Source organism: Colossoma macropomum, unplaced genomic scaffold, assembly GCF_904425465.1.
Source record: "Colossoma macropomum unplaced genomic scaffold, Colossoma_macropomum, whole genome shotgun sequence".
Lineage (NCBI taxonomy): Eukaryota > Metazoa > Chordata > Actinopteri > Characiformes > Serrasalmidae > Colossoma > Colossoma macropomum.
Window position 1 is genome coordinate 35,300,219 of NW_023494801.1, and position 71,582 is coordinate 35,371,800.

At 40.3% G+C, this 71,582-nt stretch overlaps 9 protein-coding genes and 1 pseudogene across 9 annotated transcripts; 7 read left to right on the plus strand and 3 right to left on the minus strand.

Moving 5' to 3' along the window:
• Positions 1-15,412: 15,412 nt before the first annotated feature.
• Positions 15,413-16,077, plus strand: LOC118820938 (histone H1-like). The gene has a single exon (XM_036589290.1). It carries the CDS (start codon positions 15,454-15,456, stop codon positions 16,075-16,077), a length of 624 nt encoding a protein of 207 aa, XP_036445183.1. The 5' UTR covers positions 15,413-15,453.
• A 790-nt stretch (positions 16,078-16,867) lies between these two features.
• LOC118820942 (histone H3-like) lies at positions 16,868-17,318 on the plus strand. Its single transcript, XM_036589295.1, is given in 2 exon segments — positions 16,868-16,969; positions 16,971-17,318. Coding segments are annotated over 2 exon segments (411 nt in total). The 3' UTR covers positions 17,280-17,318.
• Positions 17,319-17,960: 642 nt separating this feature from the next.
• Positions 17,961-48,462, minus strand: LOC118821055. Its single transcript, XM_036589461.1, has 8 exons — positions 48,413-48,462; positions 43,326-43,613; positions 42,082-42,475; positions 38,941-39,348; positions 38,802-38,808; positions 38,038-38,387; positions 25,561-25,572; positions 17,961-19,208 (listed from the first exon to the last, which is right to left on the minus strand). Exons 1-8 carry the CDS (start codon positions 48,429-48,431, stop codon positions 18,893-18,895), a joined length of 1,794 nt encoding a protein of 597 aa, XP_036445354.1. The 5' UTR covers positions 48,432-48,462; the 3' UTR covers positions 17,961-18,892.
• Positions 20,167-20,539, plus strand: LOC118820950 (annotated as a pseudogene).
• On the plus strand, positions 21,842-22,754 carry LOC118820944 (histone H2A-like). The gene has a single exon (XM_036589297.1). It carries the CDS (start codon positions 21,965-21,967, stop codon positions 22,349-22,351), a length of 387 nt encoding a protein of 128 aa, XP_036445190.1. The 5' UTR covers positions 21,842-21,964; the 3' UTR covers positions 22,352-22,754.
• LOC118820936 (histone H1-like) lies at positions 33,855-34,480 on the plus strand. The gene has a single exon (XM_036589288.1). The coding sequence runs from the start codon at positions 33,857-33,859 to the stop codon at positions 34,478-34,480; it is 624 nt and encodes a 207-aa protein (XP_036445181.1). The 5' UTR covers positions 33,855-33,856.
• LOC118820940 (histone H3) lies at positions 35,261-35,709 on the plus strand. The gene has a single exon (XM_036589293.1). The coding sequence runs from the start codon at positions 35,271-35,273 to the stop codon at positions 35,679-35,681; it is 411 nt and encodes a 136-aa protein (XP_036445186.1). The 5' UTR covers positions 35,261-35,270; the 3' UTR covers positions 35,682-35,709.
• Positions 36,794-37,236, plus strand: LOC118820953 (histone H4). The gene has a single exon (XM_036589306.1). The coding sequence runs from the start codon at positions 36,805-36,807 to the stop codon at positions 37,114-37,116; it is 312 nt and encodes a 103-aa protein (XP_036445199.1). The 5' UTR covers positions 36,794-36,804; the 3' UTR covers positions 37,117-37,236.
• On the minus strand, positions 38,840-39,465 carry LOC118820943 (histone H2A-like). The gene has a single exon (XM_036589296.1). The coding sequence runs from the start codon at positions 39,321-39,323 to the stop codon at positions 38,937-38,939; it is 387 nt and encodes a 128-aa protein (XP_036445189.1). The 5' UTR covers positions 39,324-39,465; the 3' UTR covers positions 38,840-38,936.
• On the minus strand, positions 42,009-42,483 carry LOC118820948 (histone H2B). The gene has a single exon (XM_036589301.1). It carries the CDS (start codon positions 42,450-42,452, stop codon positions 42,078-42,080), a length of 375 nt encoding a protein of 124 aa, XP_036445194.1. The 5' UTR covers positions 42,453-42,483; the 3' UTR covers positions 42,009-42,077.
• Positions 48,463-71,582: the final 23,120 nt, after the last annotated feature.

A 71,582-nucleotide genomic window follows, 5' to 3' on the forward strand; every position in this document is an offset into this window, starting at 1 on the left:
TACAGGACATACAATATAACCTTTATTTGTATATTCATTAATTACCCATAATTTTTTATTTTTGATGCAGTTTCATAGTTCTTTCTCTTTGTACCACACACACTGACCCGTTCTTATTCCACCATTCAAAAGCCTTAATACGCATAAACACACACACACACACACACACACACACATATGGAAGAACATTAAAATAACATGTAAGTAACCAACTCTTGTAATACAAACATAAATTTGCACACAATTATTTTTATTCATAAATACATACATGTAAAGAAAATGTAAAGCATGTAAAGAAAGGACAAAAAATAACCAAATTAATTCTATCGACATTTCTTGTATTTTACAGAAGGCCAGTATCAGCAGATTACGTACTGGAACACAGACAGACATTACGTGTGTGTATGTGCGTGTGTGTGTATATATATATATATATATATATATATACATATATATATATATGTACACACTGCCTGGCCAAAAAAAGGTCACACACTCTAATATTGAGTTGGACCGCCTTCAGCTTTGCTTGTGGCACGCATTCACTGTGGCATCGTTTCCACAAGCTTCTGCAATGTCACAACATTTATCTCTGTCCAGAGTTGCTTTAATTTTCCCCCAAGATCTTGTATTGATGACGGGAGATTTGGACCACTGCGCAAAGTCTTCTCAAGCACATCCCAAAGATTCTCAATGGGGTTCAGGTCTGGACTCTGTGGTGGCCAATCCATGTGTGAAAATGATGTCTCATGCTCCCTGAACCACTCTTTCATAATTTGAGCCCGATGAATCCTGGCATTGTCATCTTGGAATATGCCCGTGACATCAGGGAAGAAAAAATCCATTGATGGAATAACCTAGTCGTTCAGTATATTCAGGTAGTCAGTTGACCTCATTCTTTGGGCACATAATGTTGCTGAACCTTGACCTGACCAATTGCAGCAACCCCAGATCATAGCACTGCCCTCACAGGCTTGTACGGTAGGCACTAGGCATGATGGATGCATCACTTCAGCCGCCTCTCTTCTTACCCTGATGCACCCATCACTCTGGAACAGGGTAAATCTGGACTCATCTGGACTCATCAGTCATCTTTTGATGGATGACTGTGAGCCTGAGGAACTACGCTGTATATCTGAGAGAGACTCAGAGGGACTCCAGTTGCTGTGTGAGATGGACACAGAGGAACTACTACTCCAGCTGTGTGAAGGGGACATAGTGGAACAACTTCTCCTGTGGCTGTGTGACGGGGACTCTCTAGGACGACGGCTATTCCGGCTGCGTAAGGGGGACTCTCTGGGACGACGGCTATTCCAGCTGCATGAGGGGGACTCTCTAGGATGACGGCTATTCCGGCTGCATGAGGGGGACTCACTGGGACGACGACCATTCCGGCTCCATGCGGGGGACTCATTGGGACGACTCCTCTGGCTGTGTGAGATGGACTCAGTGGGAATCCTCCTCCTCTGGCTGTGTGAGATGGATTCAGTGGGACGACACCTTTGGCCCTGTGAGAGGGACTCGGATGGATTGCTGCCTTGGCAGGGAGGGATGTCATTTGTACTCCCTTTCTCTGCTTGTTAAAGGAACAGATAACATAACATTAAATACAGCAGGATTTGTTTAGCTGTCTCCTGTATTTTACTTTAAAGCAGTTTATATCTTGTAGCATGCAATTCAAGCACACTAAATAGGTCTGACAGTCCTGATGAAGAAAATATTAAAGACCAAGTACAAAAACCTTAGCAATATGCTAGACCATGAAAGTAAGCAAATCTTCACCAACTTTCATAAACAATACTAAAGTTCAATTCATTTGGCTTTGTTCACACACTAGTTAAATACGGCCCAAATCTGATCTTTTTTTTTCATATGTGACACAGATGTGTTGCCACATGTGGCAGTGTGAATAGCAGGAAAACAGAATCCAACATTTTCAATTCCAATTTGAGACAGTTTCATATGTGGTACTGAAATGTGATATGTATCCACACTTCCCCTATTCCGAAGAAATGTTAAGAGAAATGGCTAAATGCGGGGTTATAAGAACGAGGCAGCAGTGTCAAAGAAAAGTTACAAGTCTGAGAGCAAACTTTAAAGAGACCAAGGATGCAAACCATGGCCAAATAACCTGCCCTTTTAACAGCAAGCTCGAATGCATTCTGGATGATGAGCCCTGCTCTCAGCCATTAAAACTTCTTATCAGCTCCTGTGATGCTGGCGAAGATGAAACTGAAGCCTCCGGGAGCAGCTGTAATTGTTGATTGCTTTTTAATCGCTCACATGCCACATGAAGCATTGTCATTTGCGCATGCAGGTCAGTTTATAAGCGAGACCTGTTCAGACTAATGTCACATATAGGTCACGTTTAAAAGATATTCTGAACAGCCTAACAAAAAAAAATAGGATTTAGTGAGAAAATCAGATTTGGGCAACTTGAATGCTATGTGAATGCAGCTTTTGATCCCAATCGGCAGCAAAAATGGCTGAACGTAACCACATACCAGACTGTGCATTCTTCTGAACCTTTTTGGGTACAGAGGGAAGAAGAGGGAGCTCATCTATGATGGAACAGGTAACAGCCATTATTAACACTCATATTGCTACTTTTACGATACCAGTACTGATAACTACTTTGAGTGACAAAAAAAATCTTATCAACAAAGTTCTCTGTAGTAATGCATTGGGCTACCACAAGCCACCACAACAGCATTAATGTGCCTTATTGCCATAGATTTCTCAAGTCCATGTTAGTGTACTGGAAAGACAGAACACCATACCACCAAAAAATAATTTCATGTGAAAATATTTTTCTAAATCCAAAATGTACATCCCTGTTACATGCCTGAGATCTCATTTTCTTGGAGGGCATCAACAGCCAATGTTTCAATGCTATCCACATCACTGGCAGGGTCATCTGCAATACGTTACGTTCAATATGTTACTTCGAGCTACTAAAAATGTTTGTCTTCTACAACAATTTGATGGTATTCCATTTTGTTGATATTGTATTATTCCTCAGCTACTACACATTTTATTTCACCTACATAAAAAGGTGTGCAGACCTGTATGATTAGTCTTCTACAAGCCTGAAAAGAATATCAATATATCTTACAAATGATTGAAAAACTACTTGTTTGTACAGTATTTAAAGAGCCACCTTTATTTAAAATAGTTTTTTTCCCCTGGTTTTAGTGTGTTTTGCCAGCTCATCAAATACTATATTTATGTACTATGTGTGTTCCGTTCATCATTAAGCATTTTTTGTGTTTTATTGTGGTAAAAATGCTACTTCCACGTCACACTCACAGAAATCAAGACTGACACTGAGCATGTACGATAACTGGCCTGTGACGTAACCAATCATAGCCTGAGTATCTCCTTGTCTGTTAATTCTGTCTCTGGATTTAACAGCTGAACTACACCAATACCACCTATTGTCATTTGTGTTGTCTAAAGTAGCAAAGTGGAAAACAAATGGAAGTAAGTGTGCTTGAGCAAGCGTGCACAGAGCAGAGTGATAGGCAAGTTTTGGGGTAGAGTCTGTATCTACTTGCATATTCATATATCAACACATACTAAATTAAAGAAAAGGCAGAATCACATTTTAAGCTATTTTAAAGTTTATCCATGCACACAGCTCTTCAGATATCGTTTGTTTGTACAGAGATGAGGGTTTAACCAATGCCTGTAGTGGGACTTCACAGTACACTACCTACCCATCTGGTAGTCTGGATAGGTCTTCTTCTTTGGATTCCTCTTTTTGGGAATCTTCAGTGTCTCCTCCTCTGAGCAGCTCAATTCAGCAGTGGTTGTGAAATCATAGTTTTCGCATTCCTTTCTGTTATCTGAACACCATTATTATTCATAGTCATTATAGAATCAAGACTTGCAGTACAAATTTCATAGAATTGAGTTCAGGATCACTTGCATGCACTGAAAGTGGAACAACAGGTGAACAACAAACTGGAATCATGAAGAGCACTGTGCCTGGCCCAAATACCAGATAATTTCTGATTACAAGTGTGCAATTTGTGTAAACAAAATACAAAATCACATACCTGATTTACTTTTTACTTTTACCAAAGGGAAGTCCATCCATGCATCTTCAGGCTCTTTGCAGGTTTTCATGGCCTTTTTCACCCCTTGATCAGGCCAATACACACAACCATTCTTTACCCAACAGGATGGTATGATTTCCTCCATCTCTGCGTCGCCTTCTCTCCATACAGCTCTTGCCCACATTGTTCTGGTCTTCTACTATACAACAGACCAAAAAAAAAACAAAAACAAAAACAAAAAACAAAAAACAAAAAAAAAAACACACAACGTGAAAGCTACTGCCAATATAAGTATTGCTCTTTTGTAGGGATGTGGAATTTTCAGTATTGCACTGTTATGTTGCACAAAATATTGTGTACGCCCATTTCTACTTACATTTTTACATTTACATTTACATCATTTAGCAGACGCTCTTATCCAGAGCGACTTACAAAAAGTGCTTTGTCTATCCAGAGAAAGAATCTTTGCTAGCTACCAATAGGTTAGAGAGAAAGACAGTCCTAAACTAAGATACTGCTAGAATCAGAAGATTATTGACACCTAGTGAAAAGGGACAGAGTTAAACACAGAACAGTGCAATACAATACAATACATAAGTGCTGTACAATACATTACAATCAATACTTAACTTAGTGCTCATTTAAGTGTTGAATAAACAGGTGTGTCTTCAGTCTGCGTTTGAAGACCGCGAGAGACTCTGCTGTACGGACAGCCAGTGGGAGTTCGTTCCACCACCTGGGTGCCAGCACAGAGAACAGTCTAGATGTTTGCCTTCCGCGCGCTTTGAAGGATGGCGGGTCAAGCCGAGCTGTACTCGAAGCTCGAAGGGCTCGTGGTACAGTTCGAGATTTGACCATTGCCATCAAGTAGGGAGGGGCTGGTCCATTTTTGGCTATGTAGGCAAGCATAAGGGTTTTAAATCTGATGCGTGCAGCTACAGGAAGCCAGTGAAGGGAGCGCAGCAGTGGGGTGACGTGGCTGAACTTTGGGAGATTGAAGTCTTGCTGCTGCATTCTGGATGAGTTGCAGAGGCCTGATGGCCTGCATCGGAAGACCAGCCAAGAGCGAGTTGCAGTAGTCAAGTCTTGAGATGACAAGAGACTGCACTAGCACCTGGGTGGCCTCTCGAGAGAGAAAGGGTCGGATCCTCCGGATGTTGAACAGGAGAAATCTGCATGAGCGAGTCAGGTTCGCAATGTGAGTCGAGAACAATAACTGGTCATCCAGAACCACACCAAGACTTCTAGCCTCTGCTGACGGGACAATCAGACAGTTCTCGAATGAGATGGCAAGATCATGATGAGGACCTGTAGTTGCAGGGATGAATAGCAGCTCAGTCTTGCTAGGATTGAGCTTCAGGTGGTAAGCTGCCATCCATGAAGAGATGTCAGACAGACATGCCGAGATCCGACTTGAAACCTGTGTGTCAGAGGGTGAGAAAGAAAGCATTAGTTGAGTGTCATCAGCATAACAGTGATAAGAGAAGCCATGAGATGATATTACATTGCCAAGAGAGCTAGTGTAAAGAGAAAAGAGAAGAGGACCTAGCACCGAGCCTTGTGGGACACCAGTGGAGAGCCTGCATGGAGAGGATGTGGACCCTCTCCATGTTACCTAATAAGAGCAATCCTCCAGATAGGACTTGAACCATTTCCACGCAGAGCCAGTGATTCCAAGGTTGGAGAGGACGTCCAGAAGGATTGTGTGGTTGACCGTGTCAAAAGCTGCTGAGAGGTCAAGAAGAATCAGGACAGATGACATACTGGCTGATCTTGCTGACTGGAGCTTCTCTGTCACTGCTATAAGAGCAGTTTCTGTTGAGTGCGCTGGTTTGAAGCCAGACTGGTTGGGGTCCTGGAGCTGGTTCTGCATGAGAAAGAGAGACAGTTGATTATAGACTGCACGTTCAAGAATTTTTGAAAGGAAAGAAAGGAGTGATACCGGTCTGTAGTTGTTGACATTAGAGCTGTCAAGCGTGGGCTTCTTCAGGATGGGAAGTACTCTTGCGGTCTTCAAAGTTGATGGTACTTCACCTGATGACAAGGACTTGTTAATGAGAAAAGTGATGAAGGGCAGTAGATCCTTGGAGATTGACTGGAACAGTGGGGATGGAATGGGATCCAGTGGTTGGGTTACTGGATTTGATCAGTTGAAGGACAGCGTCTGTGGAAAGAGAAGAAAAACAGTTTAAGTGATTGAGAGCGAGAGAGTGAGGTCTAGTGAAAGGAGTGGGGACAGAGGGAAAAGACTGGTGGATTCTATCAACCTTCTCCTCAAAGAAGGTGACAAAATCCTCAGGAGTGAGAGAAGAGGGTGGAGGGGGAGGAGGAGGGTTGAGGAGAGAGGAGAAAATGCTGAAGAGCTTGCGTGGATCAGATGCTAATGCTTCCAGTTTCCCTCTGTAGAAGGATGACTTTGCAGCAGTAACTTTGAGTGAGAACTTGGAAAGTAGAGATCGGTAGGAGTGAAGATCCGAGTCGAGCTGGGATTTCCGCCACCTTCTCTCAGCCTTCCTTAGTTCTTGCCGGTTGCTGCGCAGGACACCTGTCAGCCAGGGGGCAGGTGGGGAAGATCTTGCTGGCCTGGAGGAGAAAGGACACAGAACATTAATTGCAGATGAGAGTGATGAAAGGAAAGCATCTGTAGCTGTGTCCAGTGAGAGAGAAGAAAATGAATCAGGATGGGGAAGAGTGGTCAGGGTAGCTGAGACAAAAGACTTTTTCCTGACAAATGTGTAAATGATTAAATAGATCACAGGATACTGAAAATGTTATTGCAGTAATGACAGATGTAGGCAAAAAGTAAAAAAAAAGTGGTTATTACAAATAGTAATGAATATTGCTTAAGGTGTGTACATACACCTCTACAGTGGGGAGTCTATGTTTGAAATAACCTGTTTGTTATTATAGTCCAACACTATTAGTTACACATCCTTAAAATGCAGAAACTTCATGTGAAAAAATAATTACCATGTCTAACATCTTTCACTGCCATGAAGCATTGGTATTAGAACAAAACTACTTCCACTTGGAAGACATACAGCTTTCCTCCTCAGGTTCTTCTGCTCAATTAGCTTGCGTTTTCCATTTTTTCTTTCATCCCTTAAAAGTGCTATGTTGATAAGTTTAGAGTCACATGGATTATCAAAGAAACTCTCTAAACTGTCAAGGTGGTACACATCACACACACATTTTATCTGTCCTCTTTTCCTTCACAAAGGCATATCCATCTCCAACAAAAAAAACAGGAGTCCTTTTTGGTGGACACAAATGTCTGGTGTCTCACTGGTGTAATGCGAACTTTGGCATTATCCAGTTCAGCTATCCTCTTAGATAGTTGTGAAATGGGGCTTTTTGCATTCCTGACACTTTTCTTCAGTTTCTGCAGATAGTTCTCAAACTGAAATGCAGAGATCTCATTTAAAGAGGTTCCAAAGTTCCTCACATCTTCTGCTAAGTGGGTAAGAGAGTGGACGTTGTATGAAGGGAAGATGGGGCTGTAGAGCTTAGTAGATGTTTTATAAAAATACATCAGTAGTTCTTCAGCATAGGCAGTATATGCATTTCTTGTGCCGTCATCAGAGTCCAACAGTATGGACATGGCAACAGTCAGTGTCAGGAAGTGGTTGTAGAAGCTCTCAGGCAGCACTGTACGGACAGCAACAGGTCCGCTGTACAGTAAAAACGGTCTGAACTCAGATGCTTTCCATCTGTCCAGAACAGCAAGACTCCGTGGTTGTCTGGCAAATTCCCTTGGCAATTTCCCATTGAGAGACACAGGTCTGGATGAAATTTCACCAATTTGTCTTTGATACAGTTTACACTGTCTTGGACCCTGTTTGAGGAAGATCAGTAAGCGTCTAACCACTCCTAGGCAGACCAGATGCATGTAGTCTAACACAAATGATTGTATGCACTGCAAGCCTGCATCTACCAGGGGTGAGCGTCCACTTTGGGGAGAAGAGTAGGACTGCCTGCTGAATTCCTCTTCTGTTCTTAAGGAAATCTTCTCCTGTTGTTGGTAATTGTACACAACCCTGCGGTTCACATACTGTCCTTCAATAGTGCATCGCTCACAACTACTGTACGCATTGTGTCCCTTTGTGCATTTCAAAAAAGCTCTTGCTGGAGCATCACAAATGAAAGCATTGATTTTCACATTTACAATTTCATCTTGGAATGCAATTCCATCTCACTGGAGTCTCTTAAGCTCTTCGAGAAAGTCTGACATGAAATCACTCACGGAATTGGGTTTTGAATTGCCACAAAATATGGCTACAATAAATGGCTGAAACCTTCCCACACTGCAAAGAATTGGCCAAATCTGGACATTTGATGACTTGAACAACGGCAACCCGTCTACATTGAAATTTAAAACTACATCATTTTCTCTGGAGAACTCATGTGAATACTGCGAAAAATTTTTCAAAATTCCACACTCAAGACCAAAATACAGATATTGACCACCACATAATTCCTGTGTTTCTACTTGGCGAGGAGTTTCTAACAGAGTTCTTGCATCTTTAGGCAGCTGATGTCCATGTTTTCTCAACACAGAGAGGAGTTCGTCAACAGTCTATTCTGGACAGCCCACTTAGCCAAATCACTCCTTAAATCACTTGACTCATCCGAGGAGGTGCCCGTTTCTGTATCATCACTTTCACTGTAGCTGTCATACTGCTGGTCACATGCAAATTCATCACTCTCAGTACACCCTGCACCATCCAAATCTTCTCTCGGTATGCAGCTGCTAGTTGCACCCAGGCCAGCCCCAACAGTAATAGAAGGCTGATCCTTCTCCGAGTCACTGCTCGACATTACCATGGCACGCAACTCATAAGGTAGGCCATCTATACAAGAGCGGGGGGGGGTAAGAGTATGCATATGTAATGATCAGCGAGGTGACGTATCTGTACTGGCCAAGACAGTATGCCAAAAAAAACTCCTGTTTTCAGTCAAGCAACCATCATCCTGTATGTTGCCTTCACAGGCCACAAAACAAGTAAGGAGGCTGTTGTTGATGTGGGGGTGAGCCAATGTAATCAGCAGTGTTGCCTGATTAGACTGAGAATTTTCCACACAACCCTGGTTAAAACCAGCCCTGCATCTATCTGCATCAAATAAAGACAAAATGTTAAATATGCAATCCAGAGATCAGAGTACAGCCAGACAACCATCCCTAGCATTGTAACAAAAATACTGCCATGACATGTGAGCCAAAATAAAACACCAAAATCTAATCTAAGCAAAGGAACGATTAAATATGCATCAACAGAATAATAAATTCACTCACACAGTAAACAGGCTACAGAGCAGTAGCATTTGCCAGTTCAGTTAAACTCTGATGAAGGCAGTTGGTTAGTAATTTTCAAACTGATAGACTGTCAATCTCAAATTGCACTTATTTTAACTCATAGAGAAGAGCAACTCATTCACAGTAATGTATCCTGTCAGGTTTTATAGGGGGACCCACCAAACTGGAGCAACAGACGATCAAACCCGTTTTAACATAGTGTTCCAACAATTTATCCTACCAGTCGCGTGGGGCTACGGAGCATTTTTATGTCATTAGTACAGCATCGTGACCGTTTTGAATGCTTTATTGTGTTTTTAATGCTAATTCAGTAGAGACTCAGCTTAATATTACTACTTAGCCTTTGGTAAGCTGATTTAGGCTTTAAAAAAAGACCGTCTGCCAGCTTGTTCGATTTTCCCGTTCCACCTTAAATGGTGCAGCAGTTCCATTTTGGCGCCTGAGGCGTTTTAACGTTAATACCTGATGCACCACTTAAGGTGGAACTTGACATTTCAAACAAGAAGCTGGCGATTAAGACGTCTTTAGCTTTTAGGTACACTTTGGCTCCCTGAAAATTGGTCTGGCAACTGCAAACGCGCAAGCTGACATTAAAGTGCCAGAAACTTCGAAACGCACATTGCTGTTTCTAGCTAAGTTAGTTAGCTAGTTAGCTAATTTCGTCCTGACCACTAGCTAGCTAGCTAGCTAATAGATAACGTTAGCAGCTAATAACTTACAACGAAACGCATCATGCATATAAGTAATTTTTTATATGTAAATAACATTATGCCTTTCAAAAGGATTTAACTTACCTTTAAAGGTTGTGGCTTAAAGAAATCTCTGCCGTGCTCTCTCGCCGTCTTTCTTTCTATGAAGCAGTACACGAAAAACGGCGGGAAGGTGCTGCGCAAGCCATAGACATGCGTAGAACCTACACTCTGTACGGTCTCGTGTAATCTCGTGAGATTCCCGCACCACGTGGGTATCTCTGGGTCTGGGTGGAAATAAATATGGGCTTGATAATGTTAAATAATGTGGAATACTAAATTTCCTATACTGATTAAACTACGTGGCCCAATTACCAAACTGCACTTTGTGTGTTTACTCCTTCTATCCTTTCGTTCATCCTTGATTTTCTAACTAATAATTTTCAACAAACTTGGCAAAAAGACTCAGCAGCTGGCCCCAAGCTGCAAACTGCATTTTATACTGATGGCTCTCATTTATCTATCACTTCTATATATACCTTTCATCCCTTCATCTTCCAGTTAATGTTGAATGTATATTCATTAAACTTGATAAAAATGTTCAATGTGCGATATAAATTACATATCTGTGCTTCGTGATCATAGCTATTCTGATTGTCATGTAACAGATACATTACAGAACATGTTCATGTTGTAATCGGCTTTAGTAAGACAACTCAAAGTGTGTTTACTTTACTTTTTAGTTTGTTGTTGTTTTCTATATATCCATGAACTAGATGTTTGTGATCTTTTGATCAAAACATAATTAGGTGTTAATAAAATCATAATAATAATCATATTTACAAGACAAAGACATGTTGGTTTCAGGTTAAAATTTCAACGTTGATTTATAAGTATTTAGTCAACCTTTTCACAACCATTGAACATTAAACGTTTTTTCAACGTTTTTTTCAACGTTGAACCTACAACTGACATTATTTCAACCACATTTCAACGTTGAAGGTCGGTCATGTGCCAGCTGGGTAACTTGTTGAACTGAAATGCAGCAGAACGTGGGTGGCTCTTAAAAGAGCCGTTGGGTTTCATTAAATCTTCGTTACTTTTTACTTGGAGCTGGTGTACTTGGTGACGGCCTTGGTGCCCTCGGACACGGCGTGCTTGGCGAGCTCACCGGGAAGAAGCAGGCGCACGGCGGTCTGGATCTCCCTGGAGGTGATGGTGGAGTGTTTGTTGTAATGAGTCAGAATCAAGATACTCATTTATTAATCCCACAATGGGGGAATTCTCAAGTCACTCAAGAAACTTGGCCAGGCACGCTTAACACACTCGAATAATATAATACCAAAAGGTATGACTATGTATGTATGACTGTGTGTGTGTGTGTGTGTGTGGTGAGTATTATATAGAATATATTACTATGTATGATGCACTGTAAAATTATTGTAATTTTAGTTCCATTTATGCAACCTCACAAACACAGTAATTCAAGAAGTCACTTAGCAACACAATATTTCCATAATACATATGAAAATATCTCTTAATCTAATACTAGCAGACACACATTTTGACCACACACTGGCATCGGAGCTCCGTCGATAACAAATCGCCCTCAGCCCAAAACAGCTGGGGCAGACTGCCTTAGGTTTATGGTGAAGTTATAAAATTGATTGACCTGAACCCCATTGAGAATCTTTGGGATGTGCTTGAGAAGACTTTGCGCAGTGGTCCAAATCTCCCGTCATCAATACAAGATCTTGGGGGAAAATTAAAGCAACTCTGGACAGAGATAAATGTTGTGACATTGCAGAAGCTTGTGGAAACGATGCCACAGTGAATGCGTGCCACAAGCAAAGCTGAAGGCGGTCCAACTCAATATTAGAGTGTGTGACCTTTTTTTGGCCAGGCAGTGTGTACATATATATATATATGTATATATATATATATATATATATATATACACACACACGCACATACACACACGTAATGTCTGTCTGTGTTCCAGTACGTAATCTGCTGATACTGGCCTTCTGTAAAATACAAGAAATGTCGATAGAATTAATTTGGTTATTTTTTGTCCTTTCTTTACATGCTTTACATTTTCTTTACATGTATGTATTTATGAATAAAAATAATTGTGTGCAAATTTATGTTTGTATTACAAGAGTTGGTTACTTACATGTTATTTTAATGTTCTTCCATATGTGTGTGTGTGTGTGTGTGTGTGTGTTTATGCGTATTAAGGCTTTTGAATGGTGGAATAAGAACGGGTCAGTGTGTGTGGTACAAAGAGAAAGAACTATGAAACTGCATCAAAAATAAAAAATTATGGGTAATTAATGAATATACAAATAAAGGTTATATTGTATGTCCTGTAGAATTATGCTGAAGGTAGAGTGAGCAAAACTTTCTTCTTTGTATTATAATTATTGTTGTTGTTGTTGTTTATGTCACAAATAAAAATGCAATAAGAATAAGTTCAAGTCTATTACATGCTAGGCCTTATTAAGTCTGTAATGAAGAGCCAGGCATTAGGCTTATGATGCAGAGTAAGTAAAAGTTGGCCTTAGGCTAATGCTAAAGTGCCAGTGAGTACAGGTAGATTAAGAGCTAATCCTTTGGCTATTGCTGCTGGTAAACAAAGTAGTTTTATATAGTTTTATCACTAAGCCTCTAGCTTAGTGCGTAACATAAGGTAGCGTAAAGATAGGATTAACGTAGAGCAAAGCCTTGATTTAGGGCAAGACCTTTGACCGTTGCTGAGGTCAGAGTTAGCACAAGCACGCTTGAAGTCTTCAGAAAAAGTTAGAGTGAACTAAATAAGTTTTCAAGCTAGGCCTCAGGCTTACAATGTAGACAGAGTAAATGATAGCAGGTTAGAGTGAGTTGCAGTAGTTATGGAGCTACAGTTAAATGATGTTAAAGTAGGGCAGGGCCTCAGGCTTGTGAAGGAGTAAGAGTGAGTGTACTGAGATGTATAGTTGGACTTATGATGAAGATGTGGTATGACAGCAGGTACAGAGGCAAGTTTTAGGCTGATGATATAGTTTAAGCAAGCCAAAATTAAGCTTTTTATTTGTACTCTGGCTCAGAGTGTAGTTAGAGCAAGTAATATTAGACTTTGGGTTTATGGTCAAGTTGGAGAACGTCAAAATGGGTTTAAGGAAAGGCCTTAGGCTTATGATGAAGTCAGAGTAAGCAAAGGGAGGCATCTAGCTAGGTTTTGTGCCTTTATTGTAATAAAATAAGTAACAGTGGTTTCATTGCAAGGTCTTAGGTTCATGAGAAGATAAGGATAAAACATACATCTAAGGTGTAGCTTTATAAGCCCTGTTACTTACTCTGTTTATATTTTTAGTCTTATGCTTATGATGAAGCTAATGCAAGCAAAAGTAGGCTTTCAGCGAGGCCTCAGGCTTATAATGTAGATAGCTTAAGTAAGTGTTGCTATAGAGCTCAGCCTTAGGTTTATGAATAAATAAGAGCTTGTAAAAGTCAGTGTAGGCAAGGTCTTAGGCTTCTGAAGAAGTTAGAGTTAGCAAGATGAGATTTCCAGCTAGACCTTAGGTCTAGATAGCGTAAGTGATGGTAGGTTAAGAAGGAGGCCCTAAGCTTGTAGTGTAGTTAGTGTGAGAACAAGATGTTATAGGGCTACAGTTAAATGTTATTAAAGTAATCTTAGGGCAGGGCCTCAGGCTTGTGACGGAGTAAGAGTGAGTGTACTGAGTAATAGTGAGTGAACTGAGAACTTTGTAATGTATTGTACTGCACTTATGTATTGTATTATATTGCACTGTTCTGTGTTCAACTCTGTTCCTTTTTCTCTGGGTATCAACATTGACTTTTTGTTTCTATCAGTATCTGAGCTCAGGACTGGCTTTCTCTCTAACCTATTGGTAACCCGCAAAGATACTTTCTCTAGATAGACAAAGCACTTCTTGTAAGTCGCTCTGGATAAGAGCGTCTGCTAAATTCTGTAAATGTAAATGTGAATCTATAGCGCTCCATTAGACTTATGATGAAGCTATAAAATTAAAATCAGGTACAGAACCAGGCTTTAAGTTCATATTGTAGTTGGAGTAGGCCAAATTAGTCTTACAACCTTTCCTCTGGCTTAACGTGTAGTTAGAGTAATAATAAATGTAGAGTTTTTTGAGGTTCATGGTGAAGTTAGTAAAAGTGAAAGTAGATTTAGGGCTAGACCTCGACTGTTACTGAGGTCAGAGTAAGGTGATGACGCCTCCTTGCCCATCCCAAATATTTCAAATCTTTTCAGTTACACATCATTATCTCCAACTTTCATGACTACATTGAAAACCATTATATCCAAACATAGGTTATTTTATTACCTTTCACAACATTATTAATGTCATTAGTGATTTTTTATCAATAATTATTCCATTATTTCCAAACCAAGAAGTAAAATACATTTTCAAAGATAATCATAGGCCAAGGCCACAATCAGGCCTAGACCTCTAAACTTTATTCCTACTATTCAATATGGTTATAACTAAGTCTCTCTGCGTATGTGCTTTTCTCCTTCAAAGACATTTTAGTTCTCAGATGGAACAAACAGGTTATTCTCTGAGTGTGTGCCTCTCCTAGATTGGGCCTGCTTGGCACACACCACTGCACTTTGCGTTTACACAGAGGGTCTCACACACACTCACAGGAAGAGAGCTGCACGTGACAGAGAGAGCCATACAGTAAAATATAATAATATAATAATGTTTTTCATATGAGCTTAGGACTACTTCCCACTGGTCAAATCAAAGTTCATTTACATTGTTTTTTTTTGTTTTTTTTTTACAACAGCACATCAGCAGAGAGCAGGCTCTGGCCCTGCGTGCCGCTGATGTCACGCCTGTGCTTTACCCGCTCCAAGAGAGCCCGTTTTACACATAGTCAACGAGGGGCTCGGTCGCTGGAAGTTCGCCCGCGCCCTCGCCGAGGTTCTCCCCGAACGCGCCGTTGAGCTCTCCGAAGGTTCACGCCGACGTTTGCCGCCGTTTTCCACCGATTATCGCGCCAAATACTCCGTCTCTCGTTCGGAGCGGCGACCGCCCGGCGCTCTTTTAAGAGCGTCCTGTAAAACGAGGCGTCGCTGCGCGCCCATTCCCAGACTGGGGACACACAGTAGAGCCTGTTTTAGAGTAGCGAGCCGTTGGACGCTCGCCAAGCGGCGCTTTCGCTCGTATTTTGCCCGATAAATGCCACGAGAAAACACAAATCTGAGCGCGTCACTGAGACACTACTGCACAGCGCCCGCCAGATTGAGTCTACCCCGTTCTCATGTGCCTTTTAAGGGGCCGGCTCCCCGCCTGAGAGGGAGGTTCCTCTGAACAGTGCAGTTCGCGCTCATTGTCGCTCCGCTCGCAGCAAAAGCAGAACGATGGCAGAAGTCGCTCCCGCTCCAGCCGCCGCGCCGGCCAAAGCTCCCAAGAAGAAAAGCGCCGCCCGGCCCAAGAAAGCCGGCCCCAGCGTCGGCGAGCTCATCGTCAAGGCTGTTTCTCAGTCTAAGGAGAGGAGCGGCGTGTCTCTCGCCGCCCTCAAGAAAGCCCTGGCTGCCGGCGGCTACGACGTGGACAAGAACAACTCCCGCGTCAAGCTCGCCGTCAAGAGCCTCGTGACGAAGGGCACTCTGGTGCAGACCAAAGGCACCGGTGCGTCAGGCTCTTTCAAGCTCAACAAGAAGCAAGCCGAGGCCAAGAAGAAGCCGGCGAAGAAAGCAGCGTCCAAACCCAAGAAGGTGGCCGCCAAAAAGCCCGCCGCGGCCAAGAAGCCCAAGAAGGTAGCGGCAAAGAAGCCCGCGGCCGCCAAGAAATCGCCGAAGAAAGCCAAGAAGGTAGCGGCGAAGAAGCCCGCGGCCGCCAAGAAAGTCGCCAAGTCTCCCAAAAAAGCCAAGAAGCCTGCGGCCCCGAAGAAGGCGGCCAAGAGCCCGAAGAAAACAAAGGCCGTCAAGCCCAAAGCAGCGAAGCCCAAGGCGGCGAAAAAGGCCGCCCCCAAGAAGAAGTAAACGTGCCGTTGCCCTTCACGTCCTGCTTCTCCTATTGAAAAAACGGCTCTTTTAAGAGCCACCCACATTTTCCTCTCAGAGTTACGTTTTCCGTAAGCTGGTCATTACTGTTAAGTAGCGATATTGGAAAGCGCCAGGCTCGACGTTGTAACGGAGGTGCCGTTTGCATTTACAAAAGAGCCGAAATGGGGTCAAAAAAGCGCGGAAACAGGGACTTTATTTCTTTGTTTCCTTCTTTGTAATTATTATTACTCTTATTATTATAATCATAATTACAAAACCATGATTGATAATAAAACAATTAAGATGAAGGATTAATTATCAAATAATAATTTAAAAGTATATACAGTAATAAAACAAAACCTATTTATGTCTGCAGCACACAAGATAAAAAGTTAATTATCAAATGTATTTTTGTAATTTAGAAGCAAAACAAGAAAATAAAAACACACCTATATTACGTATATATATATATATATATATATATATATATATTATATATATATATATATATATATATGTACACGAAGGGGAGGGAGAGAAGCAGAGGAACGGTGGGCGGACCCTAAAGTTTTATGACAGGAGCCCGCCAAGGCGTTGGGGCAGAGTCTTGCGATTTGAAATGTTGACGCCCAATAGCGTTCAGCCAACGCGTGGGGAGTCGTCCAATGGGAGGCGGGCACATTCAAGACGCCCAATGAGCGGCGAGCAGCTCGAGCGCTTAAAAGCGCCGCGGTATGCGTCTGAACTTATTCTATAGCTTTGGTAGGGAGGAGTGCAGTTTGCCATCATGGCAAGAACCAAACAGACCGCCCGTAAGTCCACCGGTGGCAAAGCTCCGAGGAAGCAGCTGGCTACCAAGGCTGCTCGTAAGAGCGCCCCGGCTACCGGCTGGCGTCAAGAAGCCTCACCGTTACAGGCCCGGCACCGTGGCTCTCAGGGAGATCCGCCGTTACCAGAAATCCACAGAGCTGCTGATCCGCAAGCTGCCCTTCCAGCGCCTGGTGCGGGAGATCGCTCAGGACTTCAAGACCGATCTCCGCTTCCAGAGCTCTGCCGTCATGGCCCTGCAGGAGGCTAGCGAGGCGTACTTGGTGGGTCTGTTCGAGGACACTAACCTGTGCGCCATCCACGCCAAGAGAGTCACCATCATGCCTAAAGATATCCAGCTGGCCCGCCGTATCAGAGGAGAGCGCGCTTAAATTCAACGGAGCGCTGCCAGGTTTCCCCCCAAACACCCCAACGGCTCTTTTAAGAGCCCCCTCACTTCTCTGTCCAAAAGAGCAACTATCCTGGTAATCTCAAAGTTACTTTAAGTACTGCGACTTAATTATCTGTCTGAGATAGTTCTGCCACTGGTATTCATTTTGACTAGTGTAGTGGAACAGATTCGAGTCTCTCAGTCGTAGTAAGGCAAAAAAAAAAGGAGCGGCTTGAGTATGATCTGCTTCACATGCTCGTGTTACACATCTTTCTGCTCAATTTTTACCAAACACTATTAACACCAAAAAAAAATACTGCTTTAAGCGCCCGCCTATACAATGTAAAAATAGCATCTGAAATATATCATGAACGTATTTCATAAATACAGACACAACCCTGGATTATGGAGGAGCAGATCTGCCAAAATGAAAAATAAATACAATTAAAAATAAATGGCTTAGTAAATTAATATGAAGTAGAATTCCAAAGAATAATAAATCTAAAAATAAATATACATAATAATATATGAATAAATAAAACCTTATATAAATCAATGTCTGCATTTATTCGTCCATTTAGTAATTTCCCCTTCTCACTCATTTTTATATATTTTTTTGTTTCTTTATTAACATTTTGTTTTTCTATTCATTTATTTCCATGACTATTAATTTCTTTCTTTATTTCTCTATTTATTTATTTCTGTATTTCCTTGTCCTCATGCTAATAAAGGGGCTGTCAGTCAATGATGTCACAGCGTCTTAATACTCCTATTGGTTGATCGATGTCAGTTTCTGTAGATCGATTGTATTTGTCTTGCTCTCTCAGCGGTAACTGAGGACCAGACAGTACAGTAACGGCTTCTTACAGCAGCAGACAGTCAGAGATCTGAGAGTCTCGGCTGATCTGGCTGAAAATGCAGGTCCGGATTATTGACTCTTCCGTTGGAGGCTGTGGGGACAGTTTGCTCCATTTTGCTGCCTCTGCTGATTCAGAGGTCAAGCCGTAGTGTTCAGAGCTTTGGAGGAGGAGTTTCAGCGTCTTTTTCTGTAGAATTCAGATCAAACTCAGACATTCGGACGCCCGTCTCACACACGGCCTGTGGAGCCATCGAGAGTTATTCATTGGCAGGTCTGTCTGTTCGTGACATTGCAGCTCTTTATGGAGTGAAAGAGCAGTTTAATCAGCTCTTCTCCTCCTGGTCTTGACTGCTAAGCCTCAACGTGAAAAACACGCCCCCTAATCATATGAACGACGAAATACAGAAATAAATAAATGAATTAATGAAAAAAATAAATAAAAATATAGATACGGGAAAATATTTTTAAAAAAGGCATTAATAAAACAATACAGAAATAAATTGAGAAATATATAACTGCAAATTAAAGAAACGTGTATATTTACAATTGCAATATATAGTTTTTCTTTTATTTATTGATTAATTTACTGATCCATTTATTTTTTTAATTTTATTTATGGCGGAACTCCAAGTAACGTTTTCTCCACCTCTACAAAACATCATGTTTGAAGTCACATAACAGAAAAAGCTCTTTAAGCGGAAACGTGGGGGGCTCTTAAAAGAGCCGTTGTGTTTATCGTTGTTCGAGTCAAACGCTTAACCTCCGAAGCCGTACAGGGTTCGTCCCTGACGCTTCAGGGCGTAAACCACATCCATGGCGGTGACGGTCTTCCTCTTGGCGTGCTCGGTGTAGGTGACGGCGTCCCTGATCACGTTCTCCAGAAACACCTTGAGCACGCCGCGGGTCTCCTCGTAGATCAGACCCGAGATACGCTTGACACCGCCACGGCGAGCCAAACGGCGGATAGCCGGCTTCGTGATGCCCTGGATGTTATCGCGGAGCACTTTACGGTGACGCTTAGCGCCTCCTTTCCCGAGACCTTTGCCGCCTTTTCCTCTTCCAGACATGCTGCTTCGTTCCTCTCCTGAACGCTACGAAAAGAACCAGTGACAAGCGGAGCGCCGTACGGCCTGTTATACTCCTCTACAGGACCTAGATGAAATCAATGAACAGGAGGCGGAGCCACGCACAACAGACAGTACAGAGAAAACAGCAACGTGGTGGAATCAAGGAAAACAAAAAGCAAATATGCCATGAAGTAAATATCACTCATATTACTATAATTATCGCTATTATAATACAGTTTTAGCATATCATTTCACAGCCTTCTAAATCTCATGTCATTTTAAGGCGAAATGTAAAAAAATGTCTAAGTACAAAACAAAAAGAACAAGAAAAGAACGAAAGAGAGCAAAAAAGAAAGATTTTTTTTTATCAATTGTAAAACATTTCATCTTATTTAAAAGTATTTAATAATTACATCTCAAAGTACGTTACCTAAGCTACTCTAAACGCAAAGCGACGCACTGTTATAGAGTTAGAAGCCTGTAAGAATAATAAACACACAAATACTGTTTAAATATGGCGTGTGTGTGTGTGTGTGCGTGTGTGCGTTGCTACATTTGGAATAAATATCTAATTTTATAGATAGATATTTGTCATATTCTAGAATGGTTCTTTTATTTGATGTTTCTTATTAGTTTAGTGTTTCATGTGAGCGGGAAGTTATCCAGCACTTTTAGTTGTACCGCGTATGTGAAAACTTTGAAACTTTGACCTTGACAGGGACACGCAGTAGCTCAAAGAATGCGCGGGAAGGCGAACAAAGGAAAAATCTTTAGCCGGAGGAGGAGCAGGAGAGGTTGGGCGAGAAGCGGGAGTTGTCGGGAAATCGAGCCATTGGTTGCTGTCCAATGATCGTGTGTCTGTGTTCAGAAGGGCGGAGCTATAATTTGAATATCGGAGTCTAGATAAGCCGGTGCCGGGCGCTCCTCCTCATTCTTCAGTTTTATTCGAAGAGAAGAAAATCATGCCTGAACCCGCCAAGTCCGCCCCGAAGAAGGGCTCCAGAAAGCCGTGACCAAGACGGCTGGTAAGGGAGGCAGAAGCGCAGAAAGTCAGGAAGGAGAGCTACGCTATCTACGTGTACAAGGTGCTGAAGCAGGTCCACCCCGACACCGGCATTTCCTCCAAGGCGATGGGCATCATGAACTCGTTCGTCAACGACATCTTCGAGCGCATCGCCGGTGAGTCGTCCCGTTTTGGCTCATTACAACAAACGCTCCACCATCACGTCCAGGGAGATCCAGACCGCCGTGCGCCTGCTTCTTCCCGGTGAGCTGGCCAAGCACGCCGTGTCTGAGGGCACCAAGGCCGTCACCAAGTACACCAGCTCGAAGTAAGAAGTGACGGAGACTTCATTAAACCCAACGGCTCTTTTAAGAGCCACCCACGTTTTCGCATAAAGAGCCTTTTGCCGTTTGTGTGTGAACATAAGCACAAAGTTTCGTTCGAGGCTCAGCGCTTTGCCGTGTTCGAATCCATTTTCCCGCCTAATTTCTCTGCTGAAATGGGCAGTATAAATGCGTATACAAACAGACCCGGATATGTGCATATGAAAATTCAGCTCTGCTGCAGTGTTTTTGTTTGGTGCACGTCGTGCTTGGTAAATACCGAGCAGAAAGTCAGTATCGCTTGCCTGAGTTACACACAATCATCGTCAAGCTATATTTTTGTGCTTTATTCACGGAGAGACTAGAAACTACTATAACACTGCGATATCAGCAGCAGGACTGAATGAATATCTCACAGATAATTAGGTCACAGCACGTAAAAACCGTTGGGGTGTTTTGGGGAAACCTGGCAGCGCTCGTTGAATCTAAACGCGCTCTCCGCGGATCCGGTGGGCCAGCTGGATGTTTTTCTTCTATTGATAAAAACGGATCACCCACATTTTCCTTTCAAAGAGTTGGATTTCCTTCGTGTTGCACTTAAAAAATTAGTCATTGCCAGTCAGCAGTGATGTTACTGGAAAGCGCCAGGCTCGACGTTATAATCGAGTTGCCGTTTCCCTTCACATGGGTGAGAATTGGAGCGGAAATGGGTAGAAAAAACAGCGGAAAAACAGGGACTTTCTTTGTTTCTTCTTTGTCTTCATCTCTTTCTCTCTCAGTTCAGATTTTCTTTACTGACGTGACAAATTTACATTTGTATTGTTTAAGTACTGCAAAAATGATCAGAAGTTACCATAATAATAACAACAACAATAATAATAATAATCGTAATACCAAAACCAATATTGATAATACAAGGAGAAAGTCTAATCAATATTATAAAAATATATACAGTAATAAAAACTATTTAATATGTGTCTGCAGCAAATAACGAGACAAAAATATTAATTGTCAAATGTATTTTTGTAATTTCATATGCACATATAACAGTGAAAGGAAAGGTTGTGGTTTGTAGGTCACTCACTGTCCTGGATATTTGGCTGTAGTGGACACTGATGGACCTCCTAATATAATCAAAAATTCATCTTTATCTTCCAAAGTATTTTATGTATTTTATCTATTTTTCTTTTTCTCTTTCTCTCTCTCTCTCACACACACACACGCGCGCGCGCGTTCAAAGGGGAGGGGGAGAAGCAGAGAGCATGGAGAGGAGCGGTGGGCGGACCCTAAACTTTGACGACGCTAATATGATTGGTTGTTGGAAGTCATCGCATTTTAGCCAATAGAAACACAGCAGCTTTGCCTATATGGAGGGCGACCAGAGACCGTTGTCTTCTATTTCAGCTTAGTTCTGCAAAGCGAAAGGAAGTGAAAATGAGTGGAAGAGGGAAAACCGGAGGTAAAGCTAGAGCGAAGGCCAAGACTCGCTCCTCCCGCGCCGGGCTGCAGTTCCCTGTGGGCCGTGTTCACAGGCTGCTGCGCAAAGGGAACTACGCCGAGCGCGTCGGCGCCGGCGCTCCCGTCTACTTGGCTGCCGTGTTGGAGTATCTGACCGCTGAGATCCTTGAGTTGGCCGGCAACGCCGCTCGCGACAACAAGAAGACCCGTATCATTCCTCGTCATCTGCAGCTGGCCGTTCGTAACGACGAGGAGCTCAACAAACTGCTCGGAGGAGTGACCATCGCTCAGGGTGGCGTGCTGCCCAACATTCAGGCTGTACTGCTGCCCAAGAAGACCGAGAAGGCGGTCAAGACCAAGTAAACTGGGTTTTTCCGCTAAACTGGAAAAAAAAACAAAGGCTCTTTTAAGAGCCACCCACCTTAGCAACAAAAGTGCACTTTCTTTTATATTTATTATTCAATGCAAAGAAAAAAATTGATTGGTATCGATTGGTACAGTTTGTGTACATTAAAGCGAAATAAAAGGGTCACCGCATGATCCACGATTGGATATGGAATAAAGTTTAGAAGCTCCTATTGTATTCGAGCACATAAGGCGAACAAACTTACATGAACGTCTGTGTATCTACCTGAGTGAAGGTGACACAGCAGGCGAGTAATGAAAGGCAAAAATCTGAGTAACACTACAGAGGGCGTGCAAAAAAGAACATAAAGCGGTTCAGGAGCCCGCCAAAGCGCAGGGGCGGTGTCTTGTGATTTGAAAATGTTGGCGCGGCAGAAGACGCCCAATAAGGTTTAGACGCGTGGGGAGGCGGGCACATTCAAGACGCCCAATACCGTTTAACCAACGCGAGGGGAGCCAATAAAACCGTTTAATGCTAGTACAAGAAATCACTGCGTCACTGACCAGAGGTCAGGCAGAGTAATGTTTCTGAAATCTCCTTGTTCTGGTTGGTCACCTGCACGTCCTTCATATACCAACAGCATTTTTCAGGCATGGAGGCAACCTTTATTTTCCTTTCTTTTTCTGCTGGCCGCTGGTTTGATTCCACTCATTTTCTGTCTGCAATCACCCAAAACAAGTCTGTCTGTCTGTGTTTGGCTATTTTATATCTTAACCACACGTCAGCACAAGTATACCTTTCCCTTTCTCAGGATTGGCTGTAATAACGATGGGGGAAGAACAGTTTTGTGACACTTTATTATTTTTTTTTTTTTAAGTCCTGTTTCAGTGTCTTTTTCCTCTTTTACTTCTACGCTCCCTATTAACCACCATATTTCAAGCTATGGAAGCTCTTCTCACCAGGAGAGAGCAAAGTACAAAACTACTGAACCTGAGTAAAAGTAGAAATTCTTAAAGTACAAGTATTTGAGTTAAAGTACCAAAGTACTTGTTTTTAAGTTGTGAATTGGAAATCATAATGCACTATATATTCATTTATTTTTTGCACAAGTACCTACACTTCTATAGAAGATTATGGTGAAATAAGAATTGTGTTATGTGATGAATTAATAAGACCATGGTGGTTAATAAAGTAAAATGAACTAAGAAAGGGTAAAGTTCCATTTTGATTTCAGATTGACTTTAAATGTATTTCATCAAACTATCATCAGTAAAAGTGCTGAATTGCAGAAACTGTATGGAACTAAATTGAGTATGTTTTGCTAGCTGGGAGTGTTAATAGCACAACGTATCTGGATGTAAGCCGAGCATTTAGGCCAGAATTGGGCAGAGATACAATCCAAAGTCTCGGCCAACGAGGTTTAAGCTTGGTATGAAGTATTCGGCCCAGATGCGGCCCAACTGAGTTTTGCTATCTGGGAAACTCGATGTTGAAAGGTAAGACGTTGAAACAACGTCGCAATATCAACGTTGATTCATCTTTCAAAATCGTTCCATAATCCGTTTTTTCAACCGTGAATAAACTTTGAAATTCCAGCTGGGGAGTGGCTGAAGCAGCTGCTCAGTCTGAAAGTGCTCCACCTGCACTGTATAAAATGCTCTCGCGCTCCAGCAGGACCACAAAGGCTGAAACCTCAACACAGGTAAGCTGTTCTTCTGTGTATCTGGAGATGTTTCAGGTAGTCAGAACTTTTTAAGGATGTTATTAGAAATTCTGCTCAATGCTGCTTTAAAGAGCTGAACTCAGCTGGGTTTTAATGTAGAACAGAATTAATAAACTTACTAAACTCTGCAGTGCCCAATAAGGGTTTCTGTGGTCAGTTAGGTTTTCTACCACACACGCACACAGAGGTTTGGGATGTATTGGAATACAAGTGTTGTAAATACACATTCAGAATACAGAAATTAAGTATCTGTTCAGTCCAAGTTACATTTTGTAGAGTTAGTATTCAGAATACAGTTACTTTCTACATTTTAGGAGAAAACTTTTAGAACACTTACCTACTAAATTAAGGTTGTGACAGGACGGCAGGAGAGGGGGCAGACCCAGAGAGTGAAACCTGTGAACAAAGCTTTAAATGACAATGAATGAAAGGTATACAATTATAATTGCTGCTATTATTATTATTATTATTATTATTATGCAATTTAAATAAATGGTATTTGGTGTGGATGGGAACTTTTGTGGCGAGAGCACTCTGAGCAGGGACTGACCCGTTCGTATCATCATCCGTTGCGTTACCACCTAAGATTTGGGGTGGAAAAACAGCAGGAAAGGGCAGACAAAGCGACGCTGAGGCAGCAAGAAACAAGCTTAACTCTGCTTTTCCTTAGGAGCTGTTTCTCCTGTAAGCCTCTTCTCTTTTCCTTTCTCTTTTCTTTGGGGCTGTTTCCCTTTTTAACTTTTTTCCTTCTTTTCTGTTCTTTTGGTTTTTGAGACAGACACTTCAGTACCATGCTTGTCACCCTTCTACAAAGGTGTGACACTGACTGCTATTTTGCTATTTGCCACAGCCTTAAATGGGCTTCTCAGAACTAGTTTTCCTCAAGATAATAGCACTTTGCCATTGTTGCCCTCTGCTGGTGGCCAGTGGCACAAGCTGGACCCTTTCAAATGTGTGTGTAAAAAAGTTAGGACAGGATTTAGGAGGTTTAGTCTAGTTAGGATGTTTGTGTGATGCTGTTTTCTTATCTGGAGTTAATGATGAGATGGTGAAGGTAGGAACTGTTATTCTGGAATAGCTACTGTCCTGAATTCAGTCCGTACTGAAGTCGCCATGGAGAATAAACAGATTTCAGAGTTGAGATGTTTAATAAGGCACCTGGTTGAGGGGGAAAAAAGAAAGAACACAGGAATTGTGTTTCAGTATTGAGGAATTGAGTACTAAGGTCCAGATGAGGGGGGCTGAGGGGGATACCTCACCTCCAGAATTCAGGACCGTTTTAACTGCAACATATAAAATAATAGACAAACTAGTAAAGAATTATTTAACATCTACGCTGTGTAGAGTTGAATGATGATTGAAGTGATGACACCAACATATCAGCTTTTATGTGAGGTGGCATTTATTTTCTCTGCCTGCATAAAGAGCACACAGGACCAATCAACAGGCTTCAAACGCTCTTCTCTCTCTCACTGAGAGCTCTCATTTCAGCAGAGCTGTTACACTACATAAGCTCTTAAAACCAAACAGAACAGATCAAAGTTCCAGCATTTCTCTAAAAATGACCGAATGCATCATGGCTTGTTGGTTTAATCTTGTCGCATTAAATAATGAGAATGTTTTGTGAACAACTAGCACCAATGGTCTCACTTCATAATTAGCATGTCAAAGTCACACCTAACAGTGAGTAAAAAGTATTTAAGTGCCCAAAAACACAACCAGTATGTGATTAAATGCTTATATGATTGAATGACTGCATTTTATGTTGAAAACTGAACACAGAGCACATCTTTTAGACAGAATTGCACAGTGGCTGGTGTTTTTCAAAGAGGACGAGTGGTGAGGCTGAACTTCTACTCCACTCACATGAAGGCTGTGTCTATCAGTCTATCTTTGAAGTAATTTGAAGTGAAAGCTGAAGAACAGATGATGGCCGCAGCTCGGGGACATCCACTCATCCTGTGGGTGGTGCTCTTGCTCTGCTTCATCACTCCATCAACAGAATTTGGTAAGATTTCACAGCCATCAGTTAAGATAGTTAAGAGAACTGCAGAACTCTTTAGAGCACTTTGCTTGACTGAAACTAAAAGTACTTACTCATAAGAAAACTTTAAGATTACTTATCAAAACACAATGAGGCTGTTAGTTTGTTAACAGTGCTTATATTTGACTGTGCAGAGCTGGAGGAGCGCGAGTTTGAGGAGTTGGGGGTCGATGTGATCTCTCTGCACAGACTGAAAGGAATGGCTGATCGCTTCTCACACTTCACCACAACAGCCCAGAATGATGATTTGAAGTATGTACAGTAATTAACCACCAAATATGAAAGACAGAGTCGGGTCCAATCGCTCAACAGTCCATGGCCATAGTTATCTGATTCGTTGTCTTATCGAAATAACCATGGACTTCCCAAGAAAAAGTGTCATCTCACTGGCAGATCAAAATCCCAGTATCCCAGCCCACAAAGTTCCGTCTGAACCGACTGTAGCCCACAAAGTTCCGTCTGAACTGACTGTAGCCCACAAAATTCTGTCTGAACTGACTGTAGCCCACAAAATTCTGTCTGAACCGACTGTAGCCCACAAAGTTCCGTCTGAACCGACTGTAGCCCACAAAGTTCTGTCTGAACTGACTGTAGCCCACAAAATTCTGTCTGAACTGACTGTAGCCCACAAAATTCTGTCTGAACCGACTGTAGCCCACAAAATTCTGTCTTAACCTGACTGTAGCCCACAAAATTCTGTCTGAACCGGCTGTAGCCCACAAAATTCTGTCTGAACCGACTGTAGCCCACAAAACTCTGTTTGAACTCAACTGTAGCCTGAAAATTTTATAGCTAAAGTTAAAATCTTCAGTGAAAATCTGCAGCAAATAGCAACACAAATACAAACAGACCTGTAAATCTATTTGCTGTAAATGTGCAACAGAAAATATTAAAGGATACTTCCCTGTAAATAAAGTTCATATACATACATACATACATACATCATCCAAACCGCTTATCCTTCTGGGTCACAGTGGGGTGCTGGAGCCTATTCCAGCTGTCATTGGGCGGAAGGCAGGATACACCCTGGACAGGTCGCCAGTCAATCGCAGGGCTGAATAAAGTTCAGTGAACATGTAAATATTGTTAGTGTCAAAATTTACTTTTCACTCTCTTCGTCTATACAGTATATGTAAACTCTGCTGCAACAACAACCTGTTTTGAATCATTGTTTTTGTGATGTTACAAGAAACAACACATTTTTTAAATATCCACCTTTTCAGAATGAGGCACAAATCATAGTAACCAAACAAAACAGCGCTTATTTATCTTACATCTGTCTAAAATGCACAGTAACAAAGTAAGCCTTTTTCATTCTAAGGGTTAAAGAGAGGTGAATTGTGCCCATGTTTGGTACATAAAGTCACACAAATATCATAATTTAACCTCAAGGAGAAAAAATAAAATACAAAAAATGTGGGATATGGGCTCTTTGACATTGTAGACTGTGTTTGTGTTGTTAGTGTCTTAACGGTCAGTTTTATGTCTGAAGATGGTAAAGATTTTGTTGAGAGCATTGTGAAGAAGCAGAAGGTAAGACGAACACAACATGCTGTAATCTGCTTTATGGATCTGTCTGTTTTTGCGGTGCTAGTTTATTCACTAATCCTAAATCAACTGAAAGAATTAGAAAGGAAATGATATTGGAAAAAACCTTGAGTAAACAGAGTTAAATTAAATGCACTTATAATAAACAAACTGTGTGTTGCTTAAAAAATAAAATATTGTCAACAAATAAGAAGTACTTGTGAACATTTCTAATTTATAAACCTGTTTCCAAAAAGGTGGGACGCTGTACAAAATGTAAATAACAAAAAAAGTGCAAAGATGTGCAAATCATTTAAAGCCTATATTTAATTAAAAATAGAACAAAGACAACGTATAAAATGTTGAAACTGAGAATTTTAATAGTTTTTTGAAAAATATATGACAACTTTGAATTTGATGCCAACAACATGTTTCAAAAAAGTTGGGATGGGGCAACAAAAGGCTGGTACAGTTAAGTAAAGCTAAAAACACACCCGGTGGTTGATTGGCAACAAGTCAGTAACATGATTGGGTATAAAAAAGCATCTCAGAGAGGAGGAGTCTTTCAGAAGTAAAGATGAAGAGGGGTTCATCATTCTGTGAAAGACTGCATAATCAAATAGTGCAACAATTCAAGAAAAACGTTTCTCAACATAAAACAGCAAAGAACTTTTGCTTTTCATCATCTACGGTACATAATAACATTAAAAGATTCAGAGAGTCTGGAGAGATCTCTGTATGTAAAGGACAAAGCCAAAAACCAGTATTTGCATCCACAAATGCTGATAAAACTCTAAAATACAAAGAAGAAACCAAATATAAACAGGATCCAGAAATGCTGCCACCTTCTCTGGGCCCGAGCTCATTTGAAATGGACTGAGGGGAAGTGGAAAAGTGTCCTGTGGTCCAAAGAATCAACATTTGAAATTATTTTTGGAAATCGTGGACCTCCGGGCTAAAGACCACTCAGCTTGTTATCAGTGCACAGTTCAAAAGCCAGTATTCATGATGGTGTAGGGGGCGTTAGTGCACACGGCATGGGTGATGTGCACATCTGTGAAGGCACCATTAATAATGAATCTGTGAAGGCACCATTAATAATTAATGTTTTGGCAACATATGCTGCCATCCAGACGACATCTTTTTCAGGGAAGGCCTTGATTATTTCAGCAAGACAATGTCAAACCACATTCTGCATGTATTACAACAGCATTGCTCCATATTAAAAGAGTCCAGGCACTAAACTGACCTGCCTGCAGTCCAGACCTGTCACCACTTAAAACATGTGGCACATTATCAACTAAGAAATACAACAAAGGAGACCCTGAACTGTTGAGTAGCTGCAATCCTATGTTAAGCAGGAATGGAAAAAAAAATTCTCTTTCTAAACTACAGCAGCATCTCTTCAGTTCCCAAACAGTTATAGAGTGTTGTTAAAAGAAGAGCTGATGAAAAACAGTGGTAAACATAGACTTTAGTTTAGCATTCAACACCATCATCCGTCAGCATCTTGTTGGAAAGCTGAACCTGCTGGGATGCTTCCCTCTGCAATTGGATCCTGGACTTTCTTACTGAGAGACTTCAGTCAGTCCGGACCAGGACAACACACTGAGCACTGGAGCCCCCCAGGGCAGAGTGCTCAGTCCACTGCTGTCCGCTTTGCTGACTCCTGACTGTGTAGCAGCTCACAGTTCTAACCACCACCATAAAGTTTGCTGATATGTTACAATATGCTACCATCTCACTCTCTGCTTCTTGAAATTCCAGATTATGTCTGCGACACTGTATTAAATAACATTTACATAACGTATATTTTTATATTTTATAACATATTTACATATTATTTATACATTATACATATTTTTTAATCTCTCTGTTTTATCATGCAGAATTCCCAAGATCTGGAAAATAGCTCTTGTAACTCCACTGCATAAAGGAGATGAGGCGGCAGATGTAAATAACTACAGACCAATCTCAAAATTGTCCTCTTTAGCTAAACTTTAGCTTAAAATCAACTTAAATCACTTCTTCTTTTCTGTCCTGTTTCATTATCAATTAGGCTTTAGAGAAAGACACAGCACCATCTCTGTTACCACACTGGTGTTGAATGATCTCTATGGGGCCATAGACAGGAAGAAGCTTTGTGCTGCCATTTTTATTGATTTATTAAAGGCTTTTGATACCGTTGATCACATTGTTTTTTAAGGAACTTACAAAAGATTGGCTTTGATACAAATGCACTAAAATGGACTCAGAATTACCTTTCAGGCAGACAATAATGCGTAGCAATTAATTACAAATAATTACAAGTCAGATTTTTGACTATATACAGAGGAGTGCCACAAGGTTCAATTTTGGGCCCAGTTTTATTCAATATATATAAAAATGTATACTTGCTGCCTCTGCCTCAAACTTCAAAGGACACCTGTATGCAGATGACACGGTTTTATACTGTTCGGCTGACTCTGTTTATGCTGCAGTAAGAAAACTACAATGCTCATTTGATGCTCTACAGGTTGATTTGTGTAAACACAAACGCAGACTTTGCGCAGTGGTCCAAATCTCCCATCATCAATACAAGATCTTGGGGGACAATTAAAGAAACTCTGGACAGAAATAAATGTTGTGACATTGCAGAAGCTTGTGGAAACGATGCCACAGTGAATGCGTGCCACAATCAAAGCTGAAGGCGGTCCAACTCAATATTAGAGTGTGTGACCTTTTTTTGGCCAGGCAGTGTGTACACATATATATATATATATATATATATATATACACACACACACGCACATACACACACACACACATACACACATGTAATGTCTGTCTGTATTCCAGTATGTAATCTGCTGATACTGGCCTTCTGTAAAATAGAAGAAATGTCGATAGACTTTGTTTTCACTTATAGTGCTTCTAAACCTCTTTAATTTTGTTGTTTTTTGTCCTTTCTTTACATGCTTTACATTTTCTTTACATCTATGTATTTATGAATAAAAATAATTGTGTGAAGATTTATGTTTGTATTACAAGAGTTGGTTACTTACATGTTCTTTTAATGTTCTCCTGTGTGTGTGTGTGTGTGTGTGTGTGTGTGTGTGTGTGTGTGTGTTTATGCGTATTAAGGCTTTTGAATAGTGGAATAAGAATGGGTCAGTGTGTGTGGTACAAAGAGAAAGAACTATGAAACTGCATCAAAAATAAAAAATTATGGGTAATTAATGAATATACAAATAAAGGTTATATTGTATGTCCTGTAGAATTATGCTGAAGGTAGAGTGAGCAAAACTTTCTTCTTTGTATTATAATTATTGTTGTTGTTGTTGTTTATTACACGAATAAAAATGCAATAAGAATAAGTTCAAGTCTATTACATGCTAGGCCTTATTAAGTCTGTAATGAAGAGCCAGGCATTAGGCTTATGATGCAGAGTAAGTAAAAGTTGGCCTTAGGCTAATGCTAAAGTGCCAGTGAGTACAGGTAGATTAAGAGCTAATCCTTTGGCTATTGCTGCTGGTAAACAAAGTAGTTTTATATAGTTTTATCACTAAGCCTCTAGCTTAGTGCGTAACATAAGGTAGCGTAAAGATAGGATTAACGTAGAGCAAAGCCTTGATTTAGGGCAAGACCTTTGACCGTTGCTGAGGTCAGAGTTAGCACAAGCACGCTTGAAGGCTTCAGAAAAAGTTAGAGTGAACTAAATAAGCTTTCAAGCTAGGCCTCAGGCTTACAATGTAGACAGAGTAAATGATAGCAGGTTAGAGTGAGTTGCAGTAGTTATGGAGCTACAGTTAAATGATGTTAAAGTAGGGCAGGGCCTCAGGCTTGTGAAGGAGTAAGAGTGAGTGTACTGAGATGTATAGTTGGACTTATGATGAAGATGTGGTATGACAGCAGGTACAGAGGCAAGTTTTAGGCTGATGATATAGTTTAAGCAGCCAAATTAAGCTTTTTATTTGTACTCTGGCTCAGAGTGTAGTTAGAGCAAGTAATATTAGACTTTGGGTTTATGGTCAAGTTGGAGAACGTCAAAATGGGTTTAAGGAAAGGCCTTAGGCTTATGATGAAGTCAGAGTAAGCAAAGGGAGGCATCTAGCTAGGTTTTGTGCCTTTATTGTAATAAAATAAGTAACAGTGGTTTCATTGCAAGGTCTTAGGTTCATGAGGAGATAAGGATAAAACATACATCTAAGGTGTAGCTTTATAAGCCCTGTTACTTACTCTGTATATATTTTAAGTCTTATGCTTATGATGAAGCTAATGCAAGCAAAAGTAGGCTTTCAGCGAGGCCTCAGGCTTATAATGTAGATAGCTTAAGTAAGTGTTGCTATAGAGCTCAGCCTTAGGTTTATGAATAAATAAGAGCTTGTAAAAGTCAGTGTAGGCAAGGTCTTAGGCTTCTAAAGAAGTTAGAGTTAGCAAAATGAGATTTCCAGCTAGACCTTAGGTCTAGATAGCGTAAGTGATGGTAGGTTAAGAAGGAGGCCCTAAGCTTGTAGTGTAGTTAGTGTGAGAACAAGATGTTATAGGGCTACAGTTAAATGTTATTAAAGTAATCTTAGGGCAGGGCCTCAGGCTTGTGACGGAGTAAGAGTGAGTGTACTGAGTAATAGTGAATGAACTGAGAACTTTGTAATGTATTGTACTGCACTTATGTATTGTATTATATTGCACTGTTCTGTGTTCAACTCTGTTCCTTTTTCTCTGGGTATCAACATTGACTTTTTGTTTCTATCAGTATCTGAGCTCAGGACTGGCTTTCTCTCTAACCTATTGGTAACCCGCAAAGATACTTTCTCTAGATAGACAAAGCACTTCTTGTAAGTCGCTCTGGATAAGAGCGTCTGCTAAATTCTGTAAATGTAAATGTAAATCTATAGCGCTAAATTAGACTTATGATGAAGCTATAAAATTAAAATCAGGTACAGAACCAGGCTTTAAGTTCATATTGTAGTTGGAGTAGGCCAAATTAGTCTTACAACCTTTCCTCTGGCTTAACGTGTAGTTAGAGTAATAATAAATGTAGAGTTTTTTGAGGTTCATGGTGAAGTTAGTAAAAGTGAAAGTAGATTTAGGGCAAGACCTCGACTGTTACTGAGGTCAGAGTAAGGTGATGACGCCTCCTTGCCCATCCCAAATATTTCAAATCTTTTCAGTTACACATTATTATCTCCAACTTTCATGACTACACTGAAAACCATTACATCCAAACATAGGTTATTTTATTACCTTTCACACCATTATTAACGTCATTAGTTATTCTTATCAATAATTATTCCATTATTTCCAAACCAAGAAGTAAAATACATTTTCAAAGATAATCATAGGCCAAGGCCACAATCAGGCCTAGAGTCTCTCTGCGTATGTGCTTTTCTCCTTCAAAGACATTTTAGTTCTCAGATGGAACAAACAGGTTATTCTCTGAGTGTGTGCCTCTCCTAGATTGGGCCTACTTGGCACACACCACTGCACTTTGCGTTTATACAGAGGGTCTCTCTCTCTCACACACACACACACACACAGGAAGAGAGCTGCACATGACAGAGAGAGCCATACAGTAAAATATAATAATATAATAATGTTTTTCATATGAGCTTGGGACTACTTCCCACTGGTCAAATCAAAGTTCATTTACATTGTTTTTTTTACAACAGCACATCAGCAGAGAGCAGGCTCTGGCCCCGCGTGCCGCTGATGTCACGCCTGTGCTTTACCCGCTCCAAGAGAGCCCGTTTTACACATAGTCAACGAGGGGCTCGGTCGTTGGAAGTTCGCCCGCGCCCTCGCCGAGGTTCTCCCCGAACGCGCCGTTGAGCTCTCCGAAGGTTCACGCCGCCGTTTGCCGCCGTTTTTCACCGATTATCGCGCCAAATACTCCGTCTCTCGTTCGGGGCGGCGACCGCCCGGCGCTCTTTTAAGAGCGTCCTGTAAAACGAGGCGTCGCTGCGCGCCCATTCCCAGACTGGGGACACACAGTAGAGCCTGTTTTAGAGTAGCGAGCCGTTGGACGCTCGCCAAGCGGCGCTTTCGCTCGTATTTTGCCCGATAAATGCCACGAGAAAACACAAATCTGAGCGCGTCACTGAGACACTACTGCACAGCGCCCGCCAGATTGAGTCTACCCCGTTCTCATGTGCCTTTTAAGGGGCCGGCTCCCCGCCTGAGAGGGAGGTTCCTCTGAACGGTGCAGTTCGCGCTCATTGTCGCTCCGCTCGCAGCAAAAGCAGAACGATGGCAGAAGTCGCTCCCGCTCCAGCCGCCGCGCCGGCCAAAGCTCCCAAGAAGAAAAGCGCCGCCCGGCCCAAGAAAGCCGGCCCCAGCGTCGGCGAGCTCATCGTCAAGGCTGTTTCTCAGTCTAAGGAGAGGAGCGGCGTGTCTCTCGCCGCCCTCAAGAAAGCCCTGGCTGCCGGCGGCTACGACGTGGACAAGAACAACTCCCGCGTTAAGCTCGCCGTCAAGAGCCTCGTGACGAAGGGCACTCTGGTGCAGACCAAAGGCACCGGTGCGTCAGGCTCTTTCAAGCTCAACAAGAAGCAAGCCGAGGCCAAGAAGAAGCCGGCGAAGAAAGCAGCGTCCAAACCCAAGAAGGCGGCCGCCAAAAAGCCCGCCGCGGCCAAGAAGCCCAAGAAGGTAGCGGCGAAGAAGCCCGCGGCCGCCAAGAAATCGCCGAAGAAAGCCAAGAAGGTAGCGGCGAAGAAGCCCGCGGCCGCCAAGAAAGTCGCCAAGTCTCCCAAGAAAGCCAAGAAGCCTGCGGCCCCGAAGAAGGCGGCCAAGAGCCCGAAGAAAACAAAGGCCGTCAAGCCCAAAGCAGCGAAGCCCAAGGCGGCGAAAAAGGCCGCCCCCAAGAAGAAGTAACCGTGCCGTTGCCCTTCACGTCCTGCTTCTCCTATTGAAAAAAACGGCTCTTTTAAGAGCCACCCACATTTTCCTCTCAGAGTTACGTTTTCCGTAAGCTGGTCGTTACTGTTAAGTAGCGATATTGGAAAGCGCCAGGCTCGACGTTGTAACGGTGGTGCCGTTTGCATTTACAAAGGAGCCGAAATGGGGTCAAAAAAGCGCGGAAAACTGACTTTATTTCTTTGTTTCCTTCTTTGTCTTTATCTCTTTATATAATAATAATAATGATAACAATAATTATTATTATTATTATTATAATTATAATTAAAAAAACATGATTGATAATAAAACAATTAAGATGAAGGATTAATTATCAAATAATAATTTAAAAGTATATACAGTAATAACAAAACCTATTTATGTCTGCAGCACACAAGATAGTTAATTATCAAATGTATTTTTGTAATTTGGAAGCAAAACAAGAAAAGAAAAACACACCTATATTACGTATATATATATATATATATATATACGAAGGGGAGGGGGAGAAGCAGAGGGCTTGGAGAGGAACGGTGGGCGGACGCTAAAGTTTTATGGCAGGAGCCCGCCAAGGCGTTGGGGCAGAGTCTTGCGATTTGAAATGTTGACGCCCTATAGCTTTCAGCCAACGCGTGGGGAGTCGTCCAATGGGAGGCGGGCACATTCAAGACGCCCAATGAGCGGCGAGCAGCTCGAGCGCTTAAAAGCGCCGCGGTACGTGTCTAAACTTATTCTATAATTTTGATAGAGAGCAGTGCAGTTTGACATCATGGCAAGAACCAAGCAGACCGCCCGTAAGTCCACCGGTGGCAAAGCCCCGAGGAAGCAGCTGGCTACCAAGGCTGCTCGTAAGAGCGCCCCGGCTACCGGTGGCGTCAAGAAGCCTCACCGTTACAGGCCCGGCACCGTGGCTCTCAGGGAGATCCGCCGTTACCAGAAATCCACAGAGCTGCTGATCCGCAAGCTGCCCTTCCAGCGCCTGGTGCGGGAGATCGCTCAGGACTTCAAGACCGATCTCCGCTTCCAGAGCTCTGCCGTCATGGCCCTGCAGGAGGCTAGCGAGGCGTACTTGGTGGGTCTGTTCGAGGACACTAACCTGTGCGCCATCCACGCCAAGAGAGTCACCATCATGCCTAAAGATATCCAGCTGGCCCGCCGTATCAGAGGAGAGCGCGCTTAAATTCAACGGAGCGCTGCCAGGTTTCCCCCCAAACACCCCAACGGCTCTTTTAAGAGCCCCCTAACTTTTCTGTCCAAAGGAGCAACTGTCCTAGATAGCGTCCCCCACCCCGAGTTCTCTTAAGTGCTGTGACTTAATTGAGGAGATGGTTCTGTTGCTGATGAGTGGCTTGAGAATGATTCGTTTCAACCGCCCATATTACAAAGCTTGTCGCTCAGTATTTACCCAGCACTACGAACACACACCAAAAATAAATAATAAACACTGCTCTTCGACATTCTGTATGCGGGTGCTATGTCTAGGTTATTTACAACCTTACAAATTAGCAGCAGAACTTCATATCCTGAGCGTTTTATTTTATATGTACATTTTATATATAAAAATACGTATTTAAGCATTTAATTAATCCCTTTTGGTACACAGCGCAACACTACCTGCACAAAAGAGCACACGAACAGACAGAAATTGGGCGGGAAAAATCAACTGGCACGGCAGAACCCCAAATAATATTTTCTCCCCAACTCCGCAAATCATCGTGTTTTCACTCACACAACGGAAACAAAAAAGCTCTTTGTGCGAAAACGTGGGTGGCTCTTAAAAGAGCCGTTGGGTTTAATGAAGTCTCCGTCACTATCTATAAAATATCTATCTATAAAATTATATATTTATTCCAAATGTAGCAACGCACAGACGCACACACACACACGCATATTTAAAAAGTATTTTGGTGTTTTATTATTCTTACAGGCTTCTAACTCCATAACAATGCGTTACTTTGCGTTTAGAGTAGCTTAGGTTAACGTACTTTGAGATGTAATTATTAAATATTTTTAAAATTAAGATGAAATGTTTTACAATTGATAAAAAAATCTTTCTTTTTTGCTCTCTTTCGTTCTTTTTCTTGTTCTTTTTGTTTTGTACTTTAGACATTTTTTTACATGTCGCCTTAAAATGACATGAGATTTAGAAGGCTGTGAAATGATAACGCTAAAAACTGTTGTGCGTGGCTCCGCCTCCTGTTTATTGATTTCATCTAGGTCCTGTAGAGGAGTATAACAGGCGCGGACGGCGCTCCGCTTGTCACTGGTTCTTTTCGCAGTGCTCAGGAGAGGAACGAAGCAGCATGTCTGGAAGAGGAAAAGGCGGTAAAGGTCTCGGGAAAGGAGGCGCTAAGCGTCACCGTAAAGTGCTGCGCGATAACATCCAGGGCATCACGAAGCCGGCTATCCGCCGTTTGGCTCGCCGTGGCGGTGTCAAGCGTATCTCGGGTCTGATCTACGAGGAGACCCGCGGCGTGCTCAAGGTGTTCCTGGAGAACGTGATCAGGGACGCCGTCACCTACACCGAGCACGCCAAGAGGAAGACCGTCACCGCCATGGATGTGGTTTACGCCCTGAAGCGTCAGGGACGAACCCTGTACGGCTTCGGAGGTTAAGCGCTCGACTCGAACAACGATAAACACAACGGCTCTTTTAAGAGCCCCCCCACACCCCCACCAGAAGAGCTTTTCCTTATGACCCAATAACATCACCAAACTTTATATTATGCCTTCCTTAGTAATTTTACTTTTTCAAGACCTTAATCTGATACTGGAACAAGCGGAGCGGTGGCGAATGTTTAAACTAGCTCGAAATCCTTTAAACATGTTTAGAATTGTACTATCATTTTATTTCATGCGCTTTCGTGAGTTGATGGGCAAAACATTCTCAGGAATGAGGGGAAAAAAGAAACGTTATATTTGTAATAAGCCCGATAAGGACGTTTGTATTGTACGTGATACTCAATAGCTAAGAATGCGCGGGAAGGTGAACAAAGGAAGAGACATTGATTTATATAAGGTTTTATTTATTCATATATTATGTATATTTATTTTTAGATTTATCATTATTCTTTGGAATTCTACTTCATATTAATTTACTAATTTAGTAATTTAGTGACTTTTTAATTATTTTTTTTTTCATTTTGGCAAATCTGCTCCTCCATAATCCAGGGTTGTGTCTGTATTTATGAAATACGTTCATGATATATTTCAGATGCTACATTGTATAGGCGGGCGCTAAAAGCAGTAATTTTTTTTTGGTGTTAATAGTGTTTGGTAAAAATTGAGCAGAAAGCTGTGTAACACGAGCATGTGAAGCAGATCATACTCAGTCGCAGTACTTAAAGTAACTTTGAGATTACCAGGATAGTTGCTCTTTTGGACAGAAAAGTTAGGGGGCTCTTAAAAGAGCCGTTGGGGTGTTTTGGGGGAAACCTGGCAGCGCTCCGTTGAATTTAAGCGCGCTCTCCTCTGATACGGCGGGCCAGCTGGATATCTTTAGGCATGATGGTGACTCTCTTGGCGTGGATGGCGCACAGGTTAGTGTCCTCGAACAGACCCACCAAGTACGCCTCGCTAGCCTCCTGCAGGGCCATGACGGCAGAGCTCTGGAAGCGGAGATCGGTCTTGAAGTCCTGAGCGATCTCCCGCACCAGGCGCTGGAAGGGCAGCTTGCGGATCAGCAGCTCTGTGGATTTCTGGTAACGGCGGATCTCCCTGAGAGCCACGGTGCCGGGCCTGTAACGGTGAGGCTTCTTGACGCCGCCGGTAGCCGGGGCGCTCTTACGAGCAGCCTTGGTAGCCAGCTGCTTCCTCGGAGCTTTGCCACCGGTGGACTTACGGGCGGTCTGTTTGGTTCTTGCCATGATGGCAAACTGCACTCCTCCCTACCAAAGCTATAGAATAAGTTTAGACACATACCGCGGCGCTTTTAAGCGCTCGAGCTGCTCGCCGCTCATTGGGCGTCTTGAATGTGCCCGCCTCCCATTGGACGACTCCCCACGCGTTGGCTGAACGCTATTGGGCGTCAACATTTTGAAATCACAAGACTCTGCCCCAACGCCTTGGCGGGCTCCTGAACCACATTATCTCCTACATGTCGTGTGTAATGTTCGTCAGATTTTTGGTTCTTTCATTATTACACGCCATTTATTTCACCTTCACGCGCGTAGCTGTAGGCGTCTATGTAGATTTGTTCACCTTGTGTTCAAGTAAAATGAAAGCTAAACTGAACGCAGTATGCAATCGCGGGACGTGGCGATGCTGTGATCCTTTTATTTCGCTTTAATGTACACAGTAACCTGACAACTGATCGAAAACCGCTTTTGTACGGTTTTTACATGGGAAATGAAAAGGAAACGTGCACTTTTGTTGCTAAGGTGGGTGGCTCTTAAAAGAGCCTTTGTTTTTTTTCCAGTTTAGCGGAAAAACCCAGTTTACTTGGTCTTGGCCGCCTTCTCGGTCTTCTTGGGCAGCAGTACAGCCTGAATGTTGGGCAGCACGCCACCCTGAGCGATGGTCACTCCTCCGAGCAGTTTGTTGAGCTCCTCGTCGTTACGAACAGCCAGCTGCAGATGACGAGGAATGATACGGGTCTTCTTGTTGTCGCGAGCGGCGTTGCCGGCCAACTCAAGGATCTCAGCGGTCAGATACTCCAACACGGCAGCCAAGTAGACGGGAGCGCCGGCGCCGACGCGCTCGGCGTAGTTCCCTTTGCGCAGCAGCCTGTGAACACGGCCCACAGGGAACTGCAGCCCGGCGCGGGAGGAGCGAGTCTTGGCCTTCGCTCTAGCTTTACCTCCGGTTTTTCCTCTTCCACTCATTTTCACTTCCTTTCGCTTTGCAGAACTAAGCTGAAATAGAAGACAACGGTCTCTGGTCGCCCTCCATATAGGCAAAGCTGCTGTGTTTCTATTGGCTAAAATGCGATGACTTCCAACAACCAATCATATTAGCGTCGTCAAAGTTTAGGGTCCGCCCACCGCTCCTCTCCATGCTCTCTGCTTCTCCCCCTCCCCTTCGTGTGCGTGTGTGTGTGTGTGTGTGTGTGTGTGAGAGAGAGAGAGAGAGAGAGAGAGAGAGAGAATACATAAGATACTTTGGAAAATAAAGATTTTGATTATATTAGGAGGTCCATCAGCCAGATATGTATGAGTGACATTCACTCCAGGACAGTGAGAGACCACCAAACCACAACTTGCCCTTTTATGTAGCATAGGTGTGCTTTTATATATTGGTGTGTGCTGCAGACACATATTAAATAGATTTTGTTTTATTGTTGTATATACTTTTATATCATTAATTTCATTATTTTCTCTTTATTGTTTTATTGCTATCATGGTTTTGTAATTATTATTATACAAAGAGATGAAGACAAGGAAAGAAACAAATAAAGTCCCTGTTTTCTCGCTGTTTTTCCAACCCATTTTCGCTCCTATTCTCATTCATGTAAATGCAAACGGCAACTTGACTATAATGTCGAGCCTGGCGCTTTCCAATAATGTCACTACTGACTAGCAATGACTAATTTTTAAGTGCAACACGAAGAAAAATCTAACTCTTTGAGAGGAAAATGTGGGTGGCTCTTAAAAGAGCCGTTTTTTTTTCAATAAGAGAAGCAGGACATGAAGGTAAACAGCACATTTACTTATTGGGAGCAGCCTTTTTCACCACCTTGGGCTTGACGGCTTTTGTTTTCTTTGGGCTCTTGGCCACCTTCTTCGGGACCGCCAGCCTTTTGCTTTCTTGAGAGACTTGGCAACTTTCTTGGTGGCTGCTGGCTTCTTCAGCGCTACCTTCTTGGCGGCTTCTTTTGCTTCTTGTTGAGCTTGAAAGAGCCTGATGCACCGGTGCCTTTGGTTTGCGCCAGACTGCATTTCGTCAAAAGGCTCTTGACGGCGAGCTTGACACGGAACTAACCCTAACCCCCACCGGGCCAGAGCCTGCTCTCTGCTGATGTGCTGTTGTACAAAATGTAAATGAACTTTGACTTGACAAGTAGGAAATAACCCCAAGCTCACATGGAAAACATTATTATATTATTATATTTTACTGTATGGCTCTCCCTGTGTGTGTGTGTGTGGGTGACCCTCAGTATGAAAGCAAAGTGCAGTGGTGTGTGCCAAGTGGGCCCAATCTAGGAGAGGCACACACTCAGAGAATAACCTGTTTGTTCCATCTGAGAACTAAAATGTCTTTGAAGGAGAAAAGCACATACGCAGAGAGACTTAGTTATAACCATATTGAATAGTGGGAATACACAAAGTGAATAAAGTTTAAAGGTCTAGGCCTGATTGTAGCCTTGGCCTATGATTATCTTTGAAAATGTATTTTACTTCTTGGTTTGGAAATAATGGAATAATTATTGATAAGAATAACTAATGACATTAATAATGGTGTGAAAGGTAATAAAATAACCTATGTAAGGTTTGGATATAATGGTGTTCAAAGTAATCATGAAAGTTGGAGATAATGATGTGTAACTCAAAAGATTTGTAACATTTGGGATGGGCAAGCTGGGGTCATCACCTTACTCTGACCTCAGCAACAGTCAAGGTCTTGCCCTAAATCTACTTTCACTTTTACTAACTTCACCATGAACCTCAAAAAGGCCTAACTCTACATTTATTGTTACTCTAACTACATGTTAAGCTTGAGGCCTAGCTGTAAGACTAATTTAGTCTACTCTAACTACAATATGAGCTTAAAGCCTGGTTCTGTACCTGATTTTAATATTGATGAAATATTTTGCTTGCTTAAACTATATCATCAGCTAAAAGCCCAGCTCTGTACCTGCTATCATTCTACAACTTCATTATAAGTCATTATAACAGCTCACTATACATCTCAGTACACTCACTCTTACTCCTTCACAAGCCTGAGGCCCTGCCCTACTTTAACATCATTTAACTGTAGCTCCATAGCTACTGCTAGTCACTCTGTCTACATTGTAAGCCTGAGGCCTAGCTTGAAAGCTTATTTAGTTCACTCTAACTTTTTCTGGAGCCTAAGGCTTTGCCCTACGTTAATCCTATCTACATGATAAGCTCCACAGCTACCTTTATTAACTCTGACCACTTTAGAAGCCAGAGGCTTAGTGATAAGTCTATATAAAACTACTTTTACTTACACTGCCAGCAGCAACAACCTAAGGTTTAGTTCTTAATCTACCTGTACTCATTGGTACTTTAGCATTAGCCTAAGGCCAACTTACTCTAACTGCATAAGTCTTAATGCCTGGTTCTACATCACAGATGTAAGGCCTAGCATCTAACCTACTTTAACTTAGTCTAATTTCATAAACATTTTGCTCACTCATTCATTACACTTCTACAGAACATGAAATATAACTTATTTTACTACAAGCCTTACCATTACCCACACAATAGAGTAACTACTGGCAAGTAATTATGCAGTAAAACAGACTGAAATGCAGACAACCCTAGCTTATATTTTCTCCCCAACTCCGCAGAAACATCCTGCTCTCCCTGACATTCGCAAACGTAAAGGGCTCTTTGTGCGAAAACGTGGGTGGCTCTTAAAAGAGCCGTTGGGTTTAATGAAGTCTCCGTCACTTCTTACTTGGAGCTGGTGTACTTGGTGACGGCCTTGGTGCCCTCGGACACGGCGTGCTTGGCCAGCTCACCGGGAAGAAGCAGGCGCACGGCGGTCTGGATCTCCCTGGACGTGATGGTGGAGCGTTTGTTGTAATGAGCCAAACGGGACGACTCACCGGCGATGCGCTCGAAGATGTCGTTGACGAACGAGTTCATGATGCCCATCGCCTTGGAGGAAATGCCGGTGTCGGGGTGGACCTGCTTCAGCACCTTGTACACGTAGATAGCGTAGCTCTCCTTCCTGGACTTTCTGCGCTTCTTGCCTCCCTTACCAGCCGTCTTGGTCACGGCTTTCTTGGAGCCCTTCTTCGGGGCGGACTTGGCGGGTTCAGGCATGATTTTCTTCTCTTCGAGTAAAACTGAAGAATGAGGAGGAGCGCCCGGCACCGGCTTATCTAGACTCCGATATTCAAATTATAGCTCCGCCCTTCTGAACGGCTCACTTGGCGGACAACTCCCAGCTCCCCCTCCTTCTCCTCCTCCCAGCTAAAGACTTCCTTTGTTCACCTTCCCGCGCATTCTTAGCTACCGTGCGTCATGTACAATACATACGTTTCTATCAGGTTTATTCCATAAACACACACACACACACACACACATGCTAGTTACACGCTCAAGAACTCAGGAACGCGCGTGAAATATATCACATTTTTGGCACAGTGCAAGGTTTAAAAATGTGACTGTGTGTGTGAGATGGTAGGATGCACATTCTATTCTCGTTTTATGTTTTATTTATTTTTATTCTTATATTATACACAACTGCGAAGTGTAAATAATAATTTAAACTCTGCTGAGAGCTCCTGTAACCAAAACCAAAATCCTTGTATGTGTTAAGCGTACCTGGCCAATAAAGCTGTTTTAAAGCTTTAAAAATTTTTATTTTTCTTGAGTGGCTTGAGAATTCCCCCGTTGTAGGACTAATAAAGCAGTATCCTGATTCTGGAATAAAATGATTATAATATTTAAAACACTTTTGGGGGAGAGGGGGCGTCTGGTTAGTTTAAACTTTCGCCCCCACTCGTCTAGTTATTCCGGTATTAAATTAAGGTCATTCAGTCAGCCTTTAAGAGGTAAAATCACTAGCGAGTCAGAATGAAAAAGTCTGTTTTCATTATTATTGGGTCATAAGGAAAAGCTCTTCTGGTGGGGGTGTGGGGGGGCTCTTAAAAGAGCCGTTGTGTTTATCGTTGTTCGAGTCGAGCGCTTAACCTCCGAAGCCGTACAGGGTTCGTCCCTGACGCTTCAGGGCGTAAACCACATCCATGGCGGTGACGGTCTTCCTCTTGGCGTGCTCGGTGTAGGTGACGGCGTCCCTGATCACGTTCTCCAGGAACACCTTGAGCACGCCGCGGGTCTCCTCGTAGATCAGACCCGAGATACGCTTGACACCGCCACGGCGAGCCAAACGGCGGATAGCCGGCTTCGTGATGCCCTGGATGTTATCGCGGAGCACTTTGCGGTGACGCTTAGCGCCTCCTTTCCCGAGACCTTTTCCACCTTTTAAAAACTTTATTTAGTTAGCAACAATTCAACATATAAACAGACAGAGCATAAGAAAGACAGCATATACATACACATACCTTAACACCTTACAAATCAAAAATGTCCCACAAGTCAGCGTCTTTGAATGGCGTGTTCAACGTCCGCAGTCTCTTTAGTTCAATTTTAATTTGTTTAAAAACGTCTCTGCTGGACACGAATTGTTGGTCTATGGTCATCCGACATCTTGTTTTCCAAAGTTTAGACTTTACAATAGCGATGATAAACCACAAGAACTCATGTTTCCTATTATCTACTTTTTCATCAAAAATCCCATATATTATAGATTTCATATGTATATTTATTTCTAAACCCATATCCTTAACCATCTCCCACACTTCTTGAGAGCGATAACAGTTGAATAAAAAATGGTCTAAAGTCTCTTCTTCTTGGCAATTTGGCATGGGGCATAAAGTGGTTTTCACAAAGCAGCTCCATCTTACTACAGCTCTCACTGGCAGCCTTCTTACGGCCATCAGCCATGAGAGATCTCCCTGTTTGTCAGAAAGTTTTTTACACAGAAGATTTTTAATACACGTGTCATTTTCTTCTCCTACAAGATTTCTAAATTCTACCTTTGAGCCGCACTCTTTATCAGTTATTAACCCATATATCTTTTTATTTGAATCAGTAATCCAATCAATATCTAAATGTTTGTATTTGTTTATAAAATCACCATATAACAACTTATAATAGGGTACTGATGTTCTAGCACGACCCTTTTTTTGTTTCCAATTGGTAATATTTCCAATCCAATCTGCTTGTCTATTTATACCATTTGCAATGATTTTACACACAGAGATTTTGGTTTTAATGGCGATATCTATGGCTCCTAATCCCCCCAAATCTTTCCTCTTATATAGCAAGTTTCGTTTTGTTACTTCTCTAGTGGAATCCCATATAAAATTACAACATAATTTATTCATAATTTTGAGCCATTTATCCGTAGGTGGAAATATGCAAGATAAAAATAAAATTTTTGATAAAATATAAGTCTTAACTATATTTATTCTAGTTTTATAGCTTAAATCACAATTTTTCCATTTACTCACTTCTTCTTTTATAACTTCTACTTTTCCATTCCAATTATTCTCGACACAATCTTTATTGTTTATACAAATTCCTAAAACCTTTAAATTTTGAGTTTCTGGTATATTAACCACAAACTTATTTTCAGGATTCCCTATCCAAACACATTCAGATTTAGAGACATTTAGTCTTGCTCCTGATACTTGTTCATACATTTTAAAATGTTCAAATATTGCATCTAATTCATTTTTAGATTTAATAAAAACAGTTATGTCATCTGCATAAGCAGAGATCACAACTTTCCTTCCACCTACAGTTACTCCTTTTAAACGCTCATCGTTCCTAACTTTTGTGATCAAAGGACTTATTGCCAATACATAAAGAGCTGCACTAAGAGGGCAACCTTGCTTTACACCCCTCGTAACTTCAAAGGAATCTGTCAAATTGCCATTCACATTAATCTGTATATTGCTTTTGGCATATAAACACATGATCATTTTAATAAAATTATCAGGAAAATTATACATTCTAAACACTTCCCATAAATAAGTTCTAGAGACATAATCAAAAGCTTTTTTCTGATCAAGAGTAACAATATAAAAACTTTCACCACTCTCATATACCAGTTCTCTTAAAGTGTTCAAATTATCCCACATAGCTCTCCCTTTAATAGCACATGTTTGCTCTTTAGCTATGATTAAATCCAAAATATCATTTAATCTATTCATTATTACTTTTGCAAAGATCTTGTAATCAACATTCATCAAAGTAAGGTGTCTCCAGTTGTTAATATCACTGGCATCACCCTTTTTATACAATAATGATAACACCCCATCATAAAACGTGTCATACATATAACCTTTTCCAATACCTTCATTAAACACCCGTGTAAGTAAGTTAGATAAGTCGAAAATACACATTTGATAAAATTCCGAGGGCAAGCCATCTTTCCCAGGAGATTTCCCAGTGTTTAGCTGTTTAATGGCAGACACTACTTCACTTTCTATTACCTCATCTCCCAAATGATCAAAATAATAATTATATTTAAAGTTCAAAAAGGACTTTAACATGTTAACATCTATTTCTATTTCTTGATACATTTCCTCACAAAGCTCTTTTATTGTATGTCTAACTTTTCCTGATTCGGTAATAATAATACCACTTTTATCTCTGATGCTAGTAACACAAGATCTTTGCTTTTGTTTTGAAAACAGATGAGATATTTGAGATGGATTCAAAGTTTCATCAAGATGAACACCAAGTTTAATCTGCAATTTCTGTAAATGTTCATTATTCATAACATCAATTTCATCCTTTAATTCACGTAAACTATTTTCTTCAACTGCAGTTATGCATGGTTTTAATTTCAAGTTAATATATTGCTCCATTATATGGTTATATCTCTCGTTTTTTTCCTGATTAATTAATTTGCTTTTATATTTAAAATAATTTTTAACACGTGTTTTTAAAATTTCCCATACTTCATACTTATCTTTGGTCAGAATATTTAGAGATCTAATTCTTGCAAGCTCATCTTTTAATTCCAACAAAATATTGGGATATTTTAAGATTTTTGTATTCAATTTCCAATAGTTGACACTTTTATCATTTAAAAAATTTATTGTAGATGTAACTGTCAAATGATCAGAATCTATAAGCATTTTAGTTTTATATGAAATTACAGTAATTTTTTTATTAACATAAATTCTATCTATTCTAGTTTTACATGTTCTATCAAACCTTGTAAAGTCTATACGATCAGGATAAACCATTCTAAATGTATCCTGCATATTGTATTCGTTCATTATTTGTTTCAAAACATTACCTTCTCTACCGATTTTACTTGACCTTTCTGCTATTCTGTCTCTCTCATCTGTAACTGTATTAAAATCACCACAGACAATTACATAAAATCCTACACATAGCAAAGTTTTAATTTTATTAAAAAGCTGTATTTTTCTAACTCTATCTTGGGCTGTATATAAATTTATTATTCTATTTTTTTTTCCAAATAAAAACATCAACAAACATTAACCTGCCTGGAATAATTTCTCTTAATTGGATAACGGCAACATTTTCAGAAAAGAAAAGGATTCCTATTCCATCTGCTCTACTGTCACCTATTGAAAGAAAGGACTTTCCCTTCACCCATAACTTTTGTACTTCAGCAACATCTTTAAAAGTAGACAACCTTGTTTCCTGAATACACAATATGTCTAATTTCTCTCTTAACAATATATTAATTTTTTTAGATCTATTTAAGGCAGATTGAATACCACGAACATTGCAAGAAGCAACAAGTAAATTATAAAAAGGCATGCATGATACATCAGTTCTCAACTTTTTTTCTGATTTTTTTTCTTCTTCTTTACAGCATTACCTTCAGTCTCAGTCGAGGAGTTCAGCTTCCGTTTCTCATTTTCAGCTTTCAGAACTTCTGGATCCTTTTCAGTTGTCTTTTCAATATCCATTTGTTGATCCTCTGTGTACTCGTCCGGTGCTTTCTTTCCTTTTTGTGACGGTTCCTTCTTTTCTTCCTCCGAAGACTCACTAAAATCTCCACTCTCTGATGAGTCACTTGACGAGTCGCTGTCCGAGCTCTCATCCGGGCTTGATTCGTCATCCGCTTCTGAAGTCTCCATTTGGGCTGCTTCCTCTTTAGATTTTTTTCCTTGGGCATGTTTGGAAGCTTCTTTTCCTTTCTCTACATCCTTGGCAGAAATTGTAACTGCACCTTGAGCTTGACCACTCAGCATCTGGACTGTAGCATCCACTGACAATTCTGTTGCTGCACCAGTTTCCGCACGCTGTAAGTTGTCATGTCTTGGAACACTCGGCTTTTGCTTGGATTTATTGGCGTAGGATTTAGGGCATGTGAAGAAAATGTGCCCCACGTCTCCACACAAAGTGCAGGTGGCAGTGTTTCCACATTCCATAGCCTTATGGCCAAATCCTCCACACTTCCAGCATTTCGTTTCTAGACATTCTTTAGCCTGGTGTCCTGTAGACTGGCACACATAACATGAGGAGGCTTGACCTTGATAGCTAATTTTGCCGTTGTAAGGGCCAAAGGAAACAGAATTTGGGATGGGCATCATCTTGCCTTCAGCATCTTTGCGGAGTTTTACTTGATATTTCCTAATCCCATACCACATTCCAAAATTATCCACAGGTTTAACTGCGGGCTTTAAGACATCACAGAATCGTTTTAAGTACAGTTCAACATCATAATCAGAAATGCGTCCAGTCCAGAACTTGATAACAAGTGTCTTAACATCCAGGTTTGCAGGGGAAAATACTTCAAAATCCTTCCAAGCATGTTGGTTGGAAGAGTGCAGCTCAAGGAACACATGTAAAGCTTTTTCTGTGTTGAAACAAATTTCAAACTCTTTTCGATTCGGTAAACTTATGAAAGAATAAATGTCCTGTAAGGTGATCCACTGGGACTGAAAAAGGAGTTCACCAACATAGTTACGGTCTGGTGGTTCTCCAAGTCCGATATATTTCAACTTAACCCAATATTTGATGAAGCGATCGCTGAAGGCTCCACGAGACGCCATTGCCGCGTCGAGACCTTCAGCGTAATAAGACGAAACTTTGTGCCTTAAAAGTCCACAAACAGGAAGAAAATCCAAAATGTAAGAGTAGGAAACAGGGACCGCAGACACCGCAAGGTGCTGCGGTCAAAAAGACCACACTAATTCTCTTCTTTACACTTCAATTTCCACCTTTTCCTCTACCGGACATTCTGCCTACTTTGCTTCCCACGTAACGAGAATACAATCAGTGACAGGGTAGAGCGCCGTCCGCGCCTGTTATGCTCCTCTACAGGACCTAGTTGAAGCCAAGACACGGGAGGCGGAGTCACGCACAACAGACACTACAGAGAAAACAGCAACACGATGGAATCAAAGATACAGCCATAAAATAAATATCACTTGTATTACTATAATTATGACTATTATCAATACATTTTTTAGTAGTTGCACTTTACAGCCTTCTAAACCGCATTTCTTTTGAAGTCGAAATGTCAAAAATTGTCCAAAGTAGAAATGTGTGTTATATACAATATATTACTATGTATGAGGGAGTTTATGCAGGAAATAAGTGCTACAGCTCTCATTCACATGTCACTGATAAGTCTTGGGCGCCATCCTGTGGTCAAACCGTGAACAGGCAAGTCTGAGAAAGACCATCAGACTCCTTACTGTAAAGGCTGAACTACTGTATGAAATGATGTGGTTTGGTTAATTACGCTAAAATTATTAACATTCTATTTCCCATTTTATTCACTCAGCCTCACAAACACAGCAATTCAAGAAGTCACTCAGCTACACAATGTTTCCACACAGGGAAATATCTAACATCTGAAACTTGCAGGTTCACATTTTGACCACACGATGGCATCCAAGCGCCATCGATGACAAACCGCCCTCAGCCCAAAACAGCTGGGATGGTCTTTCTGCACTGTTTTCGCTTCTCTGATCAGAAAAAAAAATAATAATAATAATAAATAATAATAATAATAATACGTTTTTTTTTAATGAACCAGAAAGAAAACCCTTTTGTTTTTCACAAGAAGCTCAGATTTTTCTCTGAGGAAATGTCCCTCCCCCCGTTTTCAATGTAAGATTGCATCAAACTCTTCTTCAGTGTAAGTAGCTCACACTCATTCTCTGTGTCTCTTTCTACAATGAACACACACACACACTTTTTAAAGCCTTGTCTTTATGATGAACATCAGAGAAACATGGAGCGAGTTTACAGAGAAATGTTTGACATTCAGCAACTTCTTTTCGCCGTTATGTTTAATGTTATGACTGCATTTCACAAAGATAAAATGCACTGATGTAATAAAATGACTTAAGGTCAGCTGCAGGCACTTTAAATCTGTTTAGCATCTAAAATCACTGTGTTTTCATAGAAGTTCATTTTAATTTCTTTGTCAGTCCTTTGATATTTGCTGTCTTCTGCCATGTTTTCTAGCAACAGCTGGGAATAACAGAATCGCCTGATCAGCCATATGACGGCCCAAGCCATCAGGCTGCTGAACAGCCAGTAGTGCTGGTGTATCGGTCAGTGGGCCGGTCACTACTCCTCTGAATCATCATCATGATGATCTCCACAAACAACCCACATCAACAGACTCACTCAGACTTCTTACTGTAACTTCTGTCTAGCCAACCTATACCTGCACAAATACATTGATATATTGTACATCAATATCTATAAACCAATATTGTATTTAATTTATCTACTATCTGTTCTATTTCATAACTCAAATTATATATTTACCACTGTGTTTCTCTTCTTTTAACAGCACTCTGTAAGTGTTTGTGAATTGAGGAGACTCTGCTGTAGTTTAGAAAGTGAAATGTTTTCCTGTTCTTGTTTGATACAGGATTTCAGCTGATCAACAGTTCAGGGTCTCATTTGTTGTATTTTTCATTTTATAACGTGCAAAATGTTATCAGTGGTGACAGATCTGGACTGCAGGCAGGTCAGTTTTGCACCAGGCCTCTTTTAATACAGAACAATTTTAATCTTTTTTTGGGACATTGCGGAAAATGCAATTTGCTCAGACTATAAACTAATATAAAAACTGCAGCAGAATTTCTAGTTCTTCAATATTTTGATAGTCTATGTTGAGCTTTAAACATAAAACCATCAGTTTGTTGAGACGTTTCAAAAATAAAAGTATAACACAGGACATAAGCAGAAAATGTAATTTGCACATTCTACCATCGGGCTGGGTGACAAAACTATAGCACAATGCTTGAAGACATTTTCTTGACATGCAATATGTACCACAATATTTCTTTTTTTTTTGAGATTTGTTAAGTTGGAACAGACAGAATTTATCAGATATTGCCACTTTTTACAAATACTGTATTAAAACTATGAATACAATGATTTAAATTTAACCTTCCATATACACTATATTCCCAAAAGTATTGGCTTGTCTGCCTTCACACGCATATGAACTTGAGTGACATCCCATTCTTAATCCATAGGGTTTAACATGATGTCAGCCCACCCTTTGCAGCTATAACAGCTTCAACTCTTCTGGGAAGGCTTTCCACAAGGTTCAGGAGTGTTTGTGGGAATTTCTGACCATTCTTCCAGAAGTGCATTGTGAGGTCAGACACCGATGTTGGATGAGAAGGCCTGGCTCGCAGTCTCCACTCTAATTCATCCCAAAGGTGTTCTATCAGGTTGAGGTCAGGACTCTGTGCAGGCCAGTCAAGTTCTTCCACACCAAACTCGCTCCTCCATGTCTTTATGGAGCTGGACGGAGAAGACAGAGAAGCGTGATTGGTCACTCCAGAGAACACGTCTCCACTGCTCTAGAGTCCAGTGGCGGCGCTTTACACCACTACATTCCATGCTTTGCATTGCTTTTGGTGATGTAAGGCTTGGATGCAGCTGCTTGGCCATGGAAACCCATTCCATGAAGCTCTCTACGCTGTTCTTGAGCTATCATTGGGGTCCGACCACTTCCTGGCTGAGTTGCTGTCATTCCCAATCGCTTCCACTTTGTTATAATACCACTGACAGCTGACTGTGGAATATTTAGCAGTGAGGAAATTTCACGACTGGACTTGTTGCACAGGTAGCATCCTATCACGGTACCACGCTGGAATTCACTGAGCTCCTGAGAGTGACCCATTCTTTCACTAATGTTTGTAGGAGCAGTCTGCAGGCCTAGGAGCTTTGTTTTATACAGCTGTGTCCATGGAAGTGATTGGGACACCTGAATTCAGTGATTTGGATGGGTGAGTCAATACTTTTGGAAATAGTGTATTGCACTGATCCAAATCCAATTAAACATGAGTAATTATGCTGTCTTTGTGATGAAACATGCAGTTGGTCAGTGGCCTTTTTGCCATGTTTACAAAGTCACAATTTAAAATGCTTATTTCCCCCTGTTACACGGTGTCTGCGAGCAGAATGTCAGGAAGATACAATAACTATTTGAAAACACTATAGACTCAAACCTTTAGGATTCACAGGGTCAAATTACAGTAAATGTTTCTACAGTAAATGTTTTTCTGTTTCAGGAGTTTTATATTGAGCTAGATTGTGTATCAAATATGAGAGTCAGATTTCTGAGACATAAATAGGGAGCAATAAACAGAAAGTACCTACAAAGCATAGAAACAGTAAGAACCCCATATCCTATGGTCTCTCTAATTCCACTCCTTATCCTGGTGTAACTTTTTAAAATGTTTTGACAGTAAAAAAGGATGACAACAGTAAACAAAAAGTAAATGTAGGAACTCTATTCAGTGGTGCTTTTACACAATGAAATATTAGAAAAAAGTTCGACGTTCTCTTAGATTCCACACTAAAATATTTGTAAAGTATTTTGTAAAAAGATAAGCTATTATAGTTGTGTTAAGATGCGCCATCCACAGGTGTCAGAATGAAACTGCAGCATCATTTAAGGTGGAACAGAAAACTTGAATAAGTGTCAGGCTGACGGACTGTACATCAGAGACTGTATTCAGCAGCACAGGAGCACCACAAGCGACTGTACTCCCCCTCCCCCCCTTCTCTTTACACTGTACACCTCAGACTCTCAGTACAAATCTGAGACATGCCACATGCAGAAGTTTTTGGATGACACTGCCATTGTGGTTTTTGTAAAGGGAGGGTAGGAGGAGGAGTACAAGACCCTGGTGAAGGACTTTGTGACATGGTGCCATAGGAACAACCTGCTACTGAACACTTCCAAGGCTGAGGAGATGGTGGTGGACCTTCGCAGGGCTGGCCTATTGAGGGGGGTGAAGTGGAGAGGATAATGACCTACAGGTGTCTCGGACTGCAATTGGATGATAGGTTGGACTGGTCAGCCAATACAGACATCCTGCACAGGAAGGAGCAAAGCCATGGTTGCCAGCTGTCTTTTTTATGCTGTGGTGTGCTGGGAGGAGGCATGAAAAAGAGAGATGAGATGCGACTGGACAAACTGGTCAGGCGAGCGGGCTCAGTGGTCAGTGTGGAACTGGACTCTGTGGTTAAGGTGGCCGAGAGAAGGACTCTGCACAAACTACTCTCCATTATGAAGGATGATGGCCACCCACTGCACACCACCATCATGGACAGGAGGAGCATGTTTAGTGGCGGGTTGCTGTCACAGAGCTGCTCAACCGACAGACTCAGGAGATCCTTTGTCCCTCGAGCCATCAGGCTCTTCCCAGAGGGCCCAGAAGAGATGAGAGATGAGGGAGGAGGAGAGATGAGGACTGAGTCTCTCATGATATATCACAGGTTTAATTTATTTATCTGCACATACGGACACTTTACTGTCTATATTGCACCCCTCATCACACATCTGGCACACCTGGACATTTTATTTCAGTACCAATATCTGCACATATTTATTCAGTATTGTCATTATATGCTGTTACCTGCACCTCCTTGTAGAGTCATTATTGCACTGCCTTTTATCTCAGGATGGATCTTATTGCACATTTTTATATATTTCTAGTTGTATACATACCTGTAGATGATTTTCCATCCATCATCTAAACCGCTTATCTTTCTGGGTCGCAGTGGGGTGCTGGAGCCTATCCCAGCTGTCATTGGGCGGAAGGCAGGATACATTTTTTGGATGATTTTTTCCTAATATATTTTCTTTATATTGTATCACCATTATTATTATTATTATTATAATAATAATAATAATAATAATAATAATAATAATAATAACTGTGCTGTGTGACTCACACTGGCTGTGAAAGTTCCTTCAATAAATTATCCATCCATCCATCCATCCAGACAAAGTAGACTTACAGCTGCTGTTCATGCCTATTGGTTATTACATTTAAAAGATTAAGTTTTTTCTGGCGCTGATTGCTGCCCTAAAAGAACACGCTGCTTCAGAAAGCTTTGTTAAAAAATAACCTCAACATAATCTCTGCATCATCACTGATTTATGATGCATTTCACATTTTCAATGTTCTGTGCAAACAAAGACTAACAGACAGACAGTAGTAGTGTAAGTTACAGCAGTTTTTATGAAAACATAGGTTAATATTAAAAGTAGATATCATTGGCATCTCTTTTAAACAAACAGTTCACATTTTTGTCCGAGTAAATGTTAACATGGTGGTCTCTCTTCTACCCTATCAGGTCCACTGTGAAGGTCATGTGATCAGTGGAGCCCCGCAGCTTCAGTTTGACCATTGAGTTTAATGCTATTATACTGCTGACTGAAATAACCTGTTGGACATTCAAATGACCGGGATTTTTCATGTTAAAGGGGTAATGTGCTCAGTAAGTGTGTGACTGGTGCGGGTGTCAAAGGAAAGAATTCCTAGGCAACACCGCACACAGCAAACCCAGACTACTCTGCTCCAGTTTATGGGGTAGGGGGGCCCGCACTGGAATACCCAAATAAATGAGTTAGACAGAGCTGTTCCTTAATATTTACAATTTATTTATTAATTTTCAACTAAAAAAAAAGTTAGGAGCTGTTCGACAGTCTCAATATAACCATTAAGAGCAACACGAGTGTGAAGTAATTAAGGCTGGTTTTCACGCCTCTTATCAGTTTAAGTATTAAAACCTAGAGCTCAGAAAGGCAGAAAATCAATACACCCTCAAATACAAATAAGCCAATATAACCTAAAATTATTGGACAACAATTCAAAAGAAAAGAGACACACAAAACACCACAAACTAACTGCACATCCTGCCACAAAACCAAAATACAAAAATAATCTCAGCACAGAGTGATCACATCTGAGTGATGAAATTGTAAAACTCCAAGAGCACAAAAAAGAAGAAAAAAAGCAAAATTCAAATGCTATAATTACAATGAACGAATATCACACAAGTCTCACTGTAATGAGCAATTAACCCACCCACTCTTTAATAAAACCTGTACCATAGAGAGGCCCACAAGTGCAAATATTGCTCCAAAATGTAAATATGAAAATATCAATGGGTAGCTGAACAGCAAATCTTCACATAGTACAAAAATACTCTAAAATAGGCAGCATAGTGCAAATATCAGAAGGCATAACAGAAAACCCAAGGGTAAACAGTGGCCTGCAGACAACCAGGCCTCCATCCACTGAGATAAACTTAAAAATACTTCCATTTAAGTTTATAAAATAAAACCTCCACAGCTCTTTGAACTTGTATCTCTAATCTCAATTTATGTACACATTCAATGGTAAGAAAATACTATACAAAAACAGCAGATAGTTTATACGCTCCCTTATTATTAGCGCATATATATATACACACACATATATACATATACACACATATATACACACATATATATACACACACACACACATATATATATATATATATATATATATATATATATATATATATATATATATATATATATATATATATATATATACACACACACATACATATACATATACATATACATATACATATATATGTGTATATATATACATACACACACACACACACACATATATATATATATAAAAAATTACACCCGCAGTTATTCATCTAAATAAAAATCAAGTCCCAAAGCAGCTCATAGCTATTTAACCTGCCATCATACTCCAGCCTTGGATGAACCAGAAGCTGAGATTAGTCACTCAAACATACAGCGGCGCTTTACCGGTAACCTGGACTGCGAAGTCGAGCACTCCTTCAGGAGCTTCAGCTCCGTATAGACCCTGCCGTTGTAAAAAGAACGGGGGGGAAACGAAACTAAGGGGAAAAACATGTAATACTAGCACATTCCCTTCAAGTTAACGCATCCCAACATTACTTAACGCCGCCGGAACAATCTGCAAATCCCCCCCCCACCAACAGCGCTTTAATTAAACTCACCTGTACTCAGGCTGGAGACCTGCTAATAATTCCGAATGGACTTTTATTTGGTCTGTTTACCAAACCGCAATGACCCAAAATTAAAGTAATCGCAAATACTTAAATATAACCCCTTATGCTTCAAACAGAAGGAGCAGATGGGTCTTGCAAGCCCACCAGGTCCCGCTCCTCCAACAGCATCCAGCAGCTCGCGCCAAACAATTCCAGCTCCCCTTTATCTGGCCCAAAGCGGAAGTGAGGTACATTCCAACAGCGGAAATCTATCGCCCCTACCAGGCATAGAACACTATTTACATACAAAACTACAACTACCGTGAGCGGATAGACTGCAGTGAGAACTAATCAGTCCCTCTTAAACCAAGAAAGAAGCATAAAAATTAAACGGGAAAAAGACTCTGTAGAGTTTATGGCTTGCACCAACCTCTCAGCTCCACCAGATGGCAGCAATAAAGCTTTATTCCCCACCAATATTTATTTCTTATTTTTTTACAGAAAAAATGCTGTATTATTTATACAGTTTTTTTTTTCAGTTCTTTTAAAATTACGTGTAAATAATTATCTGTAATTAAATAAGTAACACACTTTATACAGGTTTAGGTCCATATTAACAATTTAAAGTTTTTTCTTAGTACTTTTAAGGTATATCTTATTACTTTTAAATTTTTGTATAATAGTAAAATTTTTTGCCAATTAATCTGACAAAAATAAAATGAGTAAAGCCAAAGTCAGAAAAACAAGGCATTGCAATAGTCCAGGCAGGAAGTAGTAGAAGCAGAAATGATAAGCCATAAGTGCTTTAGAGCAGCTACATGCTAGAAAGTTTCAACCACAAGACAGCACTGAAGTTTTTGCCATATGTGATTTAGTGTGAACTTATTATCAGTTCTTGCTTGGTTATGGTAAAACTTAATTACCAGTGAGCACACTGCTGAAAAAACAATGATCACTGCACAACAAAAGGCTGAGTGGGTTTATATTTATGCAATCTAATATGTCTTAAAAATAATTTCTATTCATCGTGTTACATTGAACTGGAATAGGCCTTTTTTCTGCTGTTCAAAAAATTGAAAATGACAATGCTATGATTTCTCCACAGTCCAGAAATTGTGTACATATATATATATATATATATATATATATATATATATATATATATATATATATATGTGTGTGTAAATTGTGTATATATATACACATATATATTTAAAACTTTACCACACATTACTACTTTTTTATTCATACACTGCAATGAAAACCTTATTTCACCAATTAGTTAAATATAAACTAAATACACATATTTAATTTTTTTATTTTTCTTTCTTCTTCAACGCATATTTTCCTACAGTTGCTATGCTACCACAGAACAATTGCTATTGGCTGTCTCACCGTGTTTTTTTGAGCATGATTGGCTAATCTGACTGTCATCCAGGAAACTGGCCAATCATAGTTGAGCGCGCCCTTCACCCGGTCAAATTTGAAAATCCGTTAGAGCGAGTGAGTTGCTACTGCTTTCACTGCAATACTGCTTTCATTTGTGGGATGTCACATGGATGTCACTGTAACATGGACAGAGAAGAAGGTCAGGCGGGATCTGTGGCGGTATCAGGTAAGAAAATTTTCTCCCTGTTATTCTCCGTAACAGCCGAACGCAGCTAACGTTAGCTGTGTTTTGTGTTTATGTCCGTCATTTACGCAGTCCAGTCTAAATGTGAAGCTAACCGTGAATCACAAACGAGTGATGTTCATCGCCCTCAGTGAGCTCAGTTTGCAGTCTGTTCGCGTTTTCTGGTATAAACAGTGTCTCTTTGGTTTCTGTTTAGTTCTCGTCTGTTCAGTCTGTTGTTGAGCGCAGTGTAAAGCCATATACTGTTAATATGTGTCCTGAACGGAAAAGCGCCAGGTCACTTAACTTGCGGCTAATTGAAGTAGCTAGTTAGGTGTCCAGTCCAGTGTTGAATTCCTCAGAAGCAGAATCTCAACACGCCGAACCAGCACAGCATGGTAGATCGTTAAACTAATGAACATCCATCCCAAAACCACCGCAGCTTGGTCGGAGCACAGCAGTCTGAAACATGCTAACGTTACTCGTTTGAACCACAGCGGTTTTACTGCTGTCTTTAAGGTAATTTACAGTGAATAAATCCTTAAAAAGCAGATGAACAGTGAAGTAGCTTCTGCAGATAAAAACGGTCAAATGACTGGCAGCAGCGGCTGCTAACAAAAACTGTAAAATTAAAGTAAAATATCCTAATTTAAAAAAAGTACAAAAACAATAACTTTACAGACATTTTCAATAAAGGTTTTGCAGAAAAAAAATTATTTCACAGATTTTTACTAAACTATTATGATCAAAAACCTTCAATAAAATGATAGCACAAAACATTATGCAGACCAAAACACTTATTTTACAGTTTTTTGGCCGCTTTTGCCATTTTGCAAAGACTGACTGGACAGAGACAGAATATATCATGTCAATAAATTTCCTTTGTTCTACTTATTTGTAGACACAAGTGAGAAAATCTGCTTCAGGTACATTTATTGACATCAACAATAATTCAAGCAGTGACAAAGTTTCACATCTATTTTACCCACTCAAAAAAGTTGTGCCCGCACCAAATAAAGCACTATAGAAGTAGATCAGACACACTGGACCAGAAGTCACAACTTGAACAACCTGTCAATTATTCAAATTAAGCAGACAAAATATTAAATTATGTCATTCTAATGTAAGACAAGGAACGCAAATTTTACCAAATATCGACTGATTCAACAGATTCAGTTTATATAAAAAATAGTGTCAAGAAAAGTTTGTAATTACTGAAAAACACAACTGTAGCTTAGTTATTTACCATCATTAGCTCAAATCCAAAACAAAGTGCTCTCAGCCCTGCATGACACAGGAAAATTAGACAATTTATACATGGTGGTGCTGTCCTACCTCAGTCATGTTGAGGGGTTTAATATCTTAACACTAACATCCAACCCTAAGCGTAGTAAAGAATTTACAGTGCAAAACCAACTCCTTTAAAATGCCATTTCAAATATCAGCATGAGGACAAGTAGAATTTCAAAAACCAATATGAGCATAAAGACTCAATGCAGTTTATTTGGTAAACATTTAACCTGAGCTGAACCTCCACCACTTATAAACATTTTTCTGTTTAGCTTGTGTCCATCCAAATTCATCAAGATCTTCTGGACAAACCCAAGTTGTCAGAAAGCTGAAAACAAGGGCATAAGGAGCCCAAATACCATGATGAAAGCATTTCCAAGATTGTTGATCTCTATCACAATAGCAATGTCCAAAAGCTCAGCATCATCCTCATTACAGTCTCTTCAAGTTGTGTAAATTCCCATTGTGCACTCACATGTCCTTCTCTGCATCACCAATGACAGAGCTGAGCATAAATTCAAACACAATCATTGACCGGTCAGAGAAGTGGACAAGCAGAAGTCTGCAGGCTTGTGAAAAACATAACTGTAGCTTAGCTATTCACCATCATCAGCTCAAATTTAACCAAAATTAAATGTTAGCTGCTGTTCATATTGTTAGGAAATAATATTAGGATTATTAAAGGGCTTATTTACTGATGTAATTGCCCAAATTCCCTAGACAGATTTAGACTCTGAATCAACTACAGGTAGAATACATACTGCTGATGTTGAAGTTACATCTCAAATTCCAATGGAACCTAGATAAGGTGAACATGCAGCCCCTCCATCAAACAATCATTTTTAAAGCACACTTTCATCATGTCCTGGCATGTTAACTTTGTCTGTGTCCCTCTGAAAACCCACAGAGCTTCAGTAACCTACATATTTATGGCTCTAGACATCAGTTGTCTTCCAAGGATGAACTTTGAGATGCTATTTCAGCATCAGCAGTACGTATTCTACCTTCAGTGATCAGAGTCTAATCAAATCAATAAATCAAACGCTGGTTAGTTCTAGTTTGTACAGCACCACCTTCACGAAACTATTGCTTTCACTGTTATTGCACAGATTTAGTGAAAGTGCATATTTTGGTAAATGACTATTCTCTCCAATTACATGACATGCAGCAATTTTTCCATTCATTTATAAAAAAAAAAACACATAGTTGTATTATAATAAACATACCAAATATTACTTTAAAAAAAGACTCTGGTCTTCGTTCAAATACATGACCAGGCTTTTTAGGATGCAGTCCCTCCTGATGTCAATCTTTCTGCAGACTAAATATCTACACTTATTGAAATTAAACGGATCTCAGTGCTGTGGCCTAGGCTGGCATGTGTTTTAGTCAATTCTACTTTTCATAGGTTTCATAAAAGCTTTATTTTCACACTCATTCCTGATTCAGTTCCACTTTATCTACAGAAGTTACTTCACTGTTCATCTGCGTTTTAGGGGTTTATTCACCGTAAATTACATTAATGACAGCAATAAAACGGCTGTGGTTCAAACGAGTAACGTTAGCATGTTTCAGACTGCTGTGCTCCGACCAAGCTGCGGTGGTTTTGGGATGGATGTTCATTAGTGTAACGATCTACCATGCTGTGCTGGTTCGGCGTGTTGAGATTCTGCTTCTGAGGAATTCAACACTGGACTGGACACCTAACTAGCTACTTCAATTAGCCACAAGCTAAGTGACCTGGCGCTTTTCCGTTCAGGACACATATTAACAGTATATGGCTTTACACTGCGCTCAACAACAGACTGAACAGACGAGAACTAAACAGAAACCAAAGAGACACTGTTTATACCAGAAAACGCGAACAGACTGCAAACTGAGCTCACTGAGGGCGATGAACATCACTCGTTTGTGATTCACGGTTAGCTTCACATTTAGACTGGACTGCATAAATGACGGACATAAACACAAAACACAGCTAACGTTAGCTGCGTTCGGCTGTTACGGAGAATAACAGGGAGAACATGTTCTTACCTGATACCGCCACAGATCCCGCCTGAGCTTCTTCTCTGTCCATATTACGGTTTCGGTTCTCTGTTGACATCCCACAAATGAAAGCAGTATTGCAGTGAAAGCAGTAGCAACTCACTCGCTCTAACGGATTTTCAAATTTGACCGGGTGAAGGGCGCGCTCAACTATTTACATTTACATTTACAGCATTTAGCAGGCGCTCTTATCCAGAGCGACTTACAAGAAGTGCTTTGTCTATCTAGAGAAATTATCTTTGCTAGTTACCAACAGGTTAGAGAGAAAGCCAGTCCTGAGCTCGGATACTGATAGAATCAGAAAGTCCTTATAGACACCTAGAGAAAAAGGAACAGAGTTAAATACAGAGCAGTGCAGTACAATACATTACAATTAATACTTAATTCAGTGCTCATTTAAGTGCTGTATTAAGAGATGTGTTTTCAGTCTGCTGTACGGACAGCCAGTGGGAGTTCGTTCCACCACCTGGGTGCCAGCACAGAGAACAGTCTTGATGCTTGCCTTCCGCACACCTCGAAGGATGGCGGGTCTAGCAGAGCTGTACTCGAAGCTCGAAGGGCTTGTGGCCAGTATGATTGGCCAGTTTCCTGGATGACAGTCAGATTAGCCAATCATGCTCAAAGAAACACGGTGAAAAAGCCAATAGCAATTGTTGTGTGGTAGCATAGCAACTGTAGGAAAATATGCGTCGAAAAAGAAAGAAAAATAAAGAAATTAAATGTGTATTTAGTTTAATTTATTTTTTTTATTTTTAAGACATATTAGATTGTATAAATATTAATCCACTCAGCCTTTTGTTGTGCAGTGATCATTGTTTTTTCAGCAGTGTGCTCACTGGTAATTAAGTTTTACCATAACCAAGCAAGAACTGATAATAAGTTCACACTAAATCACATATGGCAAAAACTTCAGTGCTGTCTTGTGGTTGAAACTTTCTAGCATGTAGCTGCTCTAAAGCACTTATGGCTTATCATTTCTGCTTCTACTACTTCCTGCCTGGACTATTGCAATGCCTTGTTTTTTCTGACTTTGGCTTTACTCATTTTATTTTTGTCAGATTAATTGGCAAAAAAATTTACTATTATACAAAAATTTGAAAGTAATAAGATATACATTAAAAGTACTAAGAAAAAACTTTAAATTGTTAGTATGGACCTAAACCTTTATAAAATGTGTTACTTATTTAACTACAGATAATTATTGTCTTTTTTCAGAAATTTGCACGTAATTTTAAAAAATTGAAAAAAACTGTATAAATAATACAACATTTTTTTCTGTAAAAAAAAAGAAATAAATGTAATTTGTCATTATTGGCAGAATCCTTAAAATAGCAGTTGGGCTGTTAATTTACAGATGTTGTCTGTAATTTTACAGAGTTTTTTATACAATTTTAAAAAACTGAAAATTACCGTAAAAATTTAAGGGTTATTTCCTGTAAAATTAGGACCTTTTTTTTGCACCACACGAAAAACAAGATAATTAAGTAGATAAAATCCAAATGCCGCTATCCGCCACAGGAAAGCGCCTGCTTTTTGACACGTTCATTTTGACGCGTTCGATTGCAGTGGTAAGAAGTTCGAACTGAAATAAGCCTAAACTGAATACGTTACCACGTTACCACGGAAAACATGAGAATTAAGGAGACAAAAATCCATTTGCCATGATCCGCCAGATGCAAGTGCCTTCTTTGTAATTCTGACGCATTTGATTGCACTAGAAAGAAGTTCCAACTGAATGTAAGACAAATTAAAGACGTCACCACAAAAAACAAGAAAATGAAGCGGATTAAAATCCACCAGCCGCTATCCGCCACATGGAAGCGCCTTTTTTGTCATTTTGACGCGTTTGATTACAGTGGAAACAAGTTCGAACTGAAATAAAGCCAAAATAAAGACTTTACAACGAACAAAACGAAAAATAAGGATTTACTTCAATAGTGTAATTTTAATTAAAATGAAACGTTCTTTCTACTTAAGCAAATTATGTAGATTGTTATAAATACAACTCTTTTTTGTTAAAACAACTCAAATTTAATGCCTTTTTGATGACATTTACTGATTACTTAAGTTTTGTCAGCTTAATTATATTTTGTAAAATTTCTATGAAGTGTAATTTTAACTAAACTAAATCATATTCATGCTATTTCAGTAAATTATGTAGATTGTTAAATAACTTTTTAGTAAAACTACTCAATTTTGATGTTTCCAAATAGTTACTCATTGTTTATTAGATACAACAGCTTCATTATATCGCAGACAATTTATAAAAGGTAAAATTTTAAATGTTAATTTTCACAAGCTAAACTTAAACTACACTTATTAATGTTCCAATTATTTAAACACAGTCAAGACAATGACTATAACAAAAAAAAACATTACAGTAACTTAAGGTACATCAAATGCATATGCATATTAGGATCAACTAAAATACACATTTGCTTTACCACTATAGAAAAACACTGAATATTAAGAAATAAAACAAGACTGTAGACAAAATACAGCAGAGTAGTAAAAAAAAAACAGACTAAATACTTCTCTAAAAGTGCACAGCTATCAATACATTATTGCTTGTCTTGCAGGCAACACAAGCTAAAATGTAACTTTACATACAACAATAAGCTTCAAACAGAACACTGCAATTATAAACACATTCACCTAAATGTGTGTGCCTTTAATCACAATTAAGTCTTAAGTAATGGCCCAGAATTTGTGAAACAATGAAGTAACATTCAGTAATTATGTAATGATAATACCAACCATAGCAGCAGATATTTAAAACAGAACAGCACAATAACAGTATTAATGTTATATGACTTTATACAATATCCAATTGTCAACAATGATCAAAATAATGCCCCAGAAATAGGTGCCTACAGAGTACAACTTTCTTGTCAAAGCACTGCCTCTAGTTAGCACAACCTTATTTTGCTTGTTAGACTTTGCAAATTTGGGGTGAAAATTTATCGAGCTCAAATTGTTCAAAAAAGGCTACTTTGTAAAGCTTTAGCAAAAAAGTCTAAAATTTAACTGCATGCCATTTTAAGACAAATTGTTCTTAAACATGACCAGGATCTTGACATGTTGTATAGAAAATCATTAAATTTTAAAAGAGATGTTGACAAATACAGCCATTCTTGTTTCATGTGACTTAAGCGTTGTTCAAAAGTCCATTGCTTTTCAATCAAAGCAGAAGCTTGTGTGAAAAGTTCCATATATTTCCAGAATGGACAGCCTACTTTGACCCTCCCAAGATTTTGTTCTCCAAACCAAGAATATCAGGGGAGAGCTTTGCACCATCGTTTGGCATGAGGAATGTACAAATTCATAGCAGCATTTCTGTCCATTGTGGTGAGCCATATTCAGTGTATAGATTACTCCAAGCATTACTGCAGTCTGGTGCAACTGATTTGATGTTTCCTACAATAACGTTTCAATCAGCGTCAACATCTTCATATTCTCCAAGAGCTCCACCCTCTTATGATGACATAAATGCCCATTTCAGTGCTGTGCTGGTCTCTCAGGTTGACTTCACCATGAATGTCCTACAAATTAAATCTTGTTATTAATTCTAAACTCCATTGTACTCTTGCTCCATAAAGAGTAAGTTCAGTTTATTTCTCATTTGAGCTCTTCTGAATACTTCCAGGCACCTCTGACAGTTTTTTTTTAATATCAAATACTTATTTTATCATGAATCTAAATAAAATCAGCCGCCATCTCCACAAAACTTCATTCAAATGGTAAAATACACATTACAAAATGGATAGTTCTAGTTCACCCTTCTCACACTAGCACCTACAATCTACGGTTGGTGCTAACATACTAACACCAACGCCGCTTTTCAATTTGGATTTACTATACAGATGGGAGGGGGCTGATTTTATTAAGCAAATGTTATAAGCAATTGATGTAAGAACTGAGGTGCCTGGAAGACACACAGTATTTAAAAGAGCTCAAATATGAAATAAGATGAATTTCTTACCCTGAATGACTTACCCTGTACTCCTTGATAAGAAATCCATCATCATCATTCAGGTGCAGACAAAGAGCTTTTATGATGGCTTCTCTTTTATGGTTGTAATGTTCTCACAGAATATAGACACTTGCGGATAAAGGAAAGTAGCAGGCTTTTAATGTTGAATTTGGAATCCAAAAATTGTTGTCAAAAAACAGGCAGAAGGACAAAATACAAAAACCAGAAATCCAAGGCAAACAATCCAAAGGGCAAATCCAAAATCAGAGTCAGAGAAACAGGGAAACAACCATTCATACACGGGAATACAAATCAAAAGAATGCTCAGTAGTTTTCAGAAGAAACAATACCTTGCGACTAACTATTGCTAAAGCCCGGGCTTATAAGCTAAACTGATAGAGTCATATGATCATAAAAACAGATGGAATTACATTAGAATTCTGATCTCCTGGTGCACTCTGGGAGATGAAGTCCGTGTGTGTTTCAGGAAGCGATAACATATGTCATATGATCTCCCAGAGGATTCTGGGAGATTGATTCTGTTGCTTCATTTGTGACAAAATAGCCTCATGGTTAAATACAAATATCAAATCTGGATCATAAAATGCACTTACCAGAGATTTAGAACATGCCAGAGAATTCTTTAAAACATGGCACTCAACAACCTTGGTAAGCCTTAACCTATAAACAAAGAGAGCATTTAAATTAAATGAAAAACCATGTTAACATTTTGTCTTAAACATAAGCTTTACTTCAATGTTTTATCGCTTTATCTTAATGCTTTATCTCATCATGTGGAAGGACATAGTGCATTATTTTGGCTGAAATTTAATAGTCTTACAATAATATATTATTTTACTCATATTTAGCTATTTGCTTTAATCCTTTGAGTATTATTTTAGTTTGAAACCAACTATGATATTTAAATCACATACTGGTTCTTTTAATCAATCTGGCTGTCAGGATTCCCTGTCTAGGTCCTGTGCATTATTGAGCATCAAAATCAATGTATAATTACTTCTACCACTTGGCACTTGAAGTCCATAATGTTTAACATAAATGCAGTTTGACTAAAGATAAGGTCCCATCTTGGTAATAATGACAGGGAAGTTGCATGAGCAAAATACATTTGTGAGTGTGTGCAAACCATCTTATATACAAAATTATATTCTGATTATAATGATGACCAGTGACACTCTGCTGTTATATGGGCAAACATAAACCTCTTTTCCACTACAGGGCTGAACAGTTATCATTAGCTTGATAGTTAACAAGATAGCGGATTATATTACGCTGAACTAAATCTCCACTGACAATTCTGATAGAGCAAAGTCGAGCAATGTGTGTTGAAGGAACAGAAAGCTGAAATTAATGTTAAATCTGCTTCATGGTGCTTGTAGCCTACTAGCTAAGTTAGCCAGCTAGCTGCTAACACTAACGTTTGCTTAGTTAACTAACGCTAGCTAGCTGCGCTAACGGTATCAGAGTCCATGTTGGAATACCACATTATGAACTGGGTTCATCGAACAGAGCATTAAGTGTTAAATGGACAAACACTGAAATTAAACCAGTTAACTGATGTCTGTAACCTACTAGCTGCTGATGCTATGTTTGCTAAGCTAACGCAAGCTACAATAGCATTTGCAGGCTCCATATCCAAACTCCAGGCTTGGTGGAGCTAGCTAGGTAGCTAACTAAGGCTGAAATTACACGGGTTTGTGGACACCTAGTACCCAAATATCACATCCAAAATCACAGGTGAAGCGAGCACAGCCTCCTCTGTGGGAAAAGATTATTACAGGCCATGTCAAGGACACACAACTAGCTAACGCTAGCTAGGTCTGTGTACTTCGAATGTGTTAAATTGAGCCCCTCACAAACTTATGCTATGCTAGTCGTCCCTTAACTGTATGTTTTCATCAACTATATATCCAATGCTGCGTTGTTTGTGCGTCTACAACCATCTAAACAATACCTTACAGTGTACCTGTATGATGACACAGCAGCTAAACACACTTGTCCGCAGTAAACTTCAGAAAATGGTGCCGTTACTTAGCTAGCTAGGCTAGGTCAACAGTAATGTTAGCTAAGGGTTGTGTTCATACTTAGTGAGGACCTCAACATAGACAGATACTTATGAAGGACACATTAAATTAAAATGCTGACCTTTACAATTAAAACACTCAGTCAGCTTTAGTAAGTTTAGTATCTGACCAAGTAACATTGTGCACTTTGAATATGCGTTGGTTGAAACTAACCTGGCTAGCTAGCGAATTTTAAGCCACGCTAAGTCCTCCCTTAACCTCACGTTTTTGGCAGTATTTTCCTGCGTAAACGTCATGAATATGTTAGATGTCCATAATGACAAACAATAGACAATATACAGTATTCTACCTTGTGAATGTAAGAGGATAGAATTTCCTCAGGTCAGCCAATTCTTCCCAGAGACAAGGTGGGGAAAATGGCCGCCATCAGCTCGGGAAAAGCATGCGCAGTTTCTACCTTTTGACACAACATAAATATTTCTAATTAACTTTAAGCATGTTTCATATGCTTAGTTTACTAGTTTTCAACATTGCTTATTATTATTTAGTTGAAGCAAAAACACATTTACATGGAGAAAAACATGCACAATTTTATTATGTAAAATTTACTAAGGGCCAAGTTCATTTTTTTTTTCACTGTATGCAAGCACCTGCGTTGTCATTGTGACGTGTTCGATTGCGGTGCAAAGAAGTCCAAAATGAAATGAAGCTAAATTAAATATGTTACCACGAAAAAGAAGAAAATGAAGCGGATCAAAATCCACCAACCGCTATGCCCCACATGCAAGCGCCTGCGTTGTCATTGCGACGCCTTTGATTGCGGTGGAAAGAAGTTCGAACTGAAAGTCAGCCAAAGTAAAAACGTTACCACGAAAAACATGAGAATTAAAAAGACAAAAACACACCTGCCATGATGCGGAAGATGGAAGTGCCTTCTTTGTAATTGTGACGCATTCGATTGCACTAGAAAGAAGTTCCAACTGAATTCAAGACAAATTAAAGACGTCACCATAACAAAAAAAGGAAAATTAAGCGGATTAAATTCCACCTGCCGCTATCCACTACATGGAAGCGCCTTTTTTTGGCATTGTGACGTGTTTGATTGCAGTGGAAACAATTTCGAACTGAAATAAAGCCAAATAAAAAACTTTGCAATGAACAAAACGAAAAATAATGAGATTAAAAGCCAGCTGGGGCAACCCACAACATGTATGTGCTTGCATTGTCATTGAGACCCCTTTGATTGCGGTGGAAAGAAGGTCGAACTGAAATAGGGCTAAATTAAAGAATTTACTACGAAAAAGATGAGAATTAAGGAGACCAAAAAAAAAAAACACCTGCCGTGATCAGCCAGATGGAAGCGCCTGCATTGTCATTGTGATGCGTTCGATTGCAGTGGAAACAAGTCTGAACTGAAAGTTAGCCAAAGTAAAGACTTTACCACGAAAAAAAGGAGAATTGAAATAAAAATCCACTTGCAGTGATCCGCCAGATGTTAGGGCCTTCTTTGTAATTGTGACGCATTTAATTGCACTAGAAAGAAGTTCCAGCTGAATTTAAGCCAAATTAAAGACGTCACCATGACAGAAAAAAGAAAATTAATCGGAAAAAAATCCGCCTGCCGCTATCCGCCACATGCAAGCGCCTTTTATCATTATGAGGCCTTTGATTGCGGTGGAAAGAAGATCGAATTGAAATAAGGCTAAATTAAAGAGGTTACCACCAAAAATATGACAAATAAGGAGACAAATAAAAAAAAACTTGCTGTCATCATCCAGATGAAAGCACCTTCTTTGTAATTGTGACGCATTCGATTGCACTAGAAAAAAATTCCAACTGATTTTAAGCCAAATTAAAGACATCACCACCACAAAAAAAGAATATTAAGTGGAATAAAAAGCTCCTGCCACTATCCGCCACATGCAAGCACCTTTTTTTGTCATTGTGATGCTTTTGATTGTGGTGGAAAGGTAGAACTGAAATAAGGTTAAAATAAAGGCGTTACCACGAAAAACATGACAATTAAGAAGACCAAAAAAAAAAACACATCATCAGCCAGAATAAAGTGCCTTCTTTGTAATTGTGACACAGTCGATTTCACTAGACAGAAGTTCTAACTGAATTTAAGTAAAATTAAAAATGTCACCACGACAAAAAAAGAACATCAAGCGGAATAAAATCCACCTGCCGCTGTCCGCCACATGCAAGCACCTTTTTTTTTATTATTGTGAGGCCTTCGATTGCGGTGGAAAGAAGTTCGAACTGAAATAAGGGTAAATTAAAGACTTTACTACCAAAAACATGAGAATTAAGGAGATCAAAAAAACACCTACCTTGATCTGCCAGGTGGAAGCGCCTTTTTTGTCATTGTGATTCGTTCGATTGCGGTGGAAAAAAGTTCAAACTGAAAGTTAGCCAAAGTAGAGACAACCACGACAAAAAGGGGAACTGAATTAAAGATCCACTTGCCATGAACCGCCAGATGTTAGTGACATCATTGTACTTGTGATGCATTTGATTGCACTAGAATGAAGTTCTCACTGAATTTAAGCCAAAGTAAAGAAGTTAACACAAAAAAGGGGTGTTGAAATAGAAATAGAAACGAAGGTGCTTACATGTACTTTATTTCAGTTCAAACTTGTTTCCACTGCAATCAAATGCATCACAATGACAACAAAGGTGCTTGCATGTGGCAGATAGCGGCAAGTGGATTTTTATTTCAACTCTCCTTTTTTTCGTGTTAACGTCTTTACTTTGGCTTAAATTCAGTTGGAACTTCTTTCTAGTGCAATCGAATGCGTCACAACTACAATGAAGGCACTTTCATCTGGCTGATGACAGCAGGTGTTTTTTTTTACTATTTGTCTCCTTAATTGTCATGTTTTTCGTGGTAATGTCTTTAGTTTAGCCTTATTTCACTTCGACCCTCTTTCCACCGCAATCAAAGGCGTCACAATGATAAAAACAGGCGCTTGCATGTGGCGGATCACGGCAAGTGGGTTTTTATTTCAACACCCCTTTTTTGTGTTAACTTCTTTACTTTGGCTTAAATTCAGTGAGAACTTCATTCTAGTGCAATCAAATGCATCACAAGTACAATGATGTCACTAACATCTGGCGGTTCACGGCAAGTGGATCTTTAATTCAGTTCCCCTTTTTGTCGTGGTTGTCTTTACTTTGGCTAACTTTCAGTTCGAACTTGTTTCCACTGCAATCGAACGAATCACAATGACAAAAAAGGCGCTTCTGTCACGCCTCAGGAGGACTCAGACTACATTTCCCACAATACCTTAGTAGATCATGTGACTGAGCAACTTCCCTCTGACGCAGAATCCAGAAGGGACTCCATTGCCCACAACCCCTCGGGAGATCATATGACTTTGGATGGTTGTGCACGCACCTATCAGCGCTCTCATTCACCGGAATACTAAATACATTCCTCTCTGTTGATTGTCATATGACCCACTTAGTATAGTTTATAAGCCCAGGCTTTAGTCTTAGTTGTTGCGAGGTATTGTTTCTTCTAGAACTTGCTGAGCATTTCTATTATTCTGTTTGGTACTACCTGTTATGACCTATGTTTTGTTTCACTGACCTTGATTTTTTCCTGTACCTTCTTGTACTTTTGTTAACTGTTTTTGGATACATGTTTTGATTGTTTGGCCTGGTTTTTTGACTACGATATCGGATTACTCCCTTGGATTTGTTTGTTTTGGTTATGATTGCGTCGGTGATCTTGTACTGCTTTCTGGTTATGACCCACGCATGTTTTTTGACCTCTTCTTTGTCGCCCTCGAATAAAGCTTGGTGTACACTTTATCCGCAAGCGTCTGAATCCTGTTGCATCATCACAGCTTCCATCTGGTGGATCACGGCAGGTGTTTTTTTTAATTATTCCGCTTCATTTTCTTGTTTTTCATGGTGACGTCTTTAATTTGGCTTAAATTCAGTTGGAACTTCTTTCTAGTGCAATCGAATGCGTCACAACTACAACGAAGGCATTTGCATGTGGCGGATCACGGCAAGTGGATTTTTATTTCAATTCTTCATTTTTTTGTGGTAACGTCTTTTACTTTGGCTGACTTTCAGTTCAAACTTCTTTCCATTGTAGTGGAATGCGTCACAACGAAAACAAAGGCGCTTACATGTAATTGGTTGCCCCAGCTAGCTTTTAATCTCTTAATTCCACTTGATTGCAGTGGAAACAAGTTTGAACAGAAATAAGGCTAAATTATAGACTTTGCAATAAACAAAACGAAAAATAATGAGATTAAAAGCCAGCTGTGGCAACCCACTACATGAACGCACCTGCATTGTCATTGTGCCACCTTCGATTGCAATGGAAAGAAGTTTGAACTGAAAAACAGCCAAAGCAAAAGATGTTAACACGAAAAAAAGAATTAAAATAAAAAAAACACCTGCCGTGATGCGCCACATGCAAGCATCTTATTTTGTATCATTGTGACGCGTTTGATTGCGATCGAAAGAAGGTGGAACTGAAATAAGGCTTAATTAAAGACTTTACTACCAAAACATGAGAATTAAAGAGACCAAAAAACCACCTGCTGTGATCCGCCAGATGTTAGTGACTTTTTTGTACTTGTGATGCGTTTGATTGCAATGGAAACAAGTTCAAACTGATATTAAGCCAAATTAAAGACTTCAATCAACGAATCATAAAATAATGAGATTAAAAGCCAGCTCGGGCAACCCACTACATGCAAGCACTTGCATTGTCATTGTGACGCCTACAATTGCGGTGGAAAGAAGGTCGAACTGAAATAAGGCTAAATTAAAGACCCTGAAGACTAGCCAGATGCAAGTGCCTTCTTTGTAATTGTGACACAGTCGATTGCACTAGAAAGAAGTTCCGACTGAATTTAAGCCAAAGTAAAGATGTCACCACGGGGAAAAAAAAAGAACATTAAGCGGAATAAAATCCTCCTGCCGCTATCCGCCACTTGTGAGCACCTTTTTTTGTCATTGTGACGCGTTTGATTGCGATCGAAAGAAGGTGGAACTGAAATAAAGCCAAATTAAAGACTTTGCAATAACCAAAACAAAAAATGTGGTGATGCTATGCTTAGGTTTAAGGTCATGTTTTA

Coding starts and splice junctions, on each gene's coding strand:
- LOC118821055 (XM_036589461.1), bottom strand. Junction 42,476..43,325: donor AACCCTGTACGGCTTCGGAG/GTTAAGCGCTCG, acceptor CTCATTCTTCAG/TTTTACTCGAAGAGAAGAAA. Junction 39,349..42,081: donor ACCAAGTACACCAGCTCCAA/GTAAGAAGTGAC, acceptor ATTTCAGCTTAG/TTCTGCAAAGCGAAAGGAAG.
- LOC118820953 (XM_036589306.1), top strand. CDS start 36,805: ATGTCTGGAAGAGGAAAAGGCGGTAAAGGTCTCGGGAAAGGAGGCGCT.
- LOC118820948 (XM_036589301.1), bottom strand. CDS start 42,452: ATGCCTGAACCCGCCAAGTCCGCCCCGAAGAAGGGCTCCAAGAAAGCC.
- LOC118820943 (XM_036589296.1), bottom strand. CDS start 39,323: ATGAGTGGAAGAGGAAAAACCGGAGGTAAAGCTAGAGCGAAGGCCAAG.
- LOC118820944 (XM_036589297.1), top strand. CDS start 21,965: ATGAGTGGAAGAGGGAAAACCGGAGGTAAAGCTAGAGCGAAGGCCAAG.
- LOC118820938 (XM_036589290.1), top strand. CDS start 15,454: ATGGCAGAAGTCGCTCCCGCTCCAGCCGCCGCGCCGGCCAAAGCTCCC.
- LOC118820940 (XM_036589293.1), top strand. CDS start 35,271: ATGGCAAGAACCAAGCAGACCGCCCGTAAGTCCACCGGTGGCAAAGCC.
- LOC118820936 (XM_036589288.1), top strand. CDS start 33,857: ATGGCAGAAGTCGCTCCCGCTCCAGCCGCCGCGCCGGCCAAAGCTCCC.